Here is a 72,089-nt window from a genome sequence, read left to right on the forward strand (position 1 = left end):
GGGAAATTGTAGTACCGGGGATAGCACTTTCAAATAGGTTTCGAATCATATGCATGATATAAACACATTTAAATGTTTCAAAATTGAAATGTTGCTTTTCTTTGTTAATGAATTTCAGATTATGTTAGTAAGCATGAAGGAAACATTTCCATACAAACACTTGGTTAAAAAGAAGATTCAAAGTTGTGATTATGCTGAGTTTTACAAACGGAAAATATTCATTTTAGCCATAGAATGAATATTCTTACAGATATTTTAAAAATTTCAAAGATCATAACATAATCCTTAGAGACCTTTAACCTTTACCCTGCTATATTTCTAAAATGGACTGGTCTATCATTCAATTTAGGCAGTACCACTTATTAATCAAAGGTGTTTTCATTGAAAATTTATTAAATAGCGAACAGTGCTGACCATGATCAGCCTGCACGTCCGTACTCGCAAAGGCTAAAGTTAAAATGATCTTGCAAAATAATATAATCCTAAAACAATCGACCTTTTGCTTAATCACCTGTTGAAATTTCAGACAACTGGGTCGTGAAAGACGATATATAACCTTGTAACACATAGTCAGAGTGTATTAAGTAACACTTTTATTATTCACAATTTTTGGCAAGGGCTTATGCAGAAATAAATTGCGTATTTTATAATAATCAGTCCGATCTTTTATCAGAACAGACATACAGGGATTGTGTTAGTGATTTAAACAACAGGTAACGTAAAACATTACAATATGCATTTTGTATTTGCAATTCTGGATCGCAGATGTTTTGGTCGTTTCGTGTCATGAAGTTTTAGTTAAGTTTTTTTTTATTTTTCTCTAGAAGATCATAGTAATTATCATACTTTTCTATTATGTATAGCGAATATTACAGATAGTTATCTTTTCTTATTGATTTTTTTTAAACGCGTTGAATAAGATAATAAAATGTGAGGCTCTTGCGGCCGAGCATTTTTTTTTTCAATTTTATTCGACGGCTTTCATAAATAAATGCAATGTGGAAAGACACAAATGTAATATTCTTTTTAACACATACAAGCTTTTCCTGCTAAAACATCAAAATTTCTTCTTTCTTTACCTGTTATAGATCAAGACAATTCGACAAACATATCCTTTACTAATAACGACGTCAACATCAAAGCTTTATTACACTAGTGTATTGTCAAATTTATGCAATTGCTTTATTTCATTACCACGTGTGTGTGTACGTGTGTGTGTGTTAGAATATAAAATTAACATGATTGCTTTCTCTAAAATCATGTTGTATTATATATTCAGGATCTGGTACTCATGCATACAACCATGCCTCCAATATTCGTCTTATCCCCTCTCATTTTGCTGGTTATACTGTGCGGTGCCACGGCGGATGACGTCTGTGACAGGAAAGAACAAAGAATGACTTGCCAATACAACATTCCGAAGACAGTTCCTCCTGGGGTTACAGAGGTCTACGTTGAAAATCACAAAGATGTTAACCTTAATAGAAACAGCTTCGGTGATCAAACTTGGAGAAACATTCTTAATCTTCAGATATACCAGAATGAGGCGAAAACGTACTCTATAAATGTTTATGATAATGCCTTTCGTGGATTAGATAATTTGAACATACTTGGAATACACTCAAGCGGATTTGGAGCGTTTAATGTATTTGGAAGGAATGCATTTCGCGGACTTGAAAACATTACTGAATTTGACTTTTCAGGATGTGTCAATGTTTACAGTGAAGTCATTAGGTCATCAATTATGCAAGATGGAAAGTTTACAAAACTCCGTACCTTGAATTTAAACGATGTAAGTAACAATTTAAGAATTGACCGCAGGTTTATTGAATTATCTCAGCCGTTCGCTGATATGCTTGTTAATAAGCGAATTGAAAAGCTCCACCTTAGTAAAACTAACATTGCTCTGTACTCATTGATGCAGAATAAATCCTCCAATATTTTATATTTAGATATATCCGGGGCTACATTTAGTGTGCGGGCGACATCAGACATTTCACTGCCTATATTGATTTTCTTTAAGAATGTAGTTTCACTTAATGTCACACAGTTATTTCCACAGGCATGGAGAGGACAACATTTAAAATTGTCTAATTTTGATTCATCTAAATGCCGGGATGTCCCTGATTTGTTTCTATTGAATCTTTTCTATACTGAAGAATTCTACGCAAATGAAGTACTTTCAGATGTAACGGACGGTTGTGAAATAGTTAATTCAACGTTTAACTTGACATGTAGAATGAATTTGAGGGTATTACATTTGCGAGGTAATAATATACGTCGTATACAAGCCACTATTCATTGGCCGGATCAAAACTTACTGTATTACATTGATCTTTCGGACAATAAAATGCGCTATTTGTCACCAAATACTACTAGAGGACTTACAAATCTTAAAACTCTATTACTAGGTGGAAACCAATTATCTGAAATGTCCTCTTATCTGGAATTAATTGATCTGTTTGCAAACTGTTACAATCTAGAAAAACTTGTGTTGGATAGAAATGGATTTTCATATCTACCCGAGTCAACATTCCTTAACAACAAATTACTCACTTACCTCAGCCTTAAAGGAAACATTCTGAGACAAGTTACGTTTGAGACAAATCATCTGGAGAGGCTACAATTTCTAGATTTATCGGATAATTTGATTCATATGTTGGACGAATTGTCAATGAAGCGTCTAAACAATTTGATGTTTTCCCAAGCAAACTTCAGGTTTCGCCTTGAAGGAAAGCCAGTCGAATGTTCATGCGAAGGTGCATCTTTCATTAAATGGATACGTAAACATTCCACATATATGTCAGATCGTGGTACAATTCTTAATTGCACATTTGAAGGTAGGGTAGTTGACATCGATGACAAAACTGTTGCAAAGACACATTTTATGTGTGTTAGAACATTGGTGTACGTATCTATCGCCTTTACAGGAGTTCTTGTAATAGGTATAAGTACATTTCTGTTTATAACCGTCTCTAGGTTCCTCAAAAGACGAAGAACGAGTGACCAGGTTCAGAAATTTCTCAGAAATTATCGAGGAAACCAGGTGAAAGAAACATTTCTGTGCCTACTGTCTTATTCAAACACGGACAGTGATGTTGCCATCAAACAAATCTATAAAAAAATTGAATGACACATTTAAGGACATTACAGGCGTCGAATCTGACACAGTTTGCATTGATGAGCGACATTTTCGTGCTGGAGCAGAAATCGTGGCGGAAATAATGAGATGCTTATCAGAATCTTGTGTAATTGTGTTTGTTGTTTCCCGATCGTTTTGTCAAAGCAACCGGTGTTGCTTAAAGATAAAAGAAGCATACGAACAACAGAAACCGATCGTGTTAATTTGCTGTGAAGAGGTGGATGAAAACGAAATGCCTGCTCATTTTAAACAAATGTTTCAACGTTACACTCGTGCTAAACTCGTGAAACAAGACGAAGATGTCAGTGTTCAGCCCGGGGGCTGGGAAGGGCTGTGGAATCAATTATACTACTTGCAAGTCGGCAATAGGCAGAAAACAAAACACAACAGACATAACGGAAGACTAATGTAATTTTGAGATTGTTAAAAGATGGATAAAACTAGGCAGTTTTCAGATTTTAAGAAGTCAAATAATAATTCATAAAAATATCCGTCTGTGAAGTTGAATAAAGACAGATAAAATAAAAAGTAATAATTAGTTGTTGAAATTTGAATAAAGACAGACAAACTGAGAAGTAATTATGCGGTTTTGAGGTGTTGAATAAAGTCAGATAGAATAAGAAGAAAAGATTTTAGAAGTTGAATAAAGACGAATAAAATGCGGTTTTGAGGAGTAAATAAAGTCAAATAGAATAAGAAGAAGATATGAGGTTTTGACAAGTTGAATAAGGAGAAATAAAATTGGAAGTAATTATGAGATTATCAAAATTATTTTTAACACCGACAAATCATGTTAAATGTGTACGCCTACATTTGTTTAAGGCTGCAGCGATCTGAATTTTGAGACAACAAACGCTGTAGAAATGTAAAAAGTTTGATTTTCTGGAATCATTGTTGAAAACGTACTCCTACATTTTGATATGACTGCAGCAACAACAAACGATGTTGAATTGTACATAGTTTGATTTTGTGTACGCCTTCATTTGGTTAAAACTGCAGCGATCCTGAATTTTTGACAGACTAGCGATATTGGAATGAACCATCTCAGCCCCTAAGCGTCTTGTACATAACTTTAATCGAAGCTTAGGGAGCTCTAAAATAGACAGTATAAACATTTATCTTATGTTACTTTGCATCAGTAAACATATGGTCATTAGTGTGCATGTTATATTCAATTTAATTGAGCTTCCAGCGGCGTCTATGACTCATATTGTACAATATATAATATATGGACTCAGCATGGCTATTTATATCATATTTTCTGTCATATGAGTCTTTATCAAAACATTTGCATCCACACCTTTGATCCGTCTCGTATGTGTGTTTCATTGTTTTAAATTGCACTTTTTGTAATGCCATTCCAACGTATTGAACATCTATGATAATATTCCTATAAATGTTAAGACTGACATGAAATACAGCTTGTATTTTGCAAATGAAAATAAAACCCTGTATTCAACTCCAATTTTAAACCGATATCTAGATAACCGATGGTAGGACTAAATGCTTTTAGTGACGTCACATATTACGCCAGAAATGACGTAATAATGGTGTCCTAGACTTCCATGTTAAATAAGTACATATTTTAAACAAGCGTTTAGACTCATTTGTCTAACATTATAGTTAGCTTTGACTCATGTTTCATTTGACAGTCTAGATATTTAAAGTAGAATCTATAAAGTCACTAAACTATCACTTTGATCTGTAATAATGCAATGGAGTCGAATTAATTTTGTCAGGCCTGAAGCTCTTGTGGATATAACATTGCAGATAAAGGTACTGCTATAACAAACCTATTTTTCATTATATTTATGTACTCACCTTTGATTCGAGACTCATCTGGTGCTGATGTTTCATTATTGACTAATGCTTATTCTGAGTTAATTGCATAATTTTACAAAGAACATTGTGTTTATTTTTGCCTTGAATATATATTTTTTTTAATTATTTTCGTGTCAGAAGATATTATTTAACGGATTATCATTCTAAAGTCTAAAACATTCTTTTATTATTGTTCAAGCGTTACACTTTACACTTTGTACACTTTAAAAACCTTGATCTGGGAACATACATCAATGTCTCTTAATGATTGACTATCGCTTTTGTTTATGGTAACAATGTTTTCAAAGCTATAACAATAAAAGACGGACCTAATTAGAGATCAAAAGGAAATTTTTTTCCCGGCAGATTTGACTTCTTACTTCATATAACGTTAGGAAAAAACAGGGTATTTTTTGCTATTTGCTAAAGATTCGGGTTTCCTGATGAAAAAGTAAGATCACTATCTGATTGAAACTCGATATGCGTACGTTTGATTGGCAGTAAATGAAAGGGAGTATGACGTAAATCTTTTCTGATGGTACTTAGATATTCAGGGGGTATAAACGTTATAATCTCGATTTAGATTTCTAATAGAAAGTATTAAAGCCAACGAAAGAAATCTTAATTAAAAGTGGGTGTTTTTATTGTAGCACACTGTATAAACAATATTTAGGCATAAAGATACTAAATACGAAAATAATGGTAGTCGCACAATGGTGAATACGGATAGTCCTCAGTTTGTTTTGTTCTGTAGATCTATTTTCTTTATTTTCGTTGCAATATGTGTGCTAACATGACAGATCTATGCTTGACGTACATATTGGTAGCAATTTCATGATATAGCAACATTACAGAATGTTTCATGGATACTTAGATCATACACCACCGCTTATTTTTCAGCTTATTGTGTTTGACTGAAAATGTCTTTCATGCATCAAACATGACCCCCACTTTTCTTTAGATTTTTGTATTCAGCACTGACAATATTCTTAAAGAAAATATAAGTTACAGGCATTTAGAATGGGTCATGGTGTGTGCTGCGGCTATTGGAAATATGTCAATTTTGTATAGAATAAAGAAGCTATTTAGTGTGTTGTAACCTCAAGGTACTGCTGAGTCACTACATCAGCTACGTTTCATTCCACAATCCGGGTTTTAAGGAAGTGTCAAGTTCTTTAAACGACATTTTTTTTCCGTGTTAATAAAATTACCTTGTTCGAATTTCTTATCAGGAAGAGAAAATATTACCTATTTTTTTGTGAACCCTGTTTATTGATATAACCTTTAAATAACTTGTTCTAAATGTGTTAGTTGTTATGCTAAACTGAGGCCTTGCCAATGTCTCTTGAGGTACAGTTTTAATGAAGAAAAATTATAAATAAGAAACATGTTATCGTTTGAGCTATCGTGCGGGATTTATACGATATTTCACGCTGTTTGCGTGTATGGTTGAACTACCACTGAAAACTGGGAATGTTTTTGAACAATGGACTGATATTAAATGGCATTTTAATTATCTAAAAGCCTTGTCATTGAGAAAATTAAATTAATTGAAATATAGTCATAAACAATTACCAAAGGGCAACGATTTTAGATCACGGAACTTTGAGATCATGAAGTAGATATATTTCCACTAAAATTGAATTCTACATAAGCCGGAGGTTTGGGCAAAAATCTATTATTTGCTGCATTCTATGCTTCACATATTTTTATAGATTTTATTCTTTGTAATCAAAGACCGCAATCACGTAAACACAAGCAATCTAAGTTTGGAAGTTTGGCAAAGTCGGGTCATGTGTGCAACACATCGCACGCACCCCACCACAGGATAAAACGGAACTCTGTTAAAAGGTTGGATTAGCTAGTAGGCAAGAGAGTCAAACGCTTAAAAAAAACAATGATATTTAGGCATACATTTAGCTAGTTCAGACATCAGCTTATTTTGCAGAATAAAAAATGGAGGCAAATGAAGTTAGAACTTTTTTGCGATCTAAAATAGCTTCAATTTAGTAACAGAGTGATGGTTTACAAATCTATGCATAACATGGTGCCTATCTACATGACTGAAATGTGTCTCAAATAATATATTGCATAATCGACGATTGACAGCCCACAAGGATCTTGTTTTTCGTATAACACCCCGTACAAATTATCTTAAAGATTCGTTCTCGTACTTCAGCGTTTATATTTGGAATTAAATACATGATGGAATTGAAGACAATTACAAACATTCAAAAATAATTTCAAATATGATTTGTTCATGTTACAGTCCAGTGCTTCCAATAAGGTCTTTTACATATTATCATGCCGATATTTTTTGCTGCTGTTTGTTTATAATTTTTGATTTTTATATAATTATAGGAATGTCTGTCGTATGGATAAATGTGAATTTTTATTTAATACATGATACACTTATATGTCATTTGTGAAATGGTAATGTTTGTAAACATGTTGTGTATAGTTGTTGTTGTGAACTGAAGGCATTGCTTAAAATAAGTGTACGTTTCATTTTCATGTTATAAACAATTTGTATGTTACCTTCACTAAATAAAAAAAAATATCATTATATTGTTATTAATATATTAGGGGCTCACTTGACTGGGATAACTTTATTACACTTTCTTGTGACTTTGGAATATGAAGTGTGAACGAGTGTGGTTAGGTCAACATAAACCGGTTTAAGCTCACCAACAGTGTGAGCCGCTGACCGTTTAAAGGCGGTGCCCCACTGTGTTCCTTTATGTGTTCATTTTGTTCGTGCGTGTTTGTTTTGTTCGTGCGTGTTTGTTTTGTGTGAGTGAGTGTGTTGGTCGTGTGCACGTCCGTTTTGGGGAGGGTTCGGTTTTGGAACTTGGCTTTCCCTGTTTGATATTTATTTATTTTATTTAGGAATTATTGTATTGTAATGTTTGATTGTTTTACAAGTAATAATAAACTGTCAATACCTATATGTTTATATAAATCTGGTATCATAGTAATATAAAAATAGTCCTTGTTTTTACACGATATAGTTTTAAACAATTTATCCGCTATATGTACTTTTGTAAAATCCAGTGTATTTCATTTTCATAAAGTTATTCACAAATGTTTAAAACAACGTCATGATACACGTGAAATGTAAGAGCATCTTCGTATACATGTATGTATATTATATATCGACAATAAGTCGGGTTACCAACAAGGGGCCTCAAAAAGATAAGAATGATATTTCATGCTCTGGTTAAACATATTCAATCATGGCCTCAATTATTTACCTGTAATGAAAGTCTACCTCTTCTACAGGCTCTTCTCAAGCTCTTCTTGCTTTTCACTAAAAGAAACCTATTCAAAAATGTAGATCGTCTTAAAGCCTCTAAAATTTAACCCGTTTCATACTCGAATTAGTTCCGTTTACATTTATCCACCTCTTTGTAAAATGCTTCTTGTTGGATATTATTGCAATTTGTCTATCTATTCTGCTAAACTAAGTATATCAGGTAACTCTGTATTATCATTAAGAGATCCATTCAAAATTATATGCGAGTTTATACTAACCCTTTTTATTTCTACAATCCTTCCCTTCAGAGTTGACGTGAAAGAAAAATATAAGATAAAGTGGTCTTAAGCTACAGTCACAGATAACGGATAAGTCCGTGCGTTGAGGTACGGTAAGGATGGGACTGGTCTGTGGGGGATAAGTACGGAGCAACTTACGTCTTAGTACGGGAAAAATGGCGAGAAACTGGGAACAAACAAAACAATACAAGACGCGAATAAGTACTGATAGGAACGGGTACTACGTTGAATTACGTTTTACTGCGTCTGGCAACTTGCCCAGCGCTTGAACGGGTCTGCTGTGAACTGCGTTGAACTACGCTTAAGTACGGGCAGCCTCGGATAACTACGTTCAACTACGGCAAGGTACGTTTCAGTACGGATAACTACGTTTTAGCTCGTTTAACTACGGATGAATAAGTTTCAACCAAGTTGGACTAAAGTCACGCTCAAATGGCTACGGAACGCTCAAACTTTTGTGCATGTTCAAAAGAAACTTGCACGTTTTGGATAAGTCTAGAATACGTTTTGACCAAGTGTTGGTACGGATTGATACGGATTACTGCTTTGAGGTACGGCTCAGGTACGGATCGATACGGACTACCACGTTTCTATCCATGGCTAGACGTAGCTATCCGCACCGTATGTGTGACTGGGGTATTAAGCGATAAGTGGTCCTAAGCTTCCTTGTTTGTGTTGGTGTAAGGCAGTATTGTTCCTGATATTTGTAAGATTTTAACTCGCATGAACATAGGTTCAACCATAGTATTCTTTTGTTTTCAATACATCCTTATTCAATAAATCTTCCTGTATCCTTTGTCAATAAATCTTCCTGTTTCGAATTATTTAAAGTAACACTTTTATTATGCGGGTGCTCAAGCTGCAAACTTATATTGCCATATTCATATTTTATAATAACTCATTCGTTTTCGAAAATACGTAAAAGAAAACGGATTGATACATGAGGTAATTCTTTTAAGTTACACGGTACGTTTTTATATTATGTTTACGATAATCTGTCCTTAGTTTCCGATAGAGATATGTCTTTAAATCTAAATGCATTTTATCCTAAATCATATTAATCTAGTATAAGGCAGTGTCATAAACTGCTTTCTTTAAAAAGTGTAAATTGAAGTTTGTAGATTAATCATTTTACATTCATACATTATAATCAGGATCTGTAAACCATGGGAACGATGAATATCAACACATCGGTATTGGTTGTCTCGATTACCTTAATCTTGCTAGTATGTGCTTCTACGGCGAATGAAGTCTGCAAGATTAAGGAACAGAAACTCACTTGCCAATACGACATCCCTAACAAGATACCTCCAGGGTTGACAGAGGTCTGCGTTGAAAATCACAAAGATATTGACCTCACTAGGAACAGTTTCAGTGATCCAAGTTGGAAAAGTATTTTAACTCTTGAGATATACCAGAACAAGGAAAAAACTAATTCTATATTTGTTCATGATACTGCCTTTATTGAACTGGATTCTTTGAATGTCCTTGGTATCCACACACATGGATTTAGTATGGGTGCTATACGCGGAAGCCATATACTTCGCGGACTTGAAAACATAACTAAACTAGACTTTTCCGGATGTGTGAATCTTGACAGCGACTTCGTTAGGTCATCACTAATGCAGGACGGAAAGTTTACGAAACTTCGCACTTTAAACTTGAACGAAGTTAATACTAATTTTGGAAGTAAGTTTATCAAATTTTCTCAACAATTCACCAACATGATTATAAATAAACGAATTGAAAATCTGAATTTTCGTAAAACGATGATTGCCTTTCAGCCATTTAACCAGAAAACATATTCTCAGCTTTTACATCTAGATCTATCCGAAATTTCATATAGCCTCTTATCAAAGCCAGATGACGTACTTTTTCCATTACAACGATTTTTGAAGAATTTGAAGTCGCTAAATATCTCCAGAATATTTCCTTTGTTTTGGAGAGGAGAAAATCTACGCTTTTCTAATATACACTGTACTGATTGTACAGAAGTACATCGTCTTCTTGCATTGAACCTCTTCTACATTGAAAACATATACGCAAATGATATACTTTCAGATATTGAGATTCCTGTTGAGGTAATTAATTCAACTTTTAACTTGACATGCAGAATGAATTTGAGGGTATTAGAATTTAGAGGTAATAACGTTCGTCGGATACAAGGAACAACAATTCATTGGCCGGATCCAAACTTTCTGCGTTACCTTGATCTTACAGATAATAAATTGAGGTTTTTGTCCCCAAACTTCTCCAGAGGACTTAGCAATCTAAAAACGGTATTGCTAGGTGAAAACCAGTTATCTGAAATGTCTTCTCCTGAATTAATTGATTTGATTGCAAATTGTGTAAGTTTAGAGAAACTTGTGTTAGATAGAAATGGATTTTCTTATCTAGCGGAGTCTATTTTCCTTCATAACAAATTACTTACTTACCTCAGCCTTAAAGGAAACCTTCTTAGACAAGTTACGTTTGCTACGAAACATCTCAAGCATCTACAATATCTAGATTTAGCGAACAATTTGATTCATATCTTGGATGAACAATCAATGAATCGTCTCAACGTTCTGATGCGTTTTCAAACAAATTTCTGTATCAAACTAGAAACAAATCCATTAGAATGTTCATGTAAAAGTGCATCTTTCGTGGAATGGATGAATAAACATTTAGTATATAAATTAGATCATGGTGCAGCGCTTAATTGTACATTAGAAGGCAATGTAGTAAATATCAATGATAAAACTGTTGCAAAGACAAAATTTATGTGTGTTAAAACATTGGTGTACGCATCTATTTCCTTTACAGCAGTTGTTGTAATAGCTATAAGTACAGTTCTGTTTATAACCGTCTCTAGATTCCTCAAAAGACGTAGAACGACTGACCAGGTCGAGACATTTCTCAGAAATTATCGAGGAAACCAGGTTAAAGAAAAGTTTGTGTGCTTTCTGTCTTATTCAAACACGGACAGTGATGTTGCCATCGAACATATCTACAAAAATTTGAATGAAACATTTAAGGAGATTACAGGCCTTGAATCAGACACAGTTTGCATCGATGAGCGACATTTTCGCGCTGGAGCAGAAATCGTGGCGGAAATAATGCGATGCGTATCAGACTCTAGTGTAATTGCGTTCGTTGTTTCCCGATCGTTTTGTCAAAGCAACTGGTGTTGCTTAGAGATTAAAGAAGCCTACGAACAACATAAACCGATCGTGTTAATTTTCTGTGAAGAAGTAGATGAAAACGAAATGTCTGCTCATCTTAAACAAATGTTTCAACGTTACACTCGTGCGAAACTAGTGAAACAAGGCGAAGATGTAAATGTTCAGCCCGGGGGCTGGGAAGGGCTGTGTGAATCAATTATACTACTTGCAAGTCGGCAATATGCAGAAAACAAAACACAATAGGCATAACGGAAGATGAATATAATAATGAGAGTGTTAAAAGGTGAATAAAACTAGGTAGATATCAGATTTTAAGAAGTGAAATGATGATTGATAAAAATATCAGTCTGAAACGTTGTATAAAGACAGATAAAAATAAAGTCATTATTAGGTCTTGAAAGCAAGATGAAGGCAGATGAAATAAGAAGAAATAATAAAGTTTTCAGAAGTTGAATAAAGATAGATAAAGTATGAAGTAGTTATAAGGTTTTATAAGTCAAATAAAGACAGATGAAATAAGGAGAAATGGGAAAGTATTAGGCTTTGAGAATTGAATATAGACAGATAAAATAAGAAGAAATTATGAAATTATCAAACTTATTTTTAGGGGGAAATGCCATAGTTGCCTATATGTATATAAAGCAAAAAAAAAAAAAAAAAAAAAAACAACAACCCCCACCCCCCCCCCCCCCCCCCCCCAAAAAAAAAACCTACTAACAGAATTTCTTTAAACTTTGTGTACTGACTGGGAAACAAGTTTAAAACTACTGATATATGTATCAAAAATCATAGGTACCCAGGCTTGATCTTGAATTATCTGCCCTTGAAAGTAGATTTTATCCAGTATTTTCCGACTTTCAAGGGCAGATGATTTATGACCAAGGCTGGGTTCCTATTGTTTGTTTTATTTCATATTTCTGTTTTCGAATTGATACTCTGTCAGTAAAAATGTTTAAAGAAAATATTCTTTCTGTAAGAAAATATTTGCCCCGTGTCAGTATAGAGTGTGTTGCAAATGTCCTTAACTATGAACATGACAAAATGATACCGCAAAGTCCTAGTCTTTCCCAGGGACAAAATTGCTTTAAACTTTGTATACTGACTGCAAATGAAGTCTGAAATAGAAATAAAAGTTAAAATATACAGTTCTCTTGCCTTGATCTTGAATTATCTTCCCTTGAAAATTGGAAATTTTTTAGTATTTTCTGATTTTCAAGGGCAGGTGACTCAAGATCAAGCCTGGGTACCTGTGATTTTTAATAGACATTTCCGTTTTAAACTTGATTCTCAGTCAGTATACAAAGTGTAAAGAGATTCTGTCCGTAGGAAAATTTTTGCCTATATACATTTAGGCAACTGTCCCATTTTCACTTAACAAATCTGTTTAATGTACATTGCACTTTAACTTGTAAATGTTTTCTTTAAAATTTGTCAAATGCAGTCATGCACTTAATAGTAAAGGAATGCGAGAAAATATTCATTGAAGTAAAAAGTTTTATTTTCTGGAGTCATTGTTGGAAGTATACGCTTACATTTGGTGACGACTGCAGCGATCTGAATTTTGATACTACAAACGATGTCAAATGTTAAAAGTTTGATATTTTTGGAATCATTGTTGAAAATGTACGCCTACATTTTGTTAAGACTGAAGCGATTGAATTGTACAAAATTGATTTTCTGGAGTCATTGTTGAAAGTGTACGCCTATATTTGGTTAAAACTACTGCGATCTGGATCCAGTTGTTTCCACTGAAGCTAATATTTTAGGATTATATTTTGATATTTTAGAAGAATTCGTCAAACAACTGTAGAGTTAAGGATAATGGACACTAAAAATCTTTACTGAAAAATCAAAAAATCTTACGACTGTTACCCTCCAAGAGTAATATTTTGAATCAAAATTTAACCAGCGGTAAGTTTAACAACCGGTTATAGTTTCTCACAACTGAGCCCTGAATTTTGACAAACCAGTGATGTTGAAATGTACAATCTCATTCCCAAGCTTTTCGTTGCTTTAGGGAGTACCAAAAAGAGATGGTATAAATATTTATCTTATATTAACTTTGCATCGGTACTGTTTAAACCTATGGTCACTGGTTTGCATGTTATATTGAATTTAATTGAGCTTTCAGCAATGTCAGTGTCTCGTATTGTACAATATATAATATATGGACTCTGCATGCATTTATCAAATTTTATTCAAATTTTAAATCTATACCTTTGATTCGTCTTGTGTGCTTGTTTAATTGTTTTAATTGAACTTTTGGAAATGTCATTCACTTGTATTGAATAATTTATGATATTGGAACATATTTGTACAGATTTATATTTTATGTCGACATACGTTCATGTTTCATTTGAGGAACAGGTAGTCTAGATATTTAAAGTATAACGTCATTAAACCATCACTTTCATCTGTAATAATGCAATGGAATCGAATTGATTTTGTCAGGCTTGCGGATATATTGCAGATGAAGGTAGTGCTATAACAATAATTTTATATTTATGTCCTTACCTTTGATTCTAGACTCATCCGGTGAATATGTATCATTGGTGACTAATGTCACACAAATATAATGTACGAAATTTAATATTTGAACATCTGTAAAGCATGATATCACATTTTCCTTTACATGATTTAAACATTTTACATTGATTATTATAACCTGTCTCGTGTATATGATTTTCTTTTGAATTAAATTTTGTATATCACTGAAAAGCATTGTACAAAATATAACATCGGGATGTCTGTTTTGTTTATTTTACATGTTCAGTTACAGTTATGAGAATGCTTTAGTTTTATTTAGTTTAATTTATTTGTCCTTCCGTAGCTATCCTTTATAAATCATTGTTACATTGCCTTCACAAGAGTTTTTGTTTTGTTTCGACAAATGACTTTCGATGGGAAAATATAGATCGAAGGCTTATTCTGAGTGTATTACACGTTTTTCAAAAGACAATTGTGTTTAGTTTTGACTTGAAGATCTTTCTTGTTGCTTTTTTAAAGACAGCCACCTTCAACTTTAAATGAATATTCAAAGTTTATGGAACATATTCATGATATAGATCAATTTAATTTATTGAATGCAATGTATAAACGTTTCTTTTGTTCCAAAGGAAAACGCTATTATAGTGAAGAGTTTTTACTTGCCGTGTCAAAAGATCTTATATAATGGACGTTCATTTTAAAGCCGTTCGCTGATATGGTTGTTAATAAACAGATTGAAAAGCTCAGCCTTAGTAAAACTAACATTGCTCTGTATTAATTGATGCAGAATAAATCCTCCAATACTTATATTTAGATATATCTGGAGCTACATTTAGTGTGCGGGCGACATCAGACATTTCACTGCCCTTATTTATTTTCTTTAAGAATGTAGTTTCACTTAATTTCACCCAATTGTTTCCACAGGCATGGAGAGCACTAGCTCTAAAGTTCTCTAATTTCCATTTGTCTAATTGCCAGGATATTCCTGAGTTGTTTATGATGAACATTTTCTATACTAAAGAGCTCTACGCAAATGAAGTACTTACAGATGAAACAAATGTTTGTGAAATACTTAATTCAACGTTTAACTTGACTTGTGGAATGAATTTGAGGGTATTACAATTGAGGGAAAATAATATTCGTCGTATTCAAGCTTCAATACATTGGCTAGATCAAAACTTACTGCATTACATTGATCTGTCGGACAATAAAATGAGCTATTTGTCACCAAACGCCACTAAAAGACTTCTCAATCTTAAAACTCTACTACTAGGTGGAAACCAATTATCTGAAATGTCCTCTTATCTGGAATTAATTGATCTGTTTGCAAACTGTTACAATCTAGAAAAACTTGTGTTGGACAGAAATGGATTTTCATATCTACCCGAGTCAACATTCCTTAACAACAAATTACTAACTTACCTCAGCCTTAAAGGAAACATTCTGAGACAAGTTACGTTTGAGACAAATCATCTGGAGAGGTACAAGTTCTAGATTTATCGGAGAATTTGATTCATATGTTGGACGAGCAGTCAATGAACCGTCTAAACAATTTGATGTTTTCCCAAGCAAACTTCAATTTTCGCCTTGAAGGAAATCCAATCGAATGTTCATGTAAAGGTGCATCTTTCATTAAATGGATACGTAAACATTCCACATATATGTCAGATCTAGGTACAATTCTTAATTGCACATTTGAAGGTAGGGTAGTTGACATCGATGACAAAACTGTTGCAAAGACACATTTTATGTGTGTTAGAACATTGGTGTACGTATCTATCGCCTTTACAGCAGTTCTTGTAATAGGTATAAGTACAGTTCTGTTTATAACCGTCTCTAGGTTCCTCAAAAGACGAAGAACGAGTGACCAGGTCCAGAAATTTCTCAGAAATTATCGAGGAAACCAGGTTAAAGAAACATTTCTGTGCCTACTGTCTTATTCAAACACGCACAGTGATGTTGCCATCGAACATATCTACAAAAATTTGAATGACACTTTTAAGGACATTACAGGCCTTGAATCAGACACAGTTTGCATTGATGAGCGACATTTTCGTGCTGGAGCAGAAATCATGGCGGAAATTATGAGATGCATATCAGAATCTTGTGTAATTGTGTTTATTGTTTCCCGATCGTTTTGTCAAAGCAATTGGTGTTGCTTAGAGATAAAAGAAGCCTACGAACAACAGAAACCGATTGTTTTAGTTTTCTGTGAAGAAGTAGATGAAAACGAAATGCCTGCTCATCTTAAACAAATGTTTCAACGTTACACTCGTGCTAAACTCGTGAAACAAGACGAAGATGTCAGTGTTCAGCCCGGGGGCTGGGAAGGGCTGTGTGAATCAATTATACTACTTGCAAGTCGGCAATAGGCAGAAAACAAAGCACAACAGATATAACGGAAGACGAATGTAATTTTGAGATTGTTAAAAGATGGATAAAACTAGGTAGTTTTCAGATTTTAAGAAGTCAAATAATGATTGATAAAAATATCCGTCTGTGAAGTTGAATAAAGACAGATAAAATAAGAAGTAATAATTAGTTGTTGAAATATGAATAAAGACAGATAAACTGAGAAGTAATTATGCGGTTTTGAGGTGTTGAATAAAGTCAGATAGAATAAGAAGAAAATATAATGATTTTAGAAGTTGAATAAAGACAAATAAAAGGCGGTTTTGAGGAGCTGAATAACGTCAAATAGAATAAGAAGAAGATATGAGGTTTTGACAAGTTGATGTTTGTTTGTTTTGGGTTTAACGCCCTTTTTAACAGTATTTCAGTCATGTAACAGCGGGTAGTTAACCTAACCAGTGTTCCTGGATTCTGTACCAGTACAAACCTGTTCCCCGCAAGTAACTGCCAACTTCCCCACATGAATCATCAGAGGTGGAGGACTAATGATTTCAGACACAATGTCGTTTATCAAATAGTCACGGAGAACATACGCCCCGCTCGAGGATCGAACTCACGTCCCCGCGATCCGTAGACCAACGCTCTACCTACTGAGCTAAGCGGGCGGGCATTGACAAGTTGAATAAGGAGAAATAAAATTGAAAAGTAATTATGAGATTATCAAAATTATTTTTAACACCTTCTTGTACATAGCTTTAAACGAAGCTTAGGGAGTACTAAAAAGATAGTATAAACATTTATCTGATGTTACATTTTCATTAGAAACTTTGCATCAGTACTGGTTAAACATATGTTCATTGGTGTGCATGTTATACTGAATTTAACTGAGCTTTCATCGGCGTCTGTGACTCGTATTGTACAATATATAATATATGGACTCAGCATGGCTATCTATATCATATTTTCTGTCATATGGGTCTTTATCAAAACATTTGCATCCACACCTTTGATCCGTCTCGTATGTGTGTTTCATTGTTTTAAATTGCACTTTTTGTTATGCCATTCCAACGTATTGAACATCTATGATAATATTTGTATATATCTATATCTTATGCCTACAAATGTTAAGACTGACATGAAATACAGCTTGTATTTTGCAAATGAAAATAAAACCCTGTATTCAACTCCAATTTTAAACCGATATCTAGATAACCGATGGTAGGACTAAATGCTTTTAGTGACGTCACATATTACGCCAGAAATGACGTAATAATGGTGTCCTAGACTTCCATGTTTAATAAGTGCATATTTTAAACAAGCGTTTAGACTCATTTGTCTAACATTATAGTTAGCTTTGACTCATGTTTCATTTGACAGTCTAGATATTTAAAGTAGAATCTATAAGGTCACTAAACTATCACTTTGATCTGTAATAATGCAATGGAGTCAAATTGATTTTGTCAGGCCTGAAGCTCTTGTGGATATAACATTGCAGATAAAGGTACTGCTATAACAATCCTATTTTTCATTACTTTTGATTCGGGACTCATCTAGTGTTTATGTATCATTATTATGTCACACAAATATAATGTACGATATTTAATATTTGGACCTCTGTACAGTAAATCTATTTTATCACATTTTCTTTTATTTTGTTTTATATATTACATTGATTATTATAACCTCTCTCGTGCGTATGTTTGTCTTTTGAATAAAACTTTGTATATTACTGAAAATCATTGTACAATATATTATATCGGGACATCTGTTTTTATGTTATTTTACATGTTCAGTTTGATCTACAGTTATGACCATGCTTTGGTTTTATTTAGCTTCATTTATTTGTCTTTCCTTATCTATCCTTTTTCCTTTTTAAATCATTGTTACATTGCCTTCGCAAGATTTTGTTTTTGTTTCGACACATAACTTTCGTAGGGAAAATATAGAAAGCTTATTCTGAGTTAATTGCATAATTTTACAAAGGACGTTGTGTTTATTTTTGCCTTGAAGATATTTCTTATTGTTTTTTAAAGCCGGCCACCTTCAAGTTTAAATGAATATTCAAAGTTTTATAGAACATATTCATGATTCACTGAAGAAAAAAGAGTTCTTGTTCCAAAGGAAACCGAAGAGTTTATATTTTTTTTATTATTATTTTCGTGTCAGAAGATATTATTTAACGGATTATCGTTCTAAAGTCTAAAACATTCTTTTATTATTCTTCAAGCGTTACACTTTACACTTTATACACTTTAAAAACCTTGATCTAGGAACATATATCAATGTCTCTTAATGATTGACTATCGCTTTTGTTTATGATAACAATGTTTTCAAAACTATAACAAAAAAGACGGACCTAATTAGAGATCAAAAGGAAATGTTTTTCCCGACAGATTTGACTTTTTACTTCATATAACGTTAGAAAAAATAGGGTATTTTTTGCTAAAGAATCGGGTTTCCTGATGATAAAGTAAGATCACTATCTGATTGAAACTCGATATGCGTACGTTTGATTGGCAGTAAATGAAAGGGAGTATCACGTAAATCATTTCGGATGGTATTCAGGTATTCAGGGGGTATAGATTGTAATCTCGATTTAATTGTTTAATAGAAAGCATTAAAGTCAAAGAAATAAATTTTAATTAAAAGTAGGTGTCGTTTTATTGTAGCACACTGTATAAACAATATTTAGGCATACAGATACTATATACGAAAATAATGGTAGTCGCACAATGGTGAATACGGAAAGTCCCTTGTTTTGTTCTGTAGATCTATTTTCCTTATTTTTGTTGCAATTTGTGTGCTAAAATCACTGACCGATCTATGCTTGACGTACATATTGGTAGCAATTTCATAATGAAATGGCAACATTACAGAATTTTTAACGGATACTTAGATCATACACCACCGCTGCAATTTAGGATCTCATTTTCCAGCTTATTGTGTTTGACTGAAAACATATTTCATGCCTCAAACATGACCCCCACTTTTCTTTTGATTTTTGTATTAAGCACTGACAATATTCTTAAAGAAAATATAAGTTACAGACATTTAAAATAAGCCCTGGTGTGTGCTGCTGCCATTGGATCTATGTCAATTCTATGCAGAATAAAGAAACAACTATTTAGTGTGTTGTATCTCTAAGGTACTGCTGAGTCACTACATCAGCTACTTTTTCATTCCACAATTTGGGTTTTAAGGAAGTGTCAGGTTCTTTAAACGACATTTTTTTCCGTGTTGATAAAATTACTTTGTTCGAATTTCTTAACAGGAAGAGAAAATACTATCTGTTTTTAGTGAACCCCATTTATTGATATAACCTTCAAATAATTGTTCAAAATGTGTTAGTTGTTATGCTAAACTGAGGCCTTGCCAATATTTCTTGAAGTAGAGTCTATCCGGTATTTAAGACCTCCTTTAGGAATGGTAAATAAATAGCCATTTAATCGTTTTAATGAAGAAAATTTATAATTATCAAACATGCTATCGTTTGAGTTATCGTGCGTGATTTATATGATAGTAACGCTGTTTACGTGTATGGTTGAACAAAGTATCAAGTTGTACTACCACTAAAAGCTGGAAATGATTTTAAACAATGGACTGATCTAAAAGCCTTGTCAATGAGAAAATTTAAATCATGAAAATAATAGTCATATAAAGTTGTACTACCACTAAAAACTGGTAACATTTTAAACAATGGACTGTTCTAAAAGCCTTGTCATTGAGAAAATTAATATAATTGAATATTACCAAAGGGCAACGATTTTAGACCATAGAACTTTGGGATCATGAAGTAGATACAGTTTTACAATAGAATTCTACATAAGCCGGTGGTTGAGTCGAAAATTTGCTATTATTGGTTTTGGCTGCATTTTATGCTTAACATATTTTTACAGATTTTATGAACTAATTCTTTGTAGTAATCAAAGACCGGAATCACGTTAACGCTAGCAGTCTAAGTTTGGACGTTTGGCCAAGTCGGGTCATGCGTGCAACACATCTCACGCAGATCACCACCGGACAAAACGGAACTCTGTTAAAAGGTTGGATCAGCTAGTAGCCAAGATAGTCAATCGCTTCATAAAAACGATGATATTAAGCATACATTTAGCTAGTTCACACTTCAGCTTACTTTGTTATAAACCTATTCAATAGTCTGCAGATGGAAGCAAGAACAAATGTATTGCACGGGCCAATGTCACGTGGAAGCATATGAACATATAATGTAGGTACGGTAAACGATCTGCTGTTGCACTTTTCTATTTATACACGCAAGAATGTCTTCTGTTGATGCTGTCAACGTCAGAGACTTTGTATAGCAGTGTGTTTCGTACCAGCAAATGTAGACCAATCTTGGACACACGCTGTTAATCTTATAGACAAAGGCATTGACATATTAGGTCAGGAATCAATACATGTGGTGTATAGAGTCTGCCACACTCCTGTCATATTTTTACCTGTCTCTGAACTCAAGTTTAATCAAATCATTGGACCCTACGCTTGATTTGTTCTTTGGTTGTTTCAAGGGATATAAAAATTCACAAGAAGACGCACTCCGTACTATTTTCTTTGAAATAAAAATGCCGGGGAGTCCGAGCCGATAAATATTCTGCGTTGATTGCTGAACAAGAATTCCTTATGAATTCGTCACATGCTTTCTTTGTTGTTAATACAACTTGTGATTCTGAGGTCATCAAGAACAAAGTAAATGAAATCGTTGCATATGAAAATCAGATATACCCCGCAGTGTATGTTACTTTGGATATAGTTATTACGTCAAACGTTACAAGCGATGTTACTGTGGATACGGTGAGGACGTCAAACGACAAAAGCACTGCAACAAGAATATATATTAGAATCAAGTGCATGCATATTTGTCATTAATAAAAATAACTGAAATATAAACTCGCCTTAAGATATCTCATTAAGTGATTTGTCGTTGAATAAATCATTGTTTGGAGTTCTGATGCGAAGGAATGATATCACGAGGGCGCAGCCCGAGTGATATAATAATACGCATCCGAACGACAAACAATGATTTATTCAAGAGCAAATGTCCAGCCACTTAGTACCTTGATATATTGTACTTGTCATTTCCAATATAATGGATTATACTTTTGCTAGAGAAACAATTAGAAGCATGTGTTTCGGGAAAGGATTTGAAATGTCTTCGAGATTATGCACATGTTTTCGGGACAAGACATGAAGATGTCTTCAAGATAGCCGAAATTTTGAGAAAAGACATATCGTGTTTCAACTGAACATTACTTGAGACTTCTTTCAACTCTTTTTAATATAAAAAGCGGTATGAGAGGTTTGTTTAAAGTTTATTTCGTTATTTGTCTAACATTGTTTGTATCTCGATGAAATAAATGAACAACTTTCAACGACTGATTTTTTGCCTGTTAATAAGTACATTAAGTTCTAAATTCAATGATTACAATAAAGCTATTTTTATTTCTTTATCTAACGTGTTATACAAAATGTGTGCAACATTCCTTCGTATAAAAATTGGTTTTACATTCATAAAATAGATTTCTCTCTCACGCGCGGTTAAAACACCGTTTTACATATGCGCGTTCCGTAGCAGAACGTATAATTCAAACGGATATGACGTCAACGTAATCAGATAACTCTGATAGTCCGTGCATTTCATGTGACGCTGATTGACATTATATCTTTTTTTCACACGTTTATGATAGTAAATATGTTAACGCATGTTTTTGAATCCCTCGAGATATGTTGACTCCGGAACTAACCACTCCCTCGGGATATCTTGACTGGGAAACCAACCAATCCCTCGGGATATGTTGACCCGGGAGCCAACTAGTCTTTCGGGATATGTTGATTCGGGAACTAACCATTCCCACTTGGTTCTTCAGATGTCGTAAAGCTAACGAAAAAGCATGTGTTATCTCTACTCTCATACCCCTTACCATGTTAAATTTTTATAATGATTTTTTCCATCTTTCAATTTCGACATTACCATTAATTGTAAAAAGGTATGTTTGCCAAAAACATATTGACTGAACTGCGAACAATACAGATCTTGATCAGACAGATGATATGTATAGGCTGATCAAGTTCTGCACTGGCCGCAAAGGCAAAATCAATCGTGTCCAGCATGATAAGGGTTAAAGTTCATAAAACTATCCAATTTTAAGCAGTAGGGCAACTGCAAGGCCGACACACACAATAATCAAAACCACAGAAAGAAATGACAAAAATTGGTGGCATCCGCTAGATTTTTCTGAACAAGGGAAGCAACATAAGGTGCTGAATATAGTTAAAATGTTTTTCTTGATTGTCAAGTTAAATACAACTCCAGCTGTTCCAAAAACACTTGCTACAAAGTCATCGTTTTCGTCGCTTATAAAAACATCCACATGATGTGTCCTGTCTGGGGAAAGGCATTTGTACGTAAATAGCACCAACAGAAGTAAATCAGCTGCTTGAAAAACTGTGGTTATCACATTAAACAACAAAGACAAGGTGTCATATATAGTGTCGCTACCACTCTTCCATAGTGCATATCCACCAAAGCCATACTCCAATATGCCGCATATTACTTTACATATTACAGAAGTCATGAAAATCCAGTGATATTCATTCAGGGCAAAGTCGCAAGCTTTGTTATCGGTGGTCTCAATCTCTTCATCATTTGCTCGTAGTTCAACGAAGTTAACCCAGTCAAACACAACTCCGACAATGAAGCAGGTTATTCCAAGACACCATAAAACTGCAGAACAACATTTGCCTCCCATTCTGTGTTTTCTCTTTTATCTGAAACAAGAACATATTTTTAAAAATATTACCGAGAATGAAGGAATTTCAAGTCAAAATTTCATTGGCACGGGAACATAATAATCTTTTTTTCCAGTAACAGTTTACAAATGTAACTACGAACAGTATAAACAATGCGTCATTGTAGATATCCATAGTAATAACGAATTACGTTGTTCTCAAATATTCCGTAAAAGCAAAATTATACAATTCTAAAACTTACGTTCGCACGCTACTTAAGAAACTATATAATATTACAACAAAACCATGCTAACACGACGAGGAGGGTAACCGTCATTGAAATGATTTCACGAAGACATTACTCGGGTAAATTACTCTGCGAGGCGTAAAACCGGAGTGTTTAAGTATACATGCATTTATATATGGTTATGCTATATATTAATTCGATTCTGATAGGTTTTTATGTGAAAACTATGGCACTATTTCGTGATGCATGTTGTAAAACGACGTGACGTTACATCATCTTTTTATAGTAATTTAAGACAGCGAAGCGGCCTCTCGCCCCGCGGAACAGTTTAGGCGCGAATTCAATAATACAAGAGCTATAAAGACCTACTATACAGCTCCTTACTCCATATACATTAGAAAACAATTAAGAATGATCTAACTTAGTGCTCAGATAACTTGTATTTAATGTCATTTTATTCATGTTTCTAATAACCTCCCGTTTATAAATCTAAATTTAAAAGTATAACGTTATTGATAACGAACTGGCTCGATAAACTGTATTGAAATATAGACCTGTAGAATGCTTCATTTATTCTTTCAATAATCAATATATACCCTGACACCTTATTACGTTTGTAAATAAACATGCAAATCATTCTTTTAATGTATTTATAACTATTTTAAATTTACCAGGGCCCGAAATAGACTTATTGCATATTACATAATCTATATGGAAACCCAGGACTCTCTTGTAAAGGTCAGACACAGAGAAAGCTTATATAATAATTAAAAAGGAAAATAAAAGAAAGAAAAAATCACGGTCACGGTTGGGTGATTGAGAGGTGGTTTGTTCATATGGACATGCCTAACATCTTATACTTTTAGGACCCTCCAAAAAGTAGTGATGTCATATAAAAAGTATTTCAAAATCAAAAGTTTTTACCAAAAAAAATCGCACAAAGTACGTCGATTATTATCAGGCTAGTTAGTATTGTTTGTTGTATACTATAGGGCGATGAACATTTTAACGTGTATCTGTTCGAATATGCTTTTTTGATGGATACATATCCTAGTATTTGCCATTTTATACAAGACAATGATAAATTGTATCCTATGTTTAGTTTTCTCTGTGACAAGATTCCGTCGTCTAAACGTATGCAGCTGATATTCATTCGGATAGATCGATCAAATGTTTTCATCGTCATACCATTCCAGTACGGAATTTAATGTATCCATTACGAAAATATTACAGACGGTCACGTAGTACCAATGCGAATCGCTGATTTAGAGAGCAATATGTATCTAAAAAGGTCATAAAATAACGAATAATTTATTAGACCTTAAAAAACTTATAAATTATGTGGGACGTGAGAGTTAACTATTTTCCATGCTTAATATTATTAAAACACGTTCTCGTTGACGTTATGCCGATCTACTGTTTGGCGAAAGAAGCTTGTACCAAGAAATTGTGTTTCCATCTCATCCGTACATTTTACATAGCATACATATTTGAATCGAAATAATGTATAGAAGAATCAAGTTCAATCACTCCGCATTGGTTATACACCACTTAAAACAATTGACTCGTATTCCACCTCAAGAAATTATTCATGTGGGCGTAGTCATATCAAAACAGCTGATCGCATGTATTGACACGCTGCCGTTTAACTGATGTCCGATATGGGTAGCCGAATTCGGAGCTCGATAATAGGCGTATCGCCTCTTTCTCTTGCTTAAATATTTCAAAAGCAGATTATGCTACACATTTTTCTTGAAAGACACTGTAATACCGATTTAAAAACATTTACTTGATGATAATGATAATAATCGAAGTAATAATTATGAAAATAATACTTCTAATTCAACGTTTTTTCTTTTATTTTTCAAATATTTTAGAAAAAATACTTACTTAGTATCTAACAAGCACCTTTCTTTCTCAAGCTGTTTTAGATCCGTTCTCTTTCGTTGTCAAGTGAAAATTTGTTGGGAAATCAGTTTTCAAGTTTTCGAAAATCTTGATACTTTGGAATCCAGAATAATATACATTTAAAGAGCATTTATTCGATGAACTGAAGCTATTCAAAAAATATAATAATAAAAACTCAGTAGATAACGGTCAGTTCAATTTCAATACGGGCCTTAATAAAATTCGTATTTATCTACGAATATAATATTTACTTTTTTAAAGAAAATGAATCTCGATTATCATGTTTTAATGGAACATGGGTAGTGTAAAATGCGTTAAAATAAATTGCGCAGTTTATCTAATTCAATAATCAAGATATAACGGTAGTATATTTATAGCCAGTTTTCATCAATAATAAATTACCAAGATCAATAATATCTTTCATTCACATGTACCTAAGAAATGTATATATTCTTCAGGTTGAAGAAAAAGCATCAGCGTGTAAAGCTCATTTCACAAGATATACGCGTAATCACTTTGTCCGCTCTTTTTTACCTTAACCTGCTAAATTTCTAAAATGGACAAGTCAGTCATTCAATTTAGGCAGCATCATTTACTATTCAAAGGGGGTATTTCAATCAAAATTTACTGACTGAATATCAAACAGTACAGGTCATGACCTTGGTCTGAACTGGTCGCATGGCAGAATCACTTTCCGCCAGCAAGCTAACCAAACTTCGTCAGATGTGTTTTTAAATGCCATTGCTCGCGACACCAAACTGTAATGTTTTAAATAACTTTACACGGCTACATATGTTGTATAGAATATAAATTCTTATGAGTCAAAGTCCACGTTTACGTGATTGCTTTTTAAAGATTAAACATACTCACTTTGTCCCTGTTTTAAGGTATTGACTTGAGTTGTCAGTATTGGAATTAATTAATTGAAATCAACAGATCTATTCCACAGATGCATAAAATTGTCTTGATATAGGCATAGGAAATAGAGATCAATATAATTGCACCTTTACTGATCCTAACAGGTGTTCTGTATTACAAAAGTGCTTCTATTGTGACATTTTGATACAAGCAAAACTGTATTATCTGCACTATTATTTACTTACAAGTACTTCATTTTATTATTGGCTTGTTAAAAGTTAATTTTTTACCATATGTAAGTTGACAGAATCATAGGAACCATGTTTTGAGGGGTACATGAAACACAAATGTATAAATCCTAAATGTTTTTGCTGTGCATAAAAGTATGATACTGTGTCTACAACAGTTTTCATTTTCCACTCAATTGTATAATTGCAAGGGAAGTAAACTAATAGATATATAGTACTAGCCCAAGACAAGAGTTGTCATACTTTGTGGATCACACCTTTAAATCAAAAATTAAAACTTCTGTTATTGATATTAACAAAACTATCATAAACTTCATATTTGTGAAATCATTTTTGGTTATGGACTTGGAAATCAATGTCTAGACTTTATTTAACGTATTACTATCATTGAAAATTTTAGGGTCTCTCTCTACTTGATCTACTTGAGCTTGTCTAATTAATTCCAGTACTGACAACTCTTGTCACGTGCTCGTTCCCGGTACGCGGCAAGTCAATCATTGCTTGTGACAAGGTCCGTTTTAGTATAAAATTTCTATCGGTTTCTCTTAGCATCATCGTGCATTTTGTACGCAGTCACCAACTTTGGTCATTTGCTAATTCTTGCCTGTCTTCTGATGATGTTCTCACATACTTGGACATTGGGCATACATTGGCTCAGTTTGCTACATTAAATCATAAATATGTAAAAAGATATATCATAGTCTCGGAGATATTCTAGCGTCAGGGGTTCTAGGTCGGTACAATCCACTGCGACGTATGTGCGAGTAGTCTATCGTTCATAACCGTTTCAATTTCTGTAACCATATTGCGTGACAATGAATGGTCTCGAACGTTCTTAATGATGGCTTCAGTAAGTCCAATAAGCCGTTCCCACCAATCACCATACACGCTAGGGACTAATCTCCATTGAGTTTCTTCGCTTTTGAGAATTTAAAAAAAAAACAGTTCTGGACTATATCAACTGTGAAGTTGTCCGAAATCATAATGCATGTTAGTGACAACCGGTTGGATATTCGTCCAAATGCTGCATAGAAGGGTTCCGTTAAAAGGTTGATTGTTATTGAAGATGAACATCTGTAGAAACACAGGTATAAAATGCAAACGAAAGCTGTAGATCCTATATCTGGCGCGTCGACGTCCAATACATCATTGTACTGACAATGTGTTTCCGCTGGGAATCGCTGATTTGTAAAGGGAAATAGGTATAGAATAATGGTTACAGGATACCCGTATGATTTATTTGACCTGTAAGAACTCCTATATTAATTTGCGGGATGTTAAAGCTATTCGCAGTGTGTTATTAATCACTGTGTTAAACTCTATTAAACGGTCACGTTGACATCATGTCGATCTGCTGTTTGGCGCCATACATAGGTCAAGATATATTGTTTCCATCTCATCCACATTTTTACATCACATACATATTGGAAACGAAGTAATATATAGAAGAGCCATGTTTTGATGTATCGCTTATACTAGTCTAGTCGAATTTTTTCAGATATAAACTACAGGCATTGTGTTGGCATTTGGTCCAAAATACATATTTAGTATATTTTGGGTATCGTGAATCCAAAAATGTATGTTGGCTATCTAGCAAATGCCTTTGAAAGGGTTAAAAATGAGTACAAAAAATTTTAACAACGAAACAAAAAATCCATTGCTATTACTTAATAATACAAATCTTTAGATATGTTTGAACAAATTATTTCATATTGTGAGTATAATTGAGTAAATATTTATCAATGAAATATATCACAAGTTAAAAATGTTTACTTTAAGGGGTTCAATTAGGGGGATTTGAAGACAATTAAAACATATGTAACGTTATTCACAGAACAGATAAATGTATAAGTTTGAAAACTTCTGTGGAAATTTAATGTCAAAAAGAAAATGATATTTAGGATGAAATGGTTTTGCAGTCTTAAAATAGTCATTTCAGACAAAAACAATAGGTAACTTAAAACTTAATTAACATGACATTGTCTATAATGAAAAGAATACCATAATTATATAACATATTTTATCCTGGTAAGATCATTTTATTAAATGATCAACTTTTTAATACCTAAGCATCATAATAATTGGTGAAAGTACCATAGGGATTATAATTATGGCTAATGTGAATTTAATTAGAATAAACTATCCAGGTCTCTATTGCAATAACAATTTGAGAGCTTTACCTGTTAATTAATGTACATTGAATCTGATAAGAACACACTCTTTCACGATCATTAAGGTTTTAAAGGTGTCAAAAAAACTTTTTGGAATCAGAACTTTTCGCAGGATTTTTTACAGGTAGGAAAAATTTATTTGTATATTTTATTTCTAAAAAACAGAGATGCTTTGCTTTATATAATTTGTTATACTTGTATTTTAAGATTTTGTGAAATTGTATTTATTTTTGCAACTTTCAGTATTTGTGATAAGTTCATTTATAAGAAGCTGTTAGAGCTAGATTTTTATGTACTATAATTGCTTGTGAATTATAAGTTTTAAATATTATTGTGTTTTCATAAGTGTTAAAATATTCCACAGTAAGAACTGACAAGACTTTACATCTCCAGAGACCATTTCAAGATAGCAAAGAATTGTATATCATTTGTTAGGAGGAAAAATCTGATAAACTTGAAACTAAACAGCCTCAAGACATTACATCTCTATAACAATGTGCTGAATCAAGAATTGTTAACTATTAAGCCCTTAGTAGAATTGAAAATAAATAGATGAAAATGACACAATATTTTGCCTAATTTTCTATTTTTTTTTCACAAAGAACTAATACAAACTCTTCAGTCAAAATGTTAATATAGAATAAGCCTCCAGACAAACATCAGATAAAGCTGCATCCGCATCAAACGTATCATTTGCTCCTACGGGAGATGGTTAAGCCAACAAATATGAAAATATATATGTTCTGCCAAGACAAAAACATGAAAAGCTCTTTAACACAACTACCTACGTAGAGTTAACCTGTAAGAGTTTGGCTCCTTCTTTGGGACTACTCCTACAGGACTTACCCTAAAAGGTTGAAAAAGGGGTCTAGTGAAAGGTTCAGCTATCCTCTTTAAAGCTATTTCTTTTTTAGCTCACCTGAACTCACCAGATTTTGTGATCGCTTGATGTCCGGCGTATGTCTGTCTGTCTGTCAACATTTAGCTTGTGTATGCGATAGAGGCTGTAATTTTCAATTGATCTTCATAAAATTATGTCAGAATGATTGCCTTAATAAAATCTATGCCAAGTTTGAAAATGGTCATCTGGGTTCAAAAACTAGGTCACTAGGTTAAATCAAAGAAAAACCTTGTCAACATTTGTATGTGTATGCGATAGGGGATGTATTTTTGAACTGATTTGCATGAAATTTTGTCAAAATGATAACCTTGACAAAATCTAGGCCAGGTTTGAAAATTGGTTATTTGGGATCAAGAACAAGTTCACTAGATCCAATCAAAGAAAAACCTTGTGTATGTGACAGAGGCTGATTTTTTATCTTCATAAAATTTTGTCAGAATAATAACCTTGATAAAGCTAGGCCAAGTTTGAAAATGGGTTATCTGGGTCATAAACTTGGTCACTAGGTCAAATTACAGAAAAATCTTGTGTATGCGATAGAGACTGTATTTTTCAATTGATTTTCATAAAATCAGGTCAGAAAGACTGCCTTGATGAAATCTAAGGTGAGTTTGAATATTGGCCAACCGGAGTCAAAAGCTAAGTCACTCGGTCAAATCAAAGAAAACCCTTGTGCATGCGATAAAGGCTGTATTTTTCAATTGATCTTCATGAAATTTAGTCATAATAATTGCCTTAATAAAATCTAGATCAAGTTTGAATATTGGTTCTCTGGGGTCAAAAAGTAGGTCACTAGGTCCAATTAAAGAGAAACCTTGTGTGTGCGAAAGAAGCTGTATTTTTCGATTGATCTTCATGAAATTTGATCACAATGATAAACTTAATCAAATTTAGACCAAGTTTGCAAATGGGTCATTTGGGTTAAAAAACTAGGTCACAAGGTCAAATAAAAAACCCTTGTGTATGCGATAGAGGCTGTATTTTTCAATTGATCTTCATAAGTTTATGTCAGAATGATTGCCTTGATTAAATCTAGGTCGTGTTTGAATATGGGTCATCTGATCTCAAAAACTAGGCTACTAGGTCAAATCAAAGAAAAACTTTGTGTATGCGATAGAGACTGTATTTTTCAATAAATTTGCATGAAATTTGGTCAGAATGATTGCCTTGATGAAATCTAGGTTGTGATTGAATATGGATCATCTGGGGTCAAAAAATTAGGTCCCTAGGATAAATCAAATTAAAACCTTTTGTATGGGATTTATAGACTGTATTTTTCAATTGATCTTCATGAAATTTGGTCATAATGATTGCCTTGATAAAATCTATGGATTATCTGGGGTCAAAAACTAGGTCACTGGGTCATATCTAAGAAAATATTTGTTTAAATTATGAGACCATATATTTGGTCCAATCTTAATGAAAATTGGCCAGAATGTTTGTTTCTATGAGATCACTAGGTCAAACATGTTTACACTGGTATGGTGTGTCACCATCTTGGAACTCTTGTCTAATTTTGCCGTCACAACTTCCGGTAACTCATAGCAAGATTTAAGATTTTTCGTTGTAGACAGTCATAGCTCAGCTGCTTATCCTTATCTGTTTTTGACTATTTATCTTTTGATCGGCGGGTATTTCAGATTTTCGTTTTAATATTAAAGCGACCTAATCTTATTGTTCTAAATAATGTGCTCGACTTTTGCATGACTTAATTGCTTATGACATAAAGATTACTTCATACTGACGTTTTTCTCATCGTTTTCATCTGCCTTGCAAATAGAGTCCCGTTTCTTTTTATCAAGTTTAATTCTATTTTTTTCTGTATGTCATGTGTATATTTTATTATTTATTTTAAGAATGTGAAGAATAACACCTGTGTTATACAGTACATTTTTTTCAATTATAAAACAAATAAGAATGTCCGAAAGGGTAATCACAAAAGCTCACCTTGTCACATGGTGACATGTGAGATAATATTTGTTATTTTAATAATGAATTGAGATTGTATTAGATTTAATTTTCAAATACAGCAATTCGTACTAACCCCATCCTGATTCTATGTGACTGGGCGATGTTCCATACGTCACATTGAATATCTGTCCATCGCCGCTAGGAAGGAAAATCTCTCTGTCTTATTTCGCTTCATGATTGCTTCAATTTCATTGCAGTATTTCTTGTATTCGTATATTTTGTCATTTCTTATTGTTTGAAAAAATCTCAACAAATCTTCGATATATTTTAGGTTTGGTTTGCTGTTATAATTTCCAAAAAAATCAAAGCCATGTGGAAATGGTGAAACGTTTTCCTTGTATAGTTCGTTCACGCATAGCAAAACGTGCGTTTTAAACCAAACGGAACAAAGCGTTTTGTGCTGTCCGTCTTCTGGTTTCTTGAGCAAGCTAAGAACTCTGTGAACTACATAATCCATGCATTCAGCTAGTGTCGGTTTTTGGTGAGAGGACATGCTGCCATACGCCAACTGGAGAACTATTGTCTTTAGGATGTAACTCTTACCATTAAAAGTTTCTTTGAAAATGAATTTTACGAGTTGATAACATACAATCCATTGACTACTATCTTTGAGTCGTCGAACGAGACGAGTTTCAGTTTCAACGAATGAAATTGAAAATCGCCCGTATGGTAGGTTCTCGGCAATATTATCCCTATTAGGTAAAATATAGCAGCTGCCGGCTTCTGCTTCACTTTTCAACCTTTCTGAACAATCCGTTAAAGTAAATCCCCAGTCTTTACTTAGTCTTATTGCAAAAGCTAAGTCAATTGTACAATCTACAGGTTCTTTACCACTTTTGCTCTTCCACTGAAAGCGTATCGTATTGGCAACTGTATCTCCTGGTGAAGTATGGGGTAACTCAAGTATTAAAGTTCCCGTAGACTTTTCAATTTCCGGTTGTCTTTTGTTTACAAACATCTTATCTAAAGTATCTTTAAGCCTAAATTGAAGATAATATCCTGTAGCAAGATTCCATAAGTACGATTCGTCGCTGATTAATTTACGAATATCCTGAGGTAACATGTTAACATCTCCCGTGTAGATAAGATGAGCTCTTGCTTCGTCAATATTATCTTCTTTACCACAGACGCATGTCTTATTCTTACAGTCATTCTTTACTTTCACGTTTTGCTCGGATAAATGCGGAAAAATGATGGTGAAGTCGAAATCTTTCAGGTCAACAATTTGTGTACATTCGTAAGCACTTCCAACTGGTAAAATATGATGACCTATATCTTCCGGTGCAATGTAGTCTTGAAAACTGAGACTTACTATTCTTTCAACTAACTCATGGACAGCCTCATTTATATCACATATCTCCTTTTGAGTCCATTTTGTATTTATAGACACATGGTTGTCGTAAAATGAATGTAGAAACTTGTCTAGGTTGTCGTTTGCTCTTGCCATTATTAATATCTCAAATTGAATTCAATCGATACATTGCTGATTCACATAATATTCATTTATTTCCATCAAAAACATGACTGTCTTCTATTTGGAAGAATAAGGCCGGAGTAGCAGACGTTTGCTTTGTTTTGTTGACTTTATATATACAGGTATTAGTTACGTCGCAGGTTAGCTTAAGCCGGATGGCTGGAAAGCGGTTATTGACCTTTTTTGGTAAATTAATTTACAAAATTACATGAAAAGTTATCTGTTCAGAACCAATAATTGAAAGTTCCGTGATTGTGCTCCCTACGAAACGTTTTTCTTTCACTGAGATTTTCATATTTTGCTCCCTACGAAACGTTTTTCTTTCACTGAGATTTTCATACTGTACTCTCTACAAAACGTTTTTCTTTCACTGAGATTTTCACAAACATTAATGTATGATCCAGGCATATTTCTTTAACTTCGAATCTCAAAACCAGCTGTCACCTCTCATATCCATTTAAAAAAGTTTACACAGTATTATTTCTTTTCTTTTTACTTTTTCTAACAGTCCCTTCTAGAATCTATGTCACTCAATATTTCCCTACAACTACTTATTGCGCGTTGAGCTTTCTTCTTGAATTTAGTAAAACTTAGAGAAAATGGTTATCCATGCATGTCAGTTTTAAAGCAAATCAAGGATTTATATCTACCCGCACATTCTTTGTAAGCGAGCGGATTTTTCAATACCGATTATTTCGAAATAATGGTTTGCATTTCAATTTTAATATCCTTATTCAAATATTTTTGTAAAGAACTGGAAACTACTTGTATACATAACCCGACAACTCCGATTAAAACACGGAAGATTTTGATTCATTGTAAAATACATAACACACATGCATTCTAATTTACGTTTATAGCCTAGATGGTCCATATGTATTTAAGATTATGTCACAATTCGGACTACATCAAATACACAATTCAACAAGAAGGTATTGACAATGCTCAAAGGTGTTGATAATAATGTATTGATAGTTGGTCCATAATTGCAAATAAACATTCTGCATGATGGCCTGCTATAACCTGTATCAGGCTAGTGTACAGCCGGCACCCTTCACACAAATTCATGCATTTATATCAATCTATTAACCACCAAAAAGCACTGAACCTCGAATAAAACCGACAATATCCGACCCAGTGAAGTCCCCTGGTTTCACGGGTTTCACGCGTGTTACAAAATTTCACAATAAATCCAAAAATCTTTCTATAGTCTTACGAATTTTAGTCGTAACAAATCAAAGAGCTTAACATTTAACGATGAAAACTCCCAAGTGCCCGAGGCGGAATTTAAACCCGGATTGCTCGGGTGCTAGTTCAGTTCTCTACCCACTGAGCTAAAGTGCCGACTCCCTGGCGCAGTTGTCTAACATTGTTGTCAGAGATTGAATGTATTTAAACTTGCAAAGGTGAAAATAACACTTCCGTCCCTAAAAAAAGTAATAATTTTTTGCATAAACCATATCCCGGACGAGTACCTACTTTCGATTTTTCTAGCCATAACAATTCAAAGAGCATAGAATTTCATGTCGAAAAATCCCAAATGCCTTTGCGGGATTCGATTCCGGGTCGCAGTCCAATTTCCTGACGCTGATGTAAGAGATTGGCTTTGAACGTACAGGTAATACGTTTGCATGGATTTGCTTCAAATTTAAAATCATCACCCACATCATATGACATCGAGTCATAACTCTCCATGTCCATTCTCATAATGTTCCATGAATTATGCCCCTTTTACATACAAAGTCGTGATAGTTTCGCTAAGTCTCTACTATTACTAAAGTATTTGATTTAATCTTATATTACTTGTTTTATTTTAAATCAACATCTAGACAAGAATATAATTTGGGTAAATATGCAAATTGTTTTTAATCAGTTCAGTAAGATGAATTAGAATTTAAATGCATTGTTAAGAAAATGTTATACATCGCCCAATTTCTTTGAACACTGAAATTCTAGTTGGACAAAATGTCTAAAAATCCTGGAGCATTTCTAACGAGAGCTTATTTATTTCAAAATTATTTTAATTGTTTCATAATGTCTGCCCGTCCACTTTACTGTATATAGAGATCCTCTCTTGATAGAACACTTATACACACTAACAACGCACAGGCAGTTAACTTCTAACTCTATCATAAGAGGATAATATTCCCTGACAAAACGCATACAATACACTGATACCCACATACAATACACTGATAACACACGCACAATACACTAACAACACATATACATTGCGCTGATAACATGCACATATTACACTGACAACACATGTAAACTACACTTACAACACGCATGCAATACACTTATAGCATATGTACATTAAATGACATCATGCTACAATATACTGAAAACACGCATGCAATTCACTTACAACATATATATAATACATTTATAGCACGCATGCAATTCACTGACATTACGCTGCAATACACTGACATCATACCTACATTCATTGACAATACTCTACTCAACACTGATAACACAGAAGCAATTCACTGACATCACACTACAATACATTGATAACACGCATGCTATTCACTGACATCACGCAAACAATACACTAATAACATGCATGCAATTCTCTGACATCACGCTACAATGCACTGTTAACACGCATACAATTTACTGACAACACACGTACAACACACTGACAACAAACTAACAATAAAGCGTCTATTTCCATACAGAAGCCAGACAATTTGCAGCTGGCTAATTATGATAATACACTGGTAATATTTTTCTTTTAAAACAAGAATAATCTTATCTTGTCAGTTTAGAGCCATATCTTTGTCATAGTTAATCAGCTGCCAATTTAATTATCTGAAATAATACAGTGTGTTGTCAGTAAGAGTCCAGTCTGATGCAAATGTTTTGCCATAGCATACTTTCGTAAGGAAGAATTATATTCTTAAAAACGTCTAAAGTGGGTTTGGATAGCATGCGGTGCGTTCGGTGACCTTCAATATGATTGTTCCCGATTCTTCGTTTGTAATAAGTGGAAAATTATTACTTTAGCCTTAACAATTCATTCCGCGAATGAAACCAATGTCTTATGCCCCACTGTACGTGAAACTGCATTTCAATTGATACTCTTCGGGTCTAAATATCAGAGACGAGACATTTTTAGTATACAAATGCGAAAGCATACATAATCAGCTTATAATTCAAATAATATGGCACAGTCTAAATAATGCTACCAGGAAGAGAAATTAATTACGACCCATTATGTTGATATAATGGCGGACGATTTTTGCCATGTCGTTCTCGTGTGAAAAAAACATGCCAGTTCAACACATATCAAAGTTGTTGTATTGGCTGAATACCTTTATACAATTGGTTCTCTTGAAGTACTTACAGTTCCAGAAGGCTTAAAATTTTATATTGAACACAGATGAAACATCTATCCAAATAGATGATATACATAATTATATGGTTAGAAAAATGCTACTATACTGCACATGAACTTTTATAGTAAGAAAAAACAAAGACAAATATCAAACAGGGAATGCCACGCACCAAAAACGCAGCCTTCTCAAAACGAAACCCACAGCACGCAGACGCGTGCACCACACACACACACACACACACACACACACACACAGCCAACACATTAGCACAAAACGAACAGACAAAGGAACACACACACACACACACACACACACACACACACACAAAGCCAACACACCAGGACAAAACGAACAAACAAAGGAACACAGTGGGGCACCGCCTTGGAACGGTCAGTGGCAAAAACACCACTGGGGAGCTTAAACCGGTTTATGGTGCGCACCAAACCTCACTCTTACCCCCCACCATGTTCCAAAGACACGGGACAGTGTAAATAAAAGTAATCCCGTCCAGGTGAATCTCTTACACACGTAATGGAAACAAAAAGGCATGGCATGTAAAACACAAAAATGCTCGTGTATAAATATATAAAAAGCAAACCTTAAGAACCAAAAACGTATGTACTCAATGCCTTTTCAGAAGACAGAGCAACAAGAGAAACACCCTTAAGGGCCCGACGAAACAGGCCAGAAGACAAATATCAAAACAGTTCAGTCCTGGTAGGATTTATAAACTGCTTATCATAGAGCCTCTTCCGTCAGACACAATCAAAGAGGGAAGCGTAGTGTCCAACTGTAAACGGGTTGAACACTAAACATGCGGTATGACTCAAAACAGTTGGGTCGTAACCCCTTTTAATAAAACGTTTTATAATTTTACAAAATACATTTCGAGCCATAAAGGGAGGTTATCAAAAGAAATGAATTGAATAAATATTAAGACCTTTGACAAGTATCGGGGAAACAATTAAAGGAAAAAGGATTTAACAATAAATTGATATATTTTACGTTCATAATGAAAAATTGTGGCTGCCATATTTTAAAGAAATGCGTTATGAGCCTTTAGATGACCATCAAACGTTTTCTCCTTTGTGTAATTGCAAGGTCCTCTCTCAACAAGGCAACAAGTCTGGGGCATTCGTGACCAAGTGGTTAAGGTCGCTGACTTCAAATCACTTGTCCCTCGCCGCTGTGGGTTCAAGCCTCACTCGGGGCGTTGTATTATTCACGTGAGGAAGCCACCCAAATTGCTTACGAAAGGTCGTTGGTTCTACCAAGTTTCCCACCCGTGAAAAATATAATGCGTGGAAGGACACCTGGGGTATTTCTCTCCAATATTAAACTAGCAAGTTGATATATGACCTATAATTGTGACTTTAAACGTAACAAAACAAATTATAAAAAAACCTTGATTTCTTTGCGTAATTATAAGGTCCTCTACTTTTATATAAAGCATTTCTATTTAAAAGGAAATCTGTATTTAAATGAATGGGTTTCATTTTTCGTGTCAAAAGATATTATAAAACGAATTTTTATTCTAATGTTTAAAACATTCTTTTATCATTCTTCAAGCATTACACTTTACACTATAATTATACACTTTAAAAACCTTGATCTTAGAACTTTATCAATTTCTATTTATGATTAACGTTTTTGTTTATGGTTACAATGTTTTTAAAACTAAAACAATAAAAAACGGACCTAACTTGAGATCAAAAGGGAATTTATTTTTCTTTCTACAGATTTGACTTCTTTCTTCATATAACGTTAGAAAAAGAGGGTATTTTTTTCTAAAGAATCGGGGTTCTTCATGACAAAATAAGATCAGTATCTGATTAAAACTTGATATGCGTACGTCTAATCGGCACTAAATGAAAGGGGGTATAATGTAAAATCTTTTCTGATGGTATTTAGGTATTAAGGGGGTATAACGATTTTAATTGCAATTTAAATTTCTATAAAAAGCATTAAAATCAACGAAATTTCTGAATTAACAATGGTTGTTTTTGTCGAAACACATTGTAGAAAAAGAATTTAGACATAAAGACTCGGTTTGTTTTGCTCTGTAGAGCTGTTTTCCTTATTTTCTTTGCAATCTGTTTGCTAATTTCACATGGTAGCATTTTCTTTATGAAATAACAACATGACAGAATTTTTCAAAGATTCTTATATCATAAACCACCATTGCAATTTTGGGTCTTATTTTTAGCTTATTTTGAAGTTGACTGAAAATATCTTTATTGCATCAAACATGACGCCCATTTTTCTTGTGATTTTCATTCAGCACTGGTAATATTTGTAAAAAAAAATATAAGTAACAGACACTTAAAATGGGTCCTGGTTTGTGCTGCGGCCATTGGAAATATGTCAGTTTTATAAAGAATAAGGAAGGACAGCTATTTAGTGTGTTGTAACCTCTAAGGTTCTGCTAAAGTCACTACATCAGTTACGTGTCATTCCATTAGCGGGTTTAAAGGAAGTGTCAGGTTCTTTAGACGACATTTTTCCGTGTTCATAAAATTACCATGTCCGAATTACTCATCAGGAAGAGAAAATATTACCTACTTTTTGTGAACTCTGTTTATTGATACAGCCTTTAAATAACTTGTTCTAAATTCTTACCTGATAGGCTAAACTGAGGCCTTGTCAATATCTCTTGAGATGTAGTCTACCCGGTATCCAAGACCTTCCTTGGGAATGGCAAAAATTAGCTACACTGGTAAATTTATGGCAAAACATCGCATTTACACAGTTTTTATAATGATGGCCTTAATCAAGAGTTGGCCATTAGAACCAATTTGTAAATATGTATAAATCAAAACTTTCTTTTGATCTTGACTACCAGCCACAACCTGACCGATTTATATCTTATTTGAAGTTCGTATAGGCAATGTAAACGCACTTGTCTCTTGCCGGGAACCTCGTTGTTCGATTGTCACTCTATACTCAATCTACTTCCATCTCAATCTACTTCCACAGGTTGAAAAAAACATGAGAGATCTTCCTTGTATATTTTTTTTTGTTATAATCGACGAATACCGAGTATATAAATCGATGGTTTTGGGTTATTTGGTAAATATGAATGTAAAGAAAATAAAATAGGATAAATATCAGTCAAATCACGAACACCAGTCAACATAACGGTTGCATGTCCAGCCACAGAGTACCTACGATATATTGTACCTGTCATTGCCAATATAGTTGATTACACTTTTGCTACGGAAATGATTTTATGCATGTCTTTTCGGGATAGGAATTGAAAATGTCTTCAAGATAGCCTAAATTTTAAGAAAAGAGAGTCTATCGAGTTTCAACTGTACATTACTTGAGACTTCTTTTTACCCTTTTACTAATATACAAAGCATAATGAGAGGTTTGTTATGTCGTTATTTATCTTTACATGGTTTGTATCTGAATAAAATAAATTAACAACTTACAATGACTGCCTTTTTTGTATGTTAATAAGTGCATTAAAATCTTTATTCAAAGATTACAGCAAAATTATTTTCATTTCTTTATTTAACAAGTTATCTGAAATGAATGTTATAGTTCATCATATAATGTCCAAAATATTCAACATTCCTTCATATAAAAAAAGGGATTTACATTCATAGAATATATTTCCCTAACCATTCTAGCACAAAACTGCAGTTTTTTTCTAAGGGGTTTATTTTAACAAGAGAGTATACGTGCCTTAACAGGGACATATTTCTCTCACGCACGGTTAAAACACCGTTTTACATATGCGCGTTCCGTAGCAGAATGAATAATTCAAAACGGCAATGACGCCAACGTGTTCGTACAACACTGGCAATCCCGCGCATTTCATGAAAATGAGTGACGCTGATAGACATTTGTTCTTAATTTTTTCAGATGTTTATCATAAAAAATGTATGATTAAGAAAAATATATCCCAAACAGTGATTGGTCATTGAATAAAATCAATGTTTGGAGTGTAGATGCGAAGGGTACAGCACTCGTGATGTAATAATACGCATCTAAACGATAAACAATAATTTTATTCATGAGCAAATCGCTGTTTGAGATATATTGTTTCGATTCTAACATACTATCAAGGATTATTATGTACGTCCTTGACGATAACTATTAAATACATGCATGATTTCTGCTGACTTCTTTTTCAGCGTGCCTTTATGCCTTCTAACACTATGATGTAATAATTGTGACGTCAGAAAAATGAATTGTTGAATAATCACACACAAATTTCAACCTTTTTTAAAAGGAAAATATATTGGATAGCTTTAGAAGAGTTGTCATAATATCTACTGAATCCCTCGGGAAATATTGACTCGGGAGCCAACCAATCCGTCATAGTTCTGCAGATTTTATAACGTTAATGAAAAAAAAACATGTGCTATCTCTAAAAACATAACCCTTACCCTGCTTAATTTCTATAATGAATTTGTCCATCTTTCAATTGCAACATTACCATTAACTGTAAAAATTGATATTAACCAAAAAACATATTTATTGAATGGCGAACATTGCAGATCTTGATCAGACTGTACGAATGTGCAGGCTCATCAAGATCTACACTGGTCGCAAAGGCAGAATCAATCGTGTCCAGCGTGATAAGGGTTAAAGTCCATAAAGCTATACAATTTTACGCAGTAAAGCAATTGCAAGGCCGACACACACTAGAATCAAAACCATAGACAAAAATGACAAAAATTTGTGACATCCGCCAGCTTTTTCTGAACAACAAGGTGAACATAAGGCTTTGAATATAGTTAAAATGTTTCTTTTGATTGTCAAGTTAAACACAACTCCAGCTGTTCCAAAAAAACTTGCTACAAAGTCATCCTTTTCGTCACTTATCCAAAGATCCACATGATGGCTCCTTTCTGGACGAAGGCATTCGTACGAAAATAGCACCAACAGAAGTAAATCGGCAGCTTGAAAAAGGGTGGTTATCACACTAAATAACAAAGACAGTGTGTCATATATATTGTCACTACCACCCGTGCATAATGCAATGCTACCAAAGAAATACTCCAATAAACCGGATACCATTTTACATATTACAGAAGTCATGAAAATCCAGTGATATTCATTCAAGGCGAAGTCACAAGCTTTGTTGCCAGTGGTCTCAATTTCTTCGTCATTTTCTCGAAGTTCAACGAAGTTAACCCAGTCAAACACAACTCCGACAATGAAGCATGCTACTCCAAGACACCATAAAACTGCAGAACAACATTTGTTTCCCATTCTGTTTTCTCTTTTATCTGAAAAAAAAAATAGGCAAATTATAACCCCTTTTCTCCAGTAACAACTATTAAATGATGACTATGAACAGCATAAGCAATATGTCATTGTTAATATCTACAGTAATAATGCATTACGTTGTTTTCAAATATTCCATAAAAGCAAAATTATACAATTCTAAGACCTCCATTCGCACGCTGCTTAAGAAACAACATAATATTATGGCAAAATCATACTAAAACGACGGAGAGGTTAACTGCCAGTGCAATAATTTCACGAAGACGTTACCCGAGTGAATTACACTACGCGGCGTATAACCGTGTGTTTAAATGTACATGCATTATATATGGTTGTGCTATATGTTCTTTCGATTCTAATATGTTTTTATGTGAAAAAGGTGGCTGAAATATTAAAGTACTATTTCGTGGTGCATGTATGGTGCAAAAAGACGTGACGTCCCATGAAAACATCATAGTAAGGTTTAAAGACAGCGAAGAGGCCACTCTCCCCGCGGAATACTTTAGGAGCGTATATCCATGATTGAACGTCTAGAAAATGATCCTATATATCTATCTCTAATGACTGATTCAGGGTGTTCTGAAATGTCTTTTGTTTTAAATAAAGAATGAAATATGGTAAACTTGTCTATTTATCGTCCTCTCTGAGGCGCTAAATAGTATTCCGACGTGTCGATGATGTCATATTTCAATGAATATGAACACGATTTTCATATAAATGGGTGATATCATTAATATTTGTTTGAAATTGAATACCGACGAACATAAAATATTCCCATTCATTTTATCTTTTAAAGTTCAAATCGAACAATTCACGAAATGGCCATTTGACTAAAATCACGAAATTGCATGACCACGAAATTAAATGATTTTACAGTATTTAAGACCATCTTTGTTTGGTCTTTTTTTCAAATATATCTAAACAAAGAGCTGTATTTTATACTTCTTTGATCTAGCTCTAAATGAAAACTTCTAAAACTCATTTTTTATCTGAAACAAACAGTACGTACATAGCGATACCACGTATATTACAAACAACACGTACATAATAATATTCCGTATACATGTTTTAGACTGAGCTCACATGATTTAGAAATAGAATTTGGTAGATTTTCTGGAACTATAAGAGAGGCATGTATTTGTAAAGTTTGTTCATGTAATATGATTGAATCCGAATATCATTTTCTTTTGTGCTGTCCATTATACTTGTCAGAAAGACTCAAATATTTAAGAAATACTACATGGCCGAATATTCATATGTTTATTTCTTTTATGTCGTCTAGAAATAAGAAAAACATATTAAATGTAGCGAAATATATAAACGAAGCTTTCAAGCTGCGAAAGGAAACCCTTGACGGGTTAACTGCTTCTTAGTTAAGAAAGTATCTTTTTTTAACTAAATTGATCAAGATGCTATCTACTAGTTTGTATCTGTTGCAATTTTTTGTATTTTGCCATGTCTTTGTCATATTTGTATTGTTTATGTTAATGCCCAAAGGCAAATAACTTGCCGATTTGCTTAATAAAAAACTGAAAACTGTATATTACAAATAACACGTATATAACGATACTTCGTATATTACAAACAACACGTATATAACGATACTTCGTATATTACAAACCCGCTCGTGTGGGAAAGTGGGACCATGTGGGAAAGTTGGCAGTTACTTGCGGAGAACAGGTTTGTACTGGTACAGAATCCAGGAACACTGGTTAGGTTAACTGCCTGCCGTTACATGACTGAAATACTGTTGAAAATGGCGTTAAACCCAATACAAAATATTACAAACAACACGTATATAAAGAACGTATATAACGATATTCCGTATATTACAAACAACCGTACATAACAATACTCCGTATATTACAAAAAAAAAACACATATGTAACGACACTTTTTACATAATTACAAGTATTTTACAAATAACACGTACATAACGGTACTCCGTATATTGCAAACAGCACGTATATAACAATACCACGTATATAACAAACAACACGTATATAATGACATTTCGCATATTACAAACAACACGTACATAGCGGTACTACGTATATTACAAACAACACGTATATAACCATACTACAACACATATTTAGCCATACTACTTATATTACAAACAACACGTACATAAAATTACTTCTATATATTACCAACAGTACGTATATAACAATGCTTTGTATATTACAAACAACACGTATATAACGGTACTACGGATATTTCAAACAACACGTATATAACGATATTCCGTATATTTCAAACAACACGTATATAACGATATTTCGTATACTACAAACAACACGTATTTAACGATATTCCGTATATTACCAACGATACTCAGTATATTACAAACAACACGTATATAACGATACTCCGTATATTACAAACAACACGTATATAACGATATTCCGTATATTACAAACAACACGTATTTAACGATATTCCGTATATTACAAACAATACGTTTATAACAAAACTACGTATATTACAAACAACACTAGCGTTTCCATAAATAAGTAGTTCTACTAGTAATGATTTAAAACTCATCCTTATGCGACCCGATTTATCTTCCTATTAACTGAACAAGACTGAAAAAGTTTGTGTTTTATGCAAGAATTCACTATTACGTCACAATCGTCACGTCGTACCGTCAAACGTCATAGCGTTTTGCTAAAAAAGGAAACCCACCAAAAACAGACAGTCGTCAAGGATATACATAATAATCCTTAATACCATGTTAAAATCGAAATAATATATTTCAAAATAATGATTTATTCTTGAATAATATAATTGTTTATCGTTAAAATCCGTCCCTCCTGATATAATTCCTTCGAAATAATACAAGAGCTATAAAGACCTACTATACAGCTCCCTACTCGATATACATGTGATGAGTTATAACACATAAGAATAACGATTACTTATAAGGATGATCTGACTTGATGCTAAGATAACTTGGAGATAATGTCATTTTATTTATGTTTCTGATAACCTCCCGTTGATAAATCTAACTTTAAAAGTATAGCGTTATTGATAACGAACTGGCTCGATAAACTGTATTGAAACATAGACCTGTAGAATGCTTCATTTATTCTTTCAATAATCAATATATACCGTGGTACCTTATTACGTTTGTAAATAAACATGCAAATCATTTTTTTATGTATTTATAACTATCGTAAAACTATCAGGGCCCGAAATAGACTTATTGCATAATCCATAATCTATATGGAAACCCAGGGCTCTCTTGTATAGGTCAGACACAGAGAAAGCTTAATATATAATAATAATAAACAAGAGGACCATGATGGTCCTGAATCGCTCACCTCTTCCCACATGACCCAGTTTTGAGTATGACGTCGTTTCTTCTATTATTTGACATAGTGACCTAGTTTTTGAGCTCATGTGACCCAGTTTTGAACTTGACCTAGATATTATCAAGATAAAATTCTGACAAGTTTTCATGAAGATCCATTAAAAAATATGGTCTCTAGAGAGGTCACAAGGTTTTTCTATTATTTGACCTATTGACCTAGTTTTCGAAGGTACGTGACCCTGTTTTGAACTTTACCTAGATATCATCAAGATGAACATTCTCACTAATTTTCATGAAGATCTCATGAAAAATATGGCCTCTAGAGAGGTCTCAAAGTTTTCTATTTTTATACCTACTGGCCTAGTTTTTGACCGCACTTGACCCAGTTTCGAAACTCCCCTAGATATCATCAAGGTGAATATTCAGATCAATTTTCCTGAAGATCCATTGAAAAATATGGCCTCTAGAGAGGTCAAAAGATTTTAATAATTTTAGACTTACTGACCTAGTTTTTGACCGCAGTTGACCCAGTTTCAAACTTGGCCTAGATATCATCAAGATGAACATTCAGACCAACTTTCATATAGATCCCATGAAAAGTATGGCCTCCAGAGAGGTCACAAGGTTTTTTTATTATTTAACCTACTGACCTAGTTTTTTAAGGCACGTGACCTAGTTTCAAACTTGACCTAGATATCATCAAGGTGAACATTCTGACCAAAATTTTATGGAGATCCATTCATAAGTATGGCCTCTTGAGAGGTCACAAGGTTTTTCTATTTTTAGACCTACTGACCTAGTTTTTGACCGCACATAAACTGTTTCAGACTTGACCTAGATATCATCAAGATTAACATTTAGATCAATTTTCATACAGATCTCATGAAAAATATGGCCTTTAGAGAGGTCACAATGTTTTTCTATTATTTGACCTACTGACCTAGTTTTTTAAAGGCACGTAATCCAATTTCAAACTTGACCTAGATATTATCAAGATGAACATTCAGACCAACTTTCATACAGATCCCATGAAAAATGTGGCCTCTAGAGAGGTCACAAGGTTTTTTCTATTTTTTGACCTACTGACCTAGTTTTTGATCGCAGGTGACCAAGTTTCGAACTTGATCTAGATATAATCAAGGTAAACAAATTTTCATGAAGATCCATTGATAAATATGGCCTCTAGAGAGGTCACAAGGTTTTTCTATTTTCAGACCTACTGACCTAGTTTTTGGCCAAATGTGACCCGGTTTCAAAATTAACCTAGATATCATCAAGTTGAACATTCTGACCAATGTTCATGAAGATCTATTGAAAATTATGGCCTCTAGAGTGGTCACAAGGTTTTTCTATTTTTAGATCTACTGACCTACTTTTTGGCCGCACGTGACCCAGTTACAAACTTGACCTAGAATTTACCAAGATGAACATTCTGACCCATTTTCATAAAGATCCCATGAAAACTGTGACCTCTAGAGATGTCACAAGGAAAAGTTAACGCACGAACGCACGGACGGACGACGGACGACGGACGCTGCGCGATCACATAAGGTCACCTTGTCACTTCGTGACAGGTGAGCTAAAATGTGGAAGAAAGAAAAATCACGGTCGCGGATGGGTGGTGGAGGAGTGGTTTGTTCATATGGACATACCTAACATCTTACAACTTTTAGGACCCTTCATAAAGTAGCGATATCATATAAAAAGTGTTTCAAAATCGGAAGTTTTTACAAAAAATCACACAATGTGAATCGATTATTATCAGGTTAGTTAGCATTGTTGTATACAATACGGCGATAAACTTTTTAACGGGTATCTATTTGAATATGCCTTTTTGATGGATACAAGTCCAAGTATGTACCGTTTTACACAAGACAATGATAGATTGTTTCCTATGTTTATTTTTCTCTATGACAAGATTCCGTCGTCTAAACGTATTCGGACAGATTGATCAAAGGTTTTTATCGTCATACCATTCCAGTACGGAATTCAATCACTCTCATTGGTTATACGACACGTAAAATAATTGACTCGGCTTCGACCTCGTAGGCGTAGTCATAGCAAAACAGCTAATCACATGTATTGACACGCTGCCGTTCAACAGATGCCCGATATGGGTAGCCGAATTCGGAGCTCTATGTATTGATTTAACAGAGGCGTATCACCTCTTTCTCGTGCTTAAATATATCAAGAGCTGATTCTGCTACACAGTTCTTGAAACATACTGTTATACCGATTTAAAAATATTAAATTACAATATTTAATAAATTACATGTTGATAATAATGGTAATAATAGTAGTAATAATTATAAAATAATACTTCTAATAAAACGTTTTCTCTTATTTTTCAAATATTGCAGAAAAGAAAACTTACTGTACGTAGTATCTAACAAGCACCTTTTGCAAGCTGTTTTAGATCCGTTCTGTTTCGTTGTCAATGGAAAATTTGTTGGGAAATCTGATTTCAATTTTTAGAAAATCTTGATACTTGGGAATCCAGAGTAATATACATTTAACGAGCATTTATTCGATAAACTGAAGCTATTTAAAAATAATTTAGTAGATAACTGCCATTTCAATACGTGTCATAATACAATTCAAATTTATCTAGGAACAAAATATATACTTTTTTTAAAAAAGTATTTGAATGTCGATTATCATGTTTTAGAATTAGGGTTTTGTAAAATGCGTTAAAATAAACTGCGCAGTTTATCTAATTAGACTCTACGTTCAATAATCAAGATACAACGGTAATATATTTATAGCCAGTTTTCATAACATTAAATTACCACACGATCAACAATTATTTTTCATTCAGATGTACCTTAGAAATGTATATATTCTTCAGGCTAAAAGAAACATCCCTGTTACTTTAGCGTGTAAAATATAAAGCACACATTTTACGGGACATACGCGTTACAACTGGACTACTGTGTTCGCCCTTTTTAACATTTACCCAGCTAAATTTCTAAAATTTCTAAAATTGACTTGTCCGTCTTTCAATTTGTGCAGTATCATTTAAAATTCAAAGGATGGTCACTGCAAATATATCAAGCACTGGTCGCAAAGTGAGAATCACTTGCCGGTTAACCAATTTTGGTCGTTTGCTAATTGTTGCCTGTCTTCTGATGATGTTCTCGCGGGCTTTGGCATTGGTTATAGAGTTCGCTACATTAAATCATAAATATATAAAAGGATATATCGTAGTCTAGGAGCAAGTCTAGCGTCAGGGGCTCTAGGTCATTACAACCACTGCGACGTAAGTGTGAGTGGTCTGTCGGTCATAACCGTTTCAATTTAGGTAACCATCATGCGTGACAATGAATAGCCTCGTACGTTCTTGATTGTGATTTTAATTAGTCCAATTAGCCGTTCACGCCAATCACCAAGCTCGTTAGGGATGAATCTTCATTGGGTTTCTTTGTTGTTGAGGATTTCAACAGTACTGGACTATCAGCTCTATGTTATGGCTTGCAGCGGTATTGGAAGTCGTAGCGTTGTCCGAAATCACGAACATGTTAGTGACATCCCGCTGGAGAATCGTCCGAATGCCGCATTTAAATGTTCCTTTGAACAGAGTGGCCGAAAAGCTGATTTAATGTTAAGTGCAACAAAATTTATGCAATTTATGGTATAATCTTGCTTGCAAATTGAAAGGAAATATAACGTAAATATAAGAAATGATTTTGTTTTCGGTGTTCATGCGAAATTAACGACAGAATAGCAAGCAAGGTTTTAAAAGCCTACTACATGTACAACTAATTAATCTGACAAGATAAAATTCAAGTTAATTTTGATCAGGTCAGCCCCTGAAATATAACCGTCATACTTCGCGGGGTTTTTCTTAGTTTTTTTTTTTTTTTTTTTTTTGGTGGTTTTGCAATTTCGACCAAAAGAATTTTTCATCGGAATATTTGAAAATAAACTCTGAAAATTGTCTCGTTTATTATCTAAAACATTCTTGAATGAATGCTAATGCTAATATCTTTTTTAAAAATAAAGTATTCATAATAAATCGGACACATTTAAGTGGATTGTGAACATTCAGCATTCATACAACCTCGGCCACGCACGTCCGGATGCATGCTCGGATGAAGCCAATTTTCTCAGGAGGCATGGGGGCCCCGACCAAACCCTTACCTTGACAAACGTGTCTTTATACACTAAATAGTTCTATGCGATTTTTGTGGATGTGAGCCGTTTACAAGTACAGGGTTGTCAATATGTTTGTTGAACAAGCTGAAATATAAAAGTAGCGACCAGCTAGGGGTGTAGTTGCAAATTTTGAAATTCAACACTTCATTTCCTGCATTTTGGGAGCATTTATAACACCTTTTCTACATAAACTTTGAAGGCGATCCTAAAGCTGCCTTTTCCAAAAAACACCCCAAAACATTTACTTTCCTTCTTCTCTTTCTAATATTCCATCAGGGTTCCGGACACCCCATTTGATCCGCGCATGGGGTGATAGAGATAAAGATACAAAAATTGTATTACAGGTCGTCCTATTAAATTATCTAATATATTCCATATGCTGATAACTATCAACTTGTATCTGTATACAATCTCATTTTATCTTGCAAAAATGTGGATATAGAAAAGTCACTTTGGTTTTACTGGTCTCTAAAACTTGAAATAAAAGTAAAATTATACACTTTATTTGCACATAAAGAAATCAAGTAAAGCTACGAAAATGTCTTTCGGAAACGGATATAATCAGCAAAAGGTATATATTGCGAAGGGGAGACCACGCTGCTAATCCAATAGAACACTAATCGTCGTGTGATTCCAAGGAGATGAAAGAGCCAGGTAAATAACAAGTCGAAAGATTTCCTGCGGCCAGAAGTTATACCAGGCTAAAAGGTAACTTATGAGTGAATATCGTACTTGTTTTTTTTATCATACCATTACGCTTTACTTAGGAAAAATAACTCCATTCTACATGTTGTACAAGTAGACCTATGAAATATATATTTCTTAATTCTGAAAGTTATTGTTCTGAGCAAAAATAACTATATTTCCCTTTCATGTACGGCATAACTTTTAGCTCAACAGGCCACATTCCTTGACTATTGAAATACTTTACTAGAACTATTACAAATGTGATTCATGCCTTCACTTGGACTTAATTGACATATAGAGCAAAAAAAAAAATAACAACAAAAAAAAAAAAAAAAAAAAAAAAAAAACTCAAGACCATAATCCATGAAATTAAACAAAGAGGAATCTTAAAAATCCCTTATGCACAACTAGGTATCAATATTGATCACCGCTGAAAGTTTGAATAAGTTATATGAAATAATAAATAAGGAATTCAGGTCACAAGACTTTCTCTATATATATCATACAGAGTGCCAGCTTTATTGCAATAACGGCGTTCAATAAATGCGATAAGCCAATCGCAAATCGGTAAAATATCACGTGAAATCGCCCAGTCTCCATGTGCTTTACTACTTGTTGCATTCCAATACACCTGCGGCCTCCAGGCCGCTGGTAACTAAAGTACTTTATAGCTGAAATCAATTCTTGAAGCGTTTTACAAGGCGGAACTACGGAATCCTGTTCAGCTCATATCGCGTGTTCGGCCATCGTGTTTTACGTTGATACAACGTGCGACAATTCAACATAGCATGCATCATAACGCACAGCGGCGTGAAACGACACATGAAAATACGAAATGACTCGCTAAGTTAATGTTACGATGTCCTGTCATATTGTCGCCCGTTCTATCGTGTGTTGAGTGTCGTGTAAGGCGTCGATCGTCTACTCTTCTATGTCTGTGCATGTGGTACCACGCGCAACAATGAAAAACGACCCGTGACACGACAATTGATACGATATGACCCTCGAGTATTGTCGCACTCCGTATCGTACGTCATGTCATTTGTAGTTTGTCGGTCTATAAGAGGGACGAAATACACACGAAGTCAGCTTAACAGCTTTCCCAGAACAGTAAGGATTTGATCAACTTAGAATTATAGACCTATATATTTGTGTTTATTCATACCAGAAGCAAAAAATGACTTAAATCATAATATACAACTCATGTATTTATTCCTTTTCAGTACTAAAAAGGTGTAAGATGCGATTTTCCAACGAACAGATTTTCTGAAATGACATCTATTTGGAAGTATATAAATCACTCACAATCATTCCAAACGACAGTGCGACACGATACACGACAATTCGACAGCACTCGTGACATAGCAAACGCGATGTCGTGTGGTATTAGCGCCCTACGTATCATGAGTCGAGGGTCGTGTTGCATTGTTGCAAGTCGTATCGCGTGTCGCTCGTCTTCTCTTCTAGTTCGGCTAACAACATGCGACACGACGTGCAATACGAAATGAAGCGTGACACCTGCACTGCAATACAGCATGACGCTGCGTCGTGTCTCATTGTCGGATTTTGTCGTATCGTATATTAATACGATTTCTCTGAAATAATATGTAACTATTTTGAAGTATATTAATCACACACAGCCGAAATTGATATTGTTGATATTTTATAAAAATCGGTAAATGTATTAGCACAATACTATAAGTATTTCATTATCTCTTAACTAGTTATCTTGTACACATAATATTATGATATATGGTATCTTAAATATTAGAAATTACATTTTATTTTGAAAACTAAGGAGATTCATAAGTAATCTATATTTTTCTATTATATTTGAAACAATTTGCTAGTTTTTAATGTATACTTTTTGAACATGACATATTATTTTATTATGTGCAACCTAAAATATTCTATATTCTCACCTAATTTATTTTCAACCACATGATGCATAAATACATTAGCAACGTAATGGCACTGAACAATTTAATTTGAAATGAATAAAGGCTATTTAGAGGGCATCATTTCATCACGAACGGGTACCTGGCTAGAACCACCAACCTTCCATGAGTCGGCTGGATGGCTTCCTCACATGAATAATTTTTGCGCAACGAGTAAGGCTTAATCCCATTTAGTGAAGAGTCCATTAATTTGGAGTCAGAGACTTTAAAAACTCGGCATGGAAGCCTCCGGATGTTATAAATATATACTCCTGTTTTTCATACATGCAACGTAAAGCTGAATTGCGTCCGTCTCATTAAAAACCTATTTTCAAAATTTTATGACAGTGGTCTCAAGGTATAACAAAATTTCATACTTCCAATAAGATTTAGTTACTAATTTATTCCATTGCACATGTTATAAGTTTGGATTTTACAAAACATTGAAATGTCTTATTTATTATCTATAGATTGACGTTTGAAGCTAGCTGTCACTGCGAAGAGCAAGATAATGATAAGACGTGCAAGTTTTACGGACACCGACTTATCCATAAGCCAAAACAAGCAGTACATCATCGAGAACATACTCAATATTTCAGAATTGATTAATTTTGAGCAAGCGAAAGTATGTGCTTTGACAGTGTGCAGTTTAAAAGTTGCGGACGGAAATATTACTGAAAGTGTTAAACAGAAACAGTTTTTGCAAACATGATATGCTTTGACGCACAAGGTATATGTTTGCTTGTCTATTATGGTGATTTTAATTTGACAATGTACAGAGTCAAACGTTCTTGCATTTTGAATTGAAATCAAAACACTCAATATTGAAATTCGGTAATGTCTACGGGAAACATAGAACTTTTGAAAAAACGTTTTGCCGAGAATTGGGATGTGTGATAAGGAGGGAAGTGAAGAATACCATTACAGAATTGTTACAGAGGGCATCAAATTATAACGAAATATTCAAACAATATAAAGTTTCTGAAAAAAACGGAGGAAAAACAAAATTTTCTGTCAAACGAAATATTTAAAAATAGATCGGATATTGAACAGCCATTTGACATATGTATTAAAGACAAAATTGATGTTATTGTTGTACCAGTTGGAAGTGCAGTAGATGGCACAAATGTATCAGTGAAAAAAGATTATGACTTTCTTGTCATTCTAGACATTAAAGCTGGACAAGACCTGAATATTAGTAGTAAAAATGAGGAAAATCCATGTTTTCTTAAGTGTATGGATTTTCCAGATTCTATGCAGAAGCGTGTGTTTAGCAGCATTTATAGTATTTGGCAAGAAAACCTAACAAATGAATCAAAAATCGGAAAATTACTCCCTGTTTCACCCGTAGAACTACCTGAAAAGGCAAATAGCATTTTGCGTTTAGTAAGAATATTCCTGCTATATATGCTGATAATGGCGAAACGTATGAATTTACATCGTCCGCCCACGGAGAAGGGTCCCGCGTCAAGGTTAACGTTTAGATATACTGGTACTATATTTCGGTTTACAGAAATAGTTCTAACTGTAGACCTTGTAGCTGCTATAGTTGTTAACGGTACAAATTTTCTGTTAGACTCAGATCATTTCACGAAAAACGAAATCTTGCGTAGCGAACTGACCAACGTTGGATCATTCTTTGTTGTACAAAGGAGCGAGCCGTCGGAGTATATGGCATCATTTAATTTGTCAGAACAAGCTTTCATGAAAACCTTAAAAAAGAATACACCTGTGGCGTATGACGCTCATTTAGAACTTAAAAGGTACAAAAGAAGTAGGTATTTTTGTTTTGGAAAAAAGTTGAAAGGACGAAAAGAATGATCATGTCAGAAAGATTGCTACCAGTTATGTTTTAAAAACACTTGTATTAGCGTTAGCTGCTGACGAACCGTGCAACAAAATGACTAAGACTGAATTTGTTGACATGATTCTGATACAAGTAAAAGATTATATGAGTAAAGACAAAAAACATTTACCACATTTGTGGTTTCCAAAGCAAAATTTACTGGATTTTTGCTCCAGTGAAACAAAATCCCTTGAGCATCTCGTAGGACATATTGACAATACCCTTCGAATAAGACAAAATGGTGCTTAGTCTCAAAGTTGTGAAATTATTTTGTTGTAAATAATTTCCAGTTGGGAAATGACGAAACCCATCCTAACAAATATGTCAAGTCTTCCGATGGTTGTGTTGTACAAGAAAACATCCGAATCAAAATGAAAGAATCAGTTAATCGTAAGGAGTTTCTAACCACTTGATTTAAATCATTTTCGTTACTTTTCACTGAGTTGACGTGAACATACCCGTAAGTTCACATGAAACATTGCGGGCATTACAAAAAAAAATGAAAAGGTTAAAAGCGATATTCATGATATGTCAAGATACTCATCAAAACCATTTTTTTATCAACACGACAATAGAGCAAAGTACGCGAATCAGTTTTTCTATCAATGTTTGTCTCATGTTTGTTGAAACATAGATGCGCATTGCTATTGGCGGAGGCGTATCATTTAATTCGTTTAAATGTATGCTATAATCTTACAAAGCCAGTAGTATGATAAAACTTGTATATGTTTATTTATCAGCGTTTACTTGGTATAGGTATTCCATCGTCAAAAGAATATAATAGATAACGTAAGTTAACGATGTACTTTCTATTAATTCTATTGTAACTAGGTTCCAGTGACGTCACTGAATGTGTCATAAAGGCGACGGATTCTGGCATTGTTATCTCGCTGATTTGTCGATTTTGAAACTCTTCCTATAACATTTATAACATTTGTAAGCTGGATTACAATGAGAACAATAAAATTTTGTGAAGGTTCAAACACGTTTCATTAATTCTGCGTGACAGATACCCAGTGAAATTTGCTTTTTAGAAAAAAAGAAATATGTCCCATCCCATTTTTTCGAACATGCGTACCTTTCGAATGTCAAATTTGACCTGAATCAATCAACCGTGTACACTGAACAATTGTTGCAGATGAGTGAATTTGAAAGTGGTCCATGCAATGTTGAAACATACCACGTGTGAAAAAGATAAATATATCCGCTTGTGTTAAAGGAATGTGCATTGTTAATCATGACATATATGTATGTAGTGGATAGAATATCTGTCTTTTCAAATTTTAGAAATCAGCTATAAGTAACAGGTTTGTATGGTTACAGTATAAGCCAACGCACAGTCATTTATTGAATTTTAAGTTCGATATTTAAATCAAAGCTTTGTTCAGATGATAATGCGGCCTTTACTTCAACTCAAGCGGTAAGTATGCGGAGTATGTAACTAATGCCGTTACACAGCGTGCATTTGCCTAAACAAAGTGTCATTACAGTTTGAAATCTAGTTCTTAAGAACTACTATTTTTTTAATATTACCCGACTATTCCACTGTTGTTAATGTTTATTAGCATCTCTTTCGACCTTTATTCTTGTCAACGTAGGGTTATCTCAAACAGATTTTGTTGAAGTGGACAAACAGCATTCACTTATTTCTGTACAGGAGAAAATTTGAAATTATATAGGTCACACATTGATAGTATGACGTCAGAATGTCAACGTTTTTATTTAGTCACCGTCTCATATGAAAATGTTTTGCAACGTAAATTTAAAATCGGACATCATTACCAGTGGAAACTCACAACGCCAATACGTCTATGCGAACCGTCTTTGTCCCTCCACTTGATAAACCTTTGATATGGTTTTAATCAATTAAGGTATCCGATCCACAAATTAGTAACTTTTCTATGCATGGTGACAAAACTTTTCGAATTATTTGACAGAGTTGTGTCTGCTGAACAAGAATTATTAAATAAGATTACCATTATTAGTATGCAATGTCATTACAGTCATGATTTTGTCTGTAAAATGATAAATCTTACCTTGTAATAACTGGATTTCTGTTTAGGTATCATTGAAGAATATGAATAAAAAATATAACGGTTAAATTTCCTTAACATTGATGTGTCATGTATTTTTGTAGTAGACAAAACACTTTCAAATGATACTAAAATCATATGAGCTTACCAGGAATCACTATTTCATATATTGATAGCAATAGCACTGTTATATTGAACTTGCTTATTTGGGGATCGGAGACCTTAAGTCAGAAGGATCGTTATTTTCTTACGCTTGCAGGAGTATCTCGTCGCCCCAGAGTTCTTTCAGCAATAGTCAGGAATCGACTGAGTCAACATAGGAGAGAGACATAGGAGATAACCGCCTCGATAGCCTAGTGGTAGAGCGTCCGCTTCGAGTGCGGGAGGTCGTGGGTTCGATCCACAGCCGCGTCATACCAAAGACGTGAAAAATGGTACCAGTAGCTCCCTTGTTTGACGCTCAGCATTAAAAGGGAAACTGGCCTCTTCTCTCATACCCTCGTGGCGATGGACTCCATCAGGAATGAGGTGTCGAGAGTGATTAATATAAGTTTTACAACTTCCTTCACAATCGACCTAAAATAAATTATGTATAAACTAACATAGGAGAGGGCGTGCCAAACAACTTGATGTAGAAATTCATATTTCTTTCCTCTTAATTGTTCTTTTATTATATTTCATTACAGAAATTATTTTGAGACACTATACGTTCACATATGAGCACATAATGCACAGGAAGGAACCACCAAATCACACAGGCTGAGAAGATGCTTCCATAAATTTCACATTTTGTTTTCAGTTTGTACATAAACGCTTTTTATCTTACTTATTTGAATTAAGAAGACGTTTAAAACAAAATAAATAATTCGCACAATGACATGCGGCACTTTCCGTCAGGTTGCGTTTTCTTTGTATGCGATTTCGGCATTCTTCGGTGATTATGCAAAGTAGCTTTCTATCATGGCCGAAAGTTGCCGAAACGGCATATGATGAAACGTCTTCGACCGAAAATTGCCGGTTGCAATTACGAGTTCATTACCTTTAGGTATCCGATTCAGAAATAGGTAACATTTCGTTGCCTGATGACCTCATGTTCTTTCGGTATCATTTGAAAAAGGTGTGTCTGCTGAAAAAGAATTAGTAAATATGACCATAATAGTATGCACGAATCATTACAGTCATGTTTTGTGACTGCGAAATGTTAAATTTTACACTGTAATAATTGGATTTCTGTTGAGGTATAACTATAAAGAGACAAAATCTACAACATATTTTCTCATGTATTTTTAGTTTCGTTTTCAGTAGACAATACACTTTTAAATGATATCAAAAATATGTAACCTTTCAATATGATATGTTTTAATAGCATTATTATATAAAACTTGATTTTTTTATCAGATACAGTACCTTAAATTAGTAAATGCAAAGTGGCAAATAAATTAATAATGATAAAGTAGAATCTAGTATAAAACAAAAACACGACATCAGTCAAAATAACAAATGTAATTACACTGAGAACACTAAACTCCTATTTGCGACAAAGACGAAGCATAGGCTGAGACTGAATATTAAAGCAGACACCTTAAAACCAGTCCATTTAGCTTAAAATATGATTAACGATATTTGACATGGCTTTATAATCGTTTGCACGGTTTGCAGGAACTGAACACTTCATTACATCATTTATATAGTAAAAAACAACATGCAAACTTGCAATTGGTCCTGCTGGTAGTAATCGGATCATTGTGGAAGACATATAATGCAAATTAATTGAAGAAATTGATTACATAATCTCGTTTTTCTAAGAGACAGAATAAATTTCATTCGATATTTTCTGCTGGTTTTGTGTTTTTAATGGGCCGTGTAACCGCATAGTGTAAGCTACACTTACATCAATCTGGACATTTGCAAAGGCCCTTTATACCAAGGGATCAATTTAATTTTAAAGTGTTGTAGAGTTAATGCACGCTATTTATTTATTGTAAAATCATATGAAGATTTCCGAGCCAGAGGTCATTGTTGGTGCAGCATCATAGTTTCAGGGATTCTTTAGAAGTTGATCTTGAATTATCTGCCCTATGAACATGACAAAATGATACCACAGAGTCGTAGTCCTTCCCATTGACCGAATTTATTTTAAATTTGTATACTGACTGCAAATGAAGTCTGAAACAGAAATAAAAATTAAAATATACAGTTCCCTTGCTTGATCTTGAATTATTTGCCCTTGAACATTGGATTTTTTAGTAGTTTCTGATTTTTTAGGGCAGATAACATAAGATCAAGCCTGGGTACCTATGGTTTGTAATACATATTTCAGTTTTTACTGTCATTACACTAAGTCTAAAGACATTCTGCTCTTAGGACATTTTTTGCCTCATACTAACATAGGCAACTGTCCCTTTTACCCTTAAATGAAAGTAATCAGACAACATACAATACAAATGTACAATACGTTTTTTTTTCAGCTTGACCATGAAATACAAGCCGTTTTCTTGACAGAATTGATGTTGGTATATAATAAAAACTAATATTATGTGAATGCTATAAACAGCCATTAACAGTTCATGTATGCACCTAAATAACACAGAAAAGATCAAAGGTAAGGGAGATTTCATAGAAGCACATAGCGCCCTAAACAAAGCCACAGAACCATATATCGTAAAATAGGCCCGCAACAAGCGAAACTGTAATGGAAAAATATAAGAGAAAGGTTGCTTCAAAATTACAAAGAAAGTACATTTTATTAATATGCAAAATACAGAAAAGAGGATAAATGATATATAAAAGGGTGGGGGTGTTTTTAGAAAGTCGAATAAAGCAAGGATAAATATTCAATAGGAAAATCCACGTTCCTAAAACGCAGTTTCCTTCAGTCATCAGCAACACAAACGTGCACAATGTTATATCAATAAATATGTCACAACATTACAGCTGTTTATTACTTAGTCTATCAGTATGCTTTACGATTATTCATCAACCTTCTGATTGGATCATGGCTGTCACTTTGGAATCGGTTGCTATTCAATGCCTGTACAAACTACAACACTGACTCTTGACATGATAACACTAGAGCGCATGAAAATTGACAGCATAGCAACTAACAATAAAACTGGGAAGGGATGGTGTAAAATATATTTCCTCTACAAATTGTGAAGCAAAACTGTTAAAATTCACAAAGAGAATTGCTATTTACGGCATGCTAAATCTTTTCGACGAATACTACACTGAGTGAGATTAGAAGAGTATCAGGTAACGGTCATCACTGCAGCTTTTATCTACAGTGTGGGCTTTGCTGGTCACTAGAAATAAATAATTATATTTATTTTAGGTATAACATATGGGTACACAGTTGTGCACCCCTTGTTGCAGATTTATCTTCATATTGCTATGAAAGAGATTTTTGTTTAGCCATTTTGCAGATAGACAGAAACTATGATTGCATTTAATAATACATTATACTATCAGAATGATATTCTTAATATGGATCACATCCTTTTTGGGGTCAGTTGGTGGATACTATATATCCCTGGGAGCTCCAGTTAAATAAAACTTACAATTCAAATACTACTGCTTTATTTTTAGATGACAATATTATACAGATATAAACTTATTACAGAAAAGGCCACTTTAATATTAGTAATGTTATTTTTTCTCCCATTTCTCTTGGAATGTATATAACATCTTATGGGATATAAAGTTTTCAGATAAGTGGTTAGTCATGTTGAAATCTTTAATTAACGCAATCATTCCATAAATTCTTCAGCAAGGTTATCGTTATTTATTTTCCAGTTTTAATTGTGAAGTAGTTAACGTTGTTTGTGCCGTGTGGCGGCCGTAAAAAGTCTCCCCGTACATTCAATCAGGGCTGTTATATTTTGATCTTCTCAGATCGGTCAGCACGACTTTTATGTCGTGTTATTGGTATTGTTTAGTTTCTCAACATGACCATTTCGGCCTGGATGGTTCCAATACTCCCGCTTTCATAGCCTTGGGTATTGTTTAATCACCCCTTGGATATGGTGCCTGCTTTTTAATTTTGTCTTTTGACAGTCCCTGTGATACACATGCTCCATAACCTCAGATTCCCTTCCTAAATTCCAGTTTGTTTATTTCTGCCCATTGTTTTCTCGTTTGGAGCAAACCCTTTACTTTATCTGGGGACCAAACGCCGCTCTTCATGGAATTACACGCCTCAACACGTGTATCATTGAAGGTTCCATGTTCACCGCCGTTTGAATACATCTGCGGATGTCTCTAAATTGTGTTTGTACTTTTAGCATGTGTAAATGTTGAGTTCAGCTCAACCCGGGGCTAGAGGGCGTGGACGGTAGCATGCATTTTCCACTACCGTCCATGAACAGGCTCAATCAAACCGAGCCTGCAACATTTTTATTTTTGTCGTGTTGAACGACCTGTGAAGTTTTCACTTTTCTCTATTTCATTAAAAGAAGTTTTTACTAGGACCAAACTGTTTTAAGATACATCGCATGTTTAGTTTTCAATCTTTTTTCTGCTGAACGCTACGCTGTCCTCTTTCATTGTGTCTGACGGAACAGGCAGACGACTCTGTGATAGCTGGTTATCGAATCCCGGTGGGTCAGAACTATTTTAATATCTGTCTTTTGGTCTGTTTCGTGGGAGACATAAGGACGTTTTCTGCGTTTTTATGTCCCTAGGCATATAGCGATTGAACTGTCCGTCCGTTTGTCCGTCTGTCCCTTGGAAATTTTACCGTTTCGCTTATGTACAGTCCATATAAATGACCCGATTTAGTCCATACTCACATTTGGCAAGGTCTACAAACTGACCTATGTAATTACATTGACCCTCGTATGACCGTTACCTTCAAACTTCCGAAGCAACATTACTTTGTCCTACCGCAAACATAAATGACCCGACTGGTAGCTTTCAGACACTCAACAATCATTGAGGCAAGACCTACAAACTAACCTATATATAAATGACATTGACCATCTATGACCTCACTTTCAAACTTAGATATGGAATATACAGCCTATATAAATGACTAAATTTAGCTTACAAGTATGCACTCAACAAACCATGTGGCAAGACCCACAAATTGTCAAAAGTATTTTTGTATTTAACACTACTTACCTTCTGTTACCATTGTGTTTGTAAGGGATTTACCTGACAGGTGGGAGTAAGAGATTAGGTGCATCATAATCCGGTTTGAGCTTCCCAGTGGTGTTTTTGCCACTGACCGTTCCGAGACGGTGCCCTACTGTATTCCTTTATTTGTTCGATTTGTTCTCGTGTTTGCCTCGTACATGCGTGTGTATGTGCGTGTGAGCGTGTATGTATTTACGTTGACGCATGTAATGTTTATTAAAGGGGCACTACTTAACAAATATTTAAAAATGCATAAAGTTTTTCTTCAGTGAATACGCATCGGGTACAGACATTTTATGCTTGCTATTATCTGTACCTCTGGTATTGACTCGTAAAGAAAATGATTCATATTTTGACAGGTCATTAAATTTCATTCATGTAAACTCTCTAAAGTCAGTTGCTAAAATTGTAAACAAAAATAACAGTATGGCATGTTGTTAATTAGAACTGCCAAGATTTGATGATGTAACTCCGGTTGATTGGTGACTTGTCCCGGGGTATTGACAGATATCAAGCGGAATCAGCTAATGGATAATACGTGTTATATTGATGTTGTTTTCTTTACTTAAAACAGTGTTAGATTTTTCAGTAAACAACAATTAGTGCGCTTGTACTAGTCGGAAAATATCATGTCTATTTCGGAAGTTCGCGCCAACAAACATTCACACGTTTTCCTGGTTCCTCTCTGAACTTCTTCAAACTCCATTATTCTAAAATTCATTGACATTTGAAGACTTCCTGTTTCAACATTTAGACTGATGCTTAATGTCGTCACACGAGCGAAGCTTAAAGAATCGAGTAGCTTAAAGTAGAGAAATCTATGGAAAATCACAATATTCATTATTTTGTTATTATTTTTTAACTCCTTGGCTAGTTCTGTAAAAGAGCGGTACTTTGATGTTCTATGGGCTCTCTTAATGGCTTTTGGAGCACGTGTGAATTAAGTGTAAACTAAACGCCCAGAAACAATGTGTATAGAATTATAATATGGTTAATATAATAGTAGCTCGATCGAGAATGCTGTATTCGGCTTGATCGGATCTCACGAAATGCGCAAGCGCCGTGTGGGATCCGTTCTTGCAAAATTCACGAGAGCCAACTACAAAATCCCAGATCTAGCAAATTTTGTAATGATCCTTTTATTATACACATTTTCGTTTGTTGTTTTATTTTCGAACGTTATCTTATATGTTGGTCGGTGTTAAAAAGAAATGAAAAGATTTTTCGTTTGTGCTATTTATAGAACTGTGTCAAATCATGCATATTAATGAAAGTAGCTCGGCAATGTACAATACAAAAGGTACAGAGCCGATTTTCTTTTCAACCTATTCATATTTACTTGTGAAATACAAGCTGTATTTTTGACAGAATGTATATAGGTATATAAAAAAAACGCTCAATAGCAACTCAGTGATTTGCAGGAAGAACGGAACACATAATGCCATGTTATCTTGCTAAATTCCTTTGAGGGTACTTCGTAAAATAGCAAGTTCATTCCTGTATAACTGGTTTGATTTTATTAGGTTTAACCCTCAGCACGACAATGGTGATTTTCCGGCTTTTGATGGTGTGCCCAGGTACCTATTGGAGAATTATTTTAGACACAGGCGGGCACTAGAGAATTTAATACCAAAAATGCGGAATCGAACCCACAGAGGATGGAAGAAAACAATTCGAAGAAATGAAGCTTCCGGTAAAGTTAAGAGTAACTTGAATAATTTGAACTGCCAGTATGACAATTGAACAATACAATTTCGCTTAATTGGAATGCACGTGACGTACCACGAGCCAACAACGCCTAGGAGTATATTCTATTTTCCATTCGCACTGAATAAGCTCTTTGATATAAAAACGCGACTATGTTCAAACGCAGCGGAATAATTTGGAAAAGCCTAAACGTTTGGTGAACTATTTTGTGCACCTAATAACCGATTCAGCGTATTTGATGTAATTGTAACACTGTTCTGTATTGTCTTGTATGTAACATATACAATGTGGTAAAAAATGTTTCTCTGCGTCTGTAACATGTGCCAAATAATTTGCAGATTTCACATCAATAATGTCATGTTTTAATGAAAATAAACTACATGTATACTTATTAATAAAACATCCGTGTTGGCGATTATGAGAACATAACATAGTTATTGCTTGAACAAAATATCACACCAAACTATCGATGCAATGAAAAATAAACCCATTCTAACACTTTTAAGATTTTTTTTATTTATACAAACAAAGAAGGATTTTACCGTGTATTGTATTGTCTATAGAACACGTTTCGCAAAATGACCTACTTTTGGCTATTCCAGTTTACTTCCTTGTATTTGAAACCGCATTTTATTCCAGATTAGTATCCCTTACATGTTCGAATGGAAATAGATTTTAGTTTTGCGTGCATCTTGAGTTAAGATGCGTAGTAATCTAATCACAATGGCCGAAGAAAAACATTTTGTTTTTATATTTCAAGCCTGAATAAACTTTAGAGGCATTGTTTGTAGAAAACTATCATTGTAAAAGGTTACTGGACGGGCACCTGTACAAGTATGCTGTAATATGCCACTAGACACACATGTATATGTTTGAGCCTGAAATGTTATTATATATGCTTAGTGTGTGCGATCTTGGCACGCTATATTCATTGGGTCGTTGTCCTTGGTTCCTTTATGAAATTATGTAAATAAAAGTATTAAATTTCTTCACAGGTCAATGACGGATATGAATAAACCGGTTGTGCAAAGGCTTTCTGTCTATTTTTTTTGTATCTATAAAATCTCTTCATGCAACATGATTTCTCTGCAATCAGTTCCGGTAAAGTATGGATCTAATATGGAGTTTAAAAGGTGTAAATTGAGGTATGAATAAAGGAGTACAAAGGATTTACGTGAGAAAAATGTCTCCAATTTTAAGTAATTCCGAACCGTGAATTTCTACGTTAATGGCTTCGTATTAAATAACATGGTTCTATCTAACTGATGTTTCATTGTCAAATACGAGTTATATTACCCAGGGAATTGCACGCATTTATATCTTGAGCAAGAAATTGGGTCCAATTGCTAAGGTGACTATGTCTTAGACTAGCTAGCAAACCACGTACAATGTCCTTTGTTAACACTTAGAGCTGGTGAGATCTACATATCTCATATATACAATTTTTCTCTGGCTACCTTGCCTAAATGATCGTGTACCAATGATTTAAATTATGAGGCAGATAATTTCAGAGATCAGGCAGTTCATTTAATGTTATAAACTAACTACGTACAACTACTGAGTTCAAACTCATTGGTATTCCCATTGGATTGAATTGTGCACCCCTTGTCGCTGATTTCTTTTTATATTTTTATGAAAGGGATTTTATGTTGGGCCTTTCTCCAGGTACAAACGCAGACACTATTACTGCATTTAATAGTACATCACGCTATCCAGATGATATACTTAATATGGATAATCCGTTTTTTGCTCAGTTGGTGGATACTATTTATCCCCGGGAGCTGCAGTTAAATAAAACTAACTACTCGGATACTACTGCTCCATTTCTAGATTTACATCTCTCTATTTACGACAATTTTATACATACTAAAATTTATGATAAGAGCGATGATTTTAATTTTTAATATTGTAATTTTTTCTCCCATTTGGATGGGGATGAACACCAGAATACATCTTATTATGTAATATATATTTCTCAATTAATTCGGTTTGAAAGAGCGTGTAGTCATGTTGAGGATTTCAATGAACGTAATCAATATACAAGTATTATAAATAAACTTCTTCAAAAAGGCTACCGTTATTACAAATTACGTAAATACTTTGCTAAATTTTGGTTTTAAAATACAATAGCAGTTTAAAGACACTTCTGCGAGAAGATGAATCAAACCCCGTTTTTATGGGGATGTGGTTTACAAACTTCGTAAGATTTTGGGTCATGGCAATTTTTCAATTGTATTTAGTAAAGTCATTAAATGTTTTATTAAAAGAAATTATGACCCAACTGTTTTGGGACACACTGCATGTTTGGAGTTCAGCCCTTTTACAGCTGGACGCGATTCTTTTCTCTTTGATTGTGTCTGATTACACATGCGGAGGTCTCTATGCTGGGTAGTTCAGGTAGTTCTTAAATCCCACCGTGACTGAGCTATTTGATTACTGTCTCCTGGCCTGTTTTGTCGGATCCCTAAAAGAGGAAGACTCCATGATAGGCAGAAGGACTGAGCTATTTTGATTTCCGTCTTCTGGCCCGTTTTGTCGTGCCCTTTAGGGTGCTCCCTTGTTGCTCTGTCTTCTGCAAAAGAATTGAGTACAAGCGTTTTAGGTTTTTAAGGATTGCATTAATATCTACATACAAGAACATTTTTTGCGTATTACATCACATGCCTTTTATTGCCTTTGCGTATGTTAAGGTTTCCCTGGCGGGGAGAACTTTTATTTACACTGTCCTGTAACTCTGGTACATGTTGAAGGTAAGAGTGAGTTTGGGTGCACCATAAACCGGTTTAAGCTTCCCAGTGGTGGTTTTGCCACTGACCGTTTCAAGGCGGTGCCCCATTTTGTTTCTTGATTGTTTTCTTTTGTTCTTGTTTGTTTGTTTTCATACTTGACTGGTCTTTTTGTTGAAATTCCCGTCAGACGATGTTTTTGAATAAAAAACTAACGAGTCCTATCGCATCTATTTTCAGTATTTGTCTTCTAATTTGAAGCTGCAACTCAGTATGTTTGCTCCGACTCCTGGAGGCTCAGCGCCTATACGCTATCATATATTCACCTATGCCATATAGGTACAGTTATGGTGCCTTGACTAAACATCTGTTAATCAAATTATTCTGATTCATCACATTTCATTTGCCACATATTTTAAAGCATGCGCATTGTATGTTAAGTCACATAAAAAAATTACGCATTTAAAAAAAGGTAGACATTTTCGACATTTTATGTAAAAAAATGCTTAAATAGGCAAGATTTTATCGTAAAAAATATCTAAATAAAACCATTCATCTTGAAATTTCTCTGGCTTTTAACCTCATTATATAAATGGCGGCGCTAAATATTTTGTGACTGAAAATTCCATTGTACTGACTTAAGATAGTTTGTAACAGAGGGGTCCATTTCAACTGATGCAAAATATATTGTTATGTAGGGTTCCATTGTAACTGACGTAAAGTATTTTTGTGACAGAAGATTCCGTTTTGACTGACGTAAATATTCTGTAATAAAAGGTTCCATTTTGACTGCTGTAAAATATATTTTGTGACAAATGGTTCCATTACGACTGATTTAAAAATTTTGTGACCGAGGATTCCATTGTGAATAGATCAAAATATTTTGTGACAGAGTGTTGCATTGTGACTGATGTAACCTATTTTGTGACAGAGGGCTCCGTTGTTGCTGATGTAAAATATGTTGTGACAGGGTTCCATTGTGAATGATATAGACTATTTTGTGACAAGGTTCCATTGCGAACGATGTAAACTATTTCTAGACAGAGGGTTCCGTTGTGAATGAAAATATTTTTTGACAGAGGATTTCATTATAAACGATGTAAAAAAATGTGACAGAGGGTTCCATTGTGAACTATATGAAACATTGTGTGACAGAAGGTTCCTTTCCGACTGAACGTAAACATTTTGTGACAGAGGGTTCCATTGTGAACTATGTGAAACATTTTGTGACAGAATGTTCCATTCTGACTGAACGTAACATATTTTGTGACAGAGTGTTCCATTGTGAATAGATCAAAATATTTTTATAGGGGGTTGCAAAATTATGAACGATTTAAAGCATTTTGTGACCGAGGCTTCCATTGTGAGCGATGTAAACTATTTTGTGACAGAGGGTTCCATTGTGAATGAAAAGATTTTGTGATATCGTGAACTATATAAACTATTTCGTGACAGTGGGTTCTATTGTGATAGATGTAAAATATTTTGTGGCAGAAGGTTATTTATGACTGACTTAACATGTCTTTTACAAAGGGTCTATTATGACTGACGTAATATATTTTGTGAAAGAGAGTTCTAATATGACTGACGTAAAAGATTCGAGACGGAGGGTTCCATTGTGACTGTCGTTTAATATTTTACATCAGAGGGTCACATTATGACTGACGTAAATATTTTGCGAAAGAGGGTTCTATCATGATTGACCCAAAATATTTTGTGATAGAGAGTTCTGTTGTGACTAACATAAAATATTCGGTGATAGAGAGGTCTGTTTTGACTGACATAAAATATTTTGTAATACAGAGTTCTGTTGTGACTGACAGAAAATATTTTGTGATAGAGAGTTCTGTTGTGACTGACCCAAAATATTGTGTGATAGAGAGTTCTGTTGTGACTGACAGAACATATTTTGTGATAGAGAGTTCTGTTAATGACTGACCTAAAATATTGTGTGATAGAGAGTTATGTTGTGACTGACTCAAATATTTTGTGAAAGAGAGTTCTATTGAAACGAATATTGAAGATAGAAGTAAATATTGGTGTTTTATACACGACAAGGGAAAAAGTAGTTTATATTGTGATTCGGAAACGATTTGTTTATATCAACTAACATTTTCATGTACTAAGTTAAATTTTTATTAGATGAGTCATCAACGATTTAATGAAATGAAAAAAAAATTCATTGCCAGATTTGTATAAATCAAGACTTCAAATGTTGTTGTTACTGTGTCATATGGCGGTAAAAGAATACTCCAAAAGTGTCTTTTATCCCAAATGTGTAAGTTTTCTAGTAGTAATTACAACTTGTGGCTACAAGAAAACATATTTACTTCATTCTTGAAGAATGTAATTTTCACAGTAAAACTTCGATGATATCCAAGGGATCACGAGATCCACTGTGCTCGGATAAACAATTGCGCAAATGAAAACCACTTTAGTGAAAGGAAATTGAAATTTTCATTAAGGACTTCTACTTATTATTATCACATGTTTAAAGCGTGTTGTGTTAAGTTACGAAGTTAACAACTCTACATCATTTGTGAGCATTTTCATTTTGTATTCTTTAATTCAACATGAAACGGCTAGGAGTTTTGTTTTTGGCTATGCTTGGAATTTGTGTGGCAAGTTCACCTTGTGGACCAGGAGGAAAATGTGATTGCTCTAATTACACTCAAACTGCCACTGAAATGAGATGCTCAATACAACTGGAGTTAAAAACAATATGTGCATCTCTTGCAAATGATACACTTCATAAAGTAACAAGACTTACGTCTTCTAAGTTAAATGATACAAACTTAACAACTGATGATTTAACAGGCTGCGAGTCGCTGCAAGAATTATGCCTAACAAAAAACGCTTTAGAGCACATACAGGAGCATGCTCTGTGGAATATGTCTAAACTTACGCACCTTGATCTTAGTTTAAATAATTTGGATGTATACAGAAATGGACCTAGGTATGAGTTTTGGCTCCCGGCTAACCTGCGCATTTTGAAGCTTAACGGAAATATTCCAAACAATATTGACACGAATCTTCTGAATTATCCAGTTTTTTATCCGTCTAATGTGTTGCGAGAACTTTACTTGGACGGTCTACCGAACAAAGATTTCGATGTGTTTAGAGGGGATCCGAATCTGTTACAGGGTGTGACAGTATCAGGAATGTCCGGATATTGCAGTCTATCTCAAGTTACTCATAGTACTTTCGGAGCACTACTGAACTTAACATTTTTGAATATTACTTCCTGTAAAATTAGTATGTTCGAATTTGGAGCTGTAAAAGAATTGAAGAAATTAGAAGTGCTCGATATATCCTATAACAAACAACTTGGTTTGAAAGCGTTAGAAAATATTTCATATGGTCTACAATTCACAAATATCAAATCATTTAACTTCTCACATGCTGACAACAAGTTTGGACCAGCAAGAACAGTAGAAAAACGTGACTTGTGTTATTTATGGAATACTTCATTACAAGAGTTGGTTATGGAAGGTAACAGGATCCAAATGGTTGAATCTAATGGTTTAATTCTGATACCCTCTAGTCTGAATATCCTGCGTATAGGTTACAACAGGCTGACTATAGCTATGTATATTATGCAAGTTGGATGTCTGGGCAAATTAACGGACTTACACAGTGGATTCCTTGACGTGTCAGCTTTCCATGAACAGCCTTTAGAAGTAATAGAAAACATCTCAAAGGATGAAGAAGATTGTAGGGGAAATCAGACTTCTGCCTGTCCGTTCATGTCAGATACTTACTTGAAAAATATTTCTTCAGGTAAACAGAATTGTTTATTTTATGACGGGAGTACTATTCCTTTGTCTATCCCGAAGCAAATAAAAAATATATACTCTCCCCAATGTGGCTTTGTTTCGGCGTTGATTTCAATATTGAATCATGCAAGCTCTTTAGATTTGCCAATAGAACGACTTGATGTATCTGGAAACAAAATTTATCGTATTTCATCTATAAACATCAAATTTGAGCAAATGAAGCATTTAGATATATCCGATAACCACTGCAGATCACTAGCACCTCGTACTGGGCTAAGTGTTCCAAATCTAGAACAGCTACACATGCAGAAGAACCTTTTAGGATTTTCTATATCAGAACACCACTTTACGTATTTCGGAAACCTTCGCGTGCTTAACCTATCCGATAATGTACTGCAGAATCTTCCGGAACATGTATTCTTTAACTTAACAAAGTTAGAGGTACTTGACCTCAGTTATAATAAGATACAAAACTGGACAGCTGATGTAAGCGCGTTGAAATCTCTTAAACATCTCAATTTGAGTAACAACGTAATTGGATATTTGCCACCCTCTTTAACGACTAATTTCGAGAAAAGACCTGACTTCAGTGTGGATTTGCAAAATAACACAATCCAGTGTGCCTGTGAATATAAAGATTTTCTTTTTTGGCTGGTTAGACATAAAGATAATATGGTAGGATATGAAAAATATATATTTTATGATGTAGATAACGCACGAGAACTTAATGTGAATCAATTTGAATACAAAGTATCGTATTTAAACAAATATTGTGGATCTTACACAGTTTTTATTGTTGTGGCATCTTTGTTCATAACGTCCTTCCTGTTCGTCATCCTAGGTGGTATAGCGTACAAAACCCGATGGCAAATACGGTATTTTGTTTACATCACGAAAAGAAGGTATTTCTCGTACAAGAAGGTTCCGAATGAAAATACAGAGGAAATATTTAAGTACGAAGCTTTTATTTCATACGCTGAGGACAACAACCATTTTATAGCAGAAGAACTTATACCAAAGCTTGAGCAACAAGGGCTGTCTTTATGCGTCCATCAAAGAGATTTTGTGCCCGGTCGGTCAGTGATAGACAATATTGTTGGTGCTATTCAAAACAGCAGAAAGACAGTGGTGATATTGAGCCGCGAATTCATCAACAGTAGGTGGTGTATGTATGAATTTCAAATGGCTCGTATGGAAAGTATTTATTCACGTGACGAGAAAGGTTGCCTACTGATCGTAATGAAAGACAAAATTCAAATCGAAGAGATGCCTCTGGAAATGATCAACTGGATACGGTATGAATCTTACCTGGAATATACGGAGCAAACCGAAGGCGAACTTTTGTTTTGGCAAAAACTTATTGAATCATTGAAAGATATGTAGTTGTTATATATACGTGTGTATAAACTTGTTCTGGGAAATATATCCATATCTTATTTTCTCTTTTTAAGTGTATTTTTATAAGAATTTCCATTTTTAAAATTGTTCTTCATTCCGCTTTAGTTATAGTCCAGCAACAGGGAAATTATGTTACAACTGCAAAATATCTTTGCATTTTTGTTCACTATTCTTTTGTCCCGTTACTGAGTTCTCAGACACTGTAAGTTCAATGAGTTAACAATTTTATCTTCAGTTAAGAATAATACAGTCTGCATTATCTACATATTTTCTTTGGACTGGTCATCTAAATAGTTTTAGTGGAACTATTTTCGTATAGACTGTTCCTGTGTGCACTACAGAAAAAAAAAAAAAATAATTGACAGTCTTTTTGATGTGAACCATTATAGGACAGGAAACCAGAGTATGTTTTCTAATCTATTTAGCTGTGTACATGTTGGCATGACAATTTCTGTGACAACTTAAGTTTGCGGGTTTTTTTTTTTTTATTCTCTCATGATGTCTTTAGAAAAAATTGTAATTACTTTTGCAGTGTTTATATTTTCAAATGATTTTTGGTATGTTTTGCAAAGTCTATTTCTGTTGCAACAAATACTGCATTTCAGACATATTCACAATTTCGTTGCCTTTAAAATTCTTGCACCTTTCTCATATAAAGTTTTTAGGATGTTTGTTGCGGGGAATACAAATACCATTTATTATTTAACCATATGTACATACTTTTAGCTTCTGACTTAGGTATCAAATCCACAAATAAATAACATTTCAATCCCTGTTCATCTCATGTTTTTGGATATCATTTGAAAAAGTTGTGTCTCCTGAACGACCATAATAATATGCACGAATCACTGCAGTCATGTTTTTTTTTACTGCAAAATGATAAATCTTACACTGTAATAACCGGATTTCTGTTGAAGTATCATTGAAAATTTCTATAACATATTTTTGTCACGTAATTTATATTTTATTTTTCAGTAGACAATACACTTTCAAATGCTGCAAAAAGTATAATGAGCTTACCAGGCATCAATATTTGATATATTTTAATATCGCTGTTATTTGGAACTTACTTATTTGTAGACCGGATACCTTAAAATCCTTTCGTACTTATGCTTAATATGCCGGTAAGATTAGTATATCTTTATTCATGTTCTATGTACATAATAAAGGTAGACATTTTAAATCATTATGTTAGATGACTATGTATAAGAATGGCTATAGCCAACTGCTATTCTCGTTTAGTAAAGTGATTATTATCACACCTTTAACAAGTTTGTTTGCTCATATCGTTGAACAGAAATGTACAAATCGTACTCGCGCACAAATCTCAAAATCGTTACATCTTTTCGTGTTGTTGTTACTTTAATGACAAACTTGTGTATTTTCCTTGATTTTTGCCAGAGTATTTGCTTTTATTTTATCACCAACACTAAAAAAAGTGAAAGAGAGTGCATCTGCAATGGATATTTTTACAGCAACTCTCTTTAAAGCGAACGTTGAAACTAAACAAAAGAAACTTTGTTTAAACATCACGTGAATTTGAGCATGATATTGTCACACACTGAAATTGATGTGATGTTTATTTGAGCCGCGCCATGAGAAAACCAACATAGTCCGCGCAGTCTGGTCTGTATCCATGCTGTTCGCTTTCAACGCCTATTTGAATTAGAGAAACTGTTAGCGAACAGCATGGATCCTGACCAGACTGCGCGGATGCGCAGGCTGGTCTGGATCCATGCTGGTC

General features: G+C 34.1%; 3 protein-coding genes and 1 long non-coding RNA gene across 4 annotated transcripts in view; 3 read left to right on the plus strand and 1 right to left on the minus strand.

The window, feature by feature from the left end:
• The first annotated feature begins 540 nt into the window (after nucleotides 1-540).
• LOC123542362 (leucine-rich repeat-containing protein 15-like) lies at nucleotides 541-7,936 on the plus strand. The gene is made up of 2 exons (XM_045328178.2): nucleotides 541-713; nucleotides 1,280-7,936. The coding sequence occupies exon 2, from the start codon at nucleotides 1,292-1,294 to the stop codon at nucleotides 3,131-3,133; it is 1,842 nt and encodes a 613-aa protein (XP_045184113.2). The 5' UTR covers nucleotides 541-713; nucleotides 1,280-1,291; the 3' UTR covers nucleotides 3,134-7,936.
• A 1,405-nt stretch (nucleotides 7,937-9,341) lies between these two features.
• Nucleotides 9,342-15,690, plus strand: LOC123542717 (toll-like receptor 6). Its single transcript, XM_045328680.2, has 2 exons — nucleotides 9,342-9,463; nucleotides 9,673-15,690. The coding sequence occupies exon 2, from the start codon at nucleotides 9,685-9,687 to the stop codon at nucleotides 11,923-11,925; it is 2,241 nt and encodes a 746-aa protein (XP_045184615.2). The 5' UTR covers nucleotides 9,342-9,463; nucleotides 9,673-9,684; the 3' UTR covers nucleotides 11,926-15,690.
• Nucleotides 15,691-21,829: 6,139 nt separating this feature from the next.
• LOC123542520 (uncharacterized) lies at nucleotides 21,830-27,780 on the minus strand. The gene is made up of 2 exons (XR_006684758.2): nucleotides 25,403-27,780; nucleotides 21,830-23,304 (listed from the first exon to the last, which is right to left on the minus strand). It is a non-coding gene; the product is annotated as an uncharacterized LOC123542520 (long non-coding RNA).
• Nucleotides 27,781-67,605: 39,825 nt separating this feature from the next.
• Nucleotides 67,606-72,089, plus strand: part of LOC128551217 (toll-like receptor 4) — a 6,008-nt gene continuing 1,524 nt past the window's right edge. The window contains exon 1 of the mRNA XM_053531890.1: nucleotides 67,606-72,089. This exon is cut by the window's right edge and continues 1,524 nt beyond it. Coding sequence (XP_053387865.1) covers nucleotides 67,745-70,330 — 2,586 coding nt within the window. The 5' untranslated portion in view covers nucleotides 67,606-67,744 and the 3' untranslated portion in view covers nucleotides 70,331-72,089.

The sequence above is a fragment of the Mercenaria mercenaria genome, chromosome 19 (genome assembly GCF_021730395.1).
Source record: "Mercenaria mercenaria strain notata chromosome 19, MADL_Memer_1, whole genome shotgun sequence".
NCBI lineage: Eukaryota > Metazoa > Mollusca > Bivalvia > Venerida > Veneridae > Mercenaria > Mercenaria mercenaria.

Coding starts and splice junctions, on each gene's coding strand:
- LOC123542362 (XM_045328178.2), top strand. CDS start 1,292: ATGCATACAACCATGCCTCCAATATTCGTCTTATCCCCTCTCATTTTG.
- LOC123542717 (XM_045328680.2), top strand. CDS start 9,685: ATGGGAACGATGAATATCAACACATCGGTATTGGTTGTCTCGATTACC.